Genomic DNA, 72,089 nt, shown 5'->3' on the forward strand with positions numbered 1-72,089 from the left:
ACAATCCGTATTGAATGTCGTGCGCTGTGATGTCACAGTGAATGCTACATTGAAGTCTCAACAAATTAGTACTACCGTATATTGTGACGATTACACTTGGCGTGCTCTTTTTTTCTCTCACAAATTTAGTGCATGACATCCCTTGTAAACGTCCACAGCGATCGATAGTTTTCTTCTGAAAGTTTATAGATAACAGTTAAGGTGCAGATCATTCGATATTCAGGACTGAATAGATTTTGGTTGGGCAAAATTAATACTAGATTATATAAACAACAATTTATTTTTAAATTAAGATGAGCAAATGTGCATGCACGACCTGTGCGGCTTTTACTATAAGATCAAGCGTTCTTAGTATGCCATTTACTCTTCGAACATTACGATCCGAACAGCTGTCAACCATTTCCGCTTATTCGTGAACGTTATTTCTCGACTTTACTGAAAAGACCGAGATTGTTCCACTTGCGAACGTCACTGATGTAGACCACATGAAAAGGTTTGTTCGCATGAGCCGAAACAAAATAAACACATGTAAATAAATAACTCGAATTATGCACAATTACACATTACAAGTGAACTCAAGGCGATAAAAAGACATTGACTGGCTAAGCAAAGTTAAGTATGATTTAAATTATCAAGCATGACCAGCACCGACTTGGATAATCATTAATTTCGACAGCTGTACCTTTAGACCAGAACTTAAAATATATTATATCAAAACAGGGTGCTAAATAGGTACACAAATGTAGAAATAGTGGAGTTGTAATAACTATATTAATATAAACGTCTGACCACAATCATCATCCCCATGATCGCCGCTGTCACTACCACAGCCAGTGAACGTCTAAATTGACAACGTTGTAATAGTCCTCGATAGGAAACACAACGGGATCAGTGTCTACAACGCTGGCCTACGTTAACATACATAATGAGTCAATCTCTACAACTCCACAATGGCCCACGTTAGCAAACACATTGGCGTAATGTCTGCAACGCTGCAATGGCCCACTCCAGCAAACCACACGAGCTCATTGTCGACAATACTGTAATGGCCCTCGTTAACAAGCAGAACGGAGTCAATGTCGCTAACGCTGTAATGGCACACGTTAGTAAGCACAGAGGAGTCAATGTCGACAACGCTGTGATGGCTCGCGTTAGCAAGCACAGCCGGACGTGAGGTTTATGCACTAGACAGGTGAGTATATCGTATAATTTTGTTTCATACTACTTTGCGGTAAGACCTTCCTGAACGCCGTAATTTCAAGTGGACTAAGTAATATCTTAGACCCAATGTGTCATATGAGTATATCTATTTATAGTATATATGATGCCGGTCGTATTTCGAAAGATGGTGAAATAATTAAAGCAGATGCAGCACCTCTGTTGATTTTATTGGTGGGTTTTTTTATTGATCAGTAAGGATCTGCAGCAGCTTTGCTGGTGTCAACAACACAAAAGAAGAGTAAAAAAGGTAAAAGAAAAAAATGAAACAGTGTCGTTTGTACGAATATCAACGAGGTGTTAATAGCGACAGCAGGCAGAGAGGTTGTATAAAACATAGCATACAATTAATTTATGAGTAAAAGCAATAAATACATCATTAACAGTAGTAGTGTTTCCAATCCTATTTTTTGATGAGATGATCAGTGTTGATGTCATTGTAGTGGAATAGTACATATATAAAAGCAGCATTAGCAGTGTTAGTGGTTCGACCTAATTGGGTGTCCTGCCAGTAGTTCTGACAATACTCTTTGGTGAGATGCAGAGTTCCGATTGTTGTGGTAGCAAGAGCGGCACTTGTAGTAGTGGTAGAACCAGTAGTATGTGTTATTATTGTAGTAATGGTTGTGGTGGTGGTGGTAACAATAGTATAAAAGGAAAAGAGAGGAAAAGGAGGATGGTTTTAATGCACTGTAGCCGTATCTGGCAGACGGACAAGAAGAAAGAAAGAAAGAAAGAAAGAAAGAAAGAAAGAAAGAAAGAAAGAAGAAAGAAAGAAAGAAAACAGAAATAAAGATAGATAGATAGACAGATAGATAGATATAGTGGTAGGTAGATAGATAGGTAGGTAGATGCAAATATTCGAGTTACTAAATTCAAATAAACAGAAAGACTTGTATGTAAAGGTCGAAGTTTTGTTCTCATAATTTGATCCTTGCTCTTTATTTCATACTGTTTCATTTTTGCTTTCTTAGTTTGAACAAAACACGAGACCGAGCGATACAATTCATTTTTATCTTTCAAATGTCCTTGAACTAATGATTACCAACAGCATATCTTAATCAGGTACGGAGTTACCTATTCAGTACCTAGCTTGCTTGTTGCTGAATGCATCAGAAATTTTATGCATTGACTGGCGGGTTTGTTTATAGCGTCACAACTTTGCCTGGGAATATACAAAAAATACATGTCAAAATGTCAAATTCCAGATAATTCAGGAAGTTTACAGTTTGAGGGATTTATACAAATTTTTTAAGTATCATTTTTTATATGATTGTTATACTAAACAAATGCGCATTCATATTATACGTGTTCATAACGGGTGTTGGCCATTTATCAGCCAGGGTAAGTCTAACTACATACAAACTTAGCCATGTTACACGTATTCACAATTGCGATAACTTCTATTTAGTCAATGTATTTTGCAAATATTATTCTGACTACATACAGAGGAATTCCTGTTTTCCCAATTATAGAATCTCGTATCCAGTCAGTGTATAAAATGCTACTGGAATGACATTGCTTTATATTTTGTAGACAAATATTTGGAGGACTGAAACATCTTTGAAATAATAGTTTGAAACACAATCAGCCAGGTATGGTGTAATTTATACGTTACCTAGCATGTTCATACATGCTTCAAAAGTTCACTGCAGTGATTGGCGTGTTCGTCTAAAACGACACAACTTTGCCTAGGAAGGCAGAAAAGACATGTTGCCGAATGTGACATGCCAGCTATTTCAAGAATCTTACATTTTAAGGATTTACATAAATTATGTTAGTATCAGTCTTCTTTGTATGATTACTAAACTAAACAAATGCACATTCATATTACCCATATTCACAGTGGGTGTGGGGCAGTTACCTGTCAGTATCAGACTAACTATTTATAAACTCAGTCATATTACCCGGATTCATATTTACGGTAACTTCTATCTAGTCAATGCTATTTTGCAAATATCAGTCGGAGGGCCCGAGTGGCTTATTGGTCTCAAGTGCTCACTGTTACATACCTCTGCCATCTCACCTCTGCGTGTTTTCTAGTGGGTACGTGATAAAGATTGCCAGTACATTCTCGTGGGGTCGATAGTTCTTCTCGGACTTTTGCTGGGTTCTTTGTCCACAGTAATAATTGCCGCCATGTTTGGCCTATTCTGTACCGAACATTTGCGTTAAACCCCATAACAACAACAACAACAAATATCAGAGTAACGACACAGATACGCATTCATATAGCCCACAATTAAATAAATATACCAACTGTTAATGGAATGATATTACTTTCGGAGGTATTTGTTATCCAGTATTGACATAAATATCATTGTTGAGTTCAGACAACAATCGATAAACTTCCAATCGATTTGACAAAGACTTGAGTGTAGGACGGTAGTGATCCTAATAAGTACTCTGGTGTATGCAATTTTGAAATGCCATTAATTTTGTAAGATTTGATATTGTGGAAATGAAAAGTAGTAACATAGTATGGATAGATAGTTTCGTATGTTTCTTCTAGTTTGAAATCGCTAGATAATATTAATTGGTATTACAATAGATACAAGAAATACATAAATAAATAAGCAAAAAACCCTATGATCCATCACATTTATTATGCATTTGTTTAAATACAAGTTTTTCTTACATTATAATGTTATTGTCTTCAAATTGAATTCAAATTCTGGCAATATTGTGTACAACAGATTTATTGGTAACAATGTCGTACAGTTTTTTGTGACTATCGTGTACGACACATTTCATCTAGCAGTAATACAGTGTCTATCAGCAGGACGTCCAGTCTGGTCGCGGTTCGCTCTTCATGTAGTATGCATGTGTCCGTTATACGTGTGGTCAGAACCGCGATCGGCACAATGCTATCTAATCTCCACAGTTAGTTCTATAAGAGGGATGCCACTATTCAGTGGTGGCTTAGATGTTCTAAAGCTGATTACATACATATATATATATATATATATATATATATATATATATATATATAATGTTGTTTACTAGACATTTACTAAGTCAGTATATTAAATAGTACATTTTGAAACATAAATCATAAATACAAACGGTTCAGCTTTGAAATTTAAAAACGTTGGTGCAAACCATACCTACAAATTCACATCAACAATATTAACTATTGTTAAACTTTCGTATTTTTAAAATTTTGGAGTAGAAATCAATTGCATGATGTCTGCGTGAGCATATTTAAAGCTTAATTATAATAACTGAAGCGTGAGTGGAAGAACGTCTTTTTAGTCGTCGTTAGGTCGGATGTATAGATGAGTTCTGGTTGCAATATGAGTATAGGTCTAAACACCATTTACAACCGACCGCATTATATATCTATAAAGTGACTAATTATGACAATTGATTTGCCGATAGATGTAGATAGGTATTTCTACATACTTATCACCAAACCTAGGTTTCAAACCAGGGTATAAAACCCGCTCTCACAGGATTTGACATGTATCTTCAAAGTGTTAGAAGCATGCTCCAACGCGTATGAAGTATATTTAATCGCGTTAAAAGTATATTCTAACTTCTTAGATGCAAGTTTTAAAGAGGTAGTTGTAAAGTATAAAAAAATTATTACAACTCTTTTTCTACATAACAGGCATTTGATAGGTGAGACATCACAAGCATGTTTACATGACTGGCTTTTGAGTGACAAATTTGACTTCAGCGGTATGTATTTGTGTGACGGGCTTATAATGTACTAGTGTGACTTCAAAGTCTTATATTTACATGATCGGCCTTTGATAGACAGTTGTGACTTCAATCGTATATGTTCATATGACCGGTCTTTTGTAGATATAGGTGCGACTTCAAACAAGTAAACGATTTTGAATTGAAAGCGATAATTTTAAACTGTTTCCTCTACCCAATTCATTGTCATTACAATTTTCCAGAGTTACAAATATAAATGAAACAAAATGGAAAGTGTTATCCGTGGATTCTCTAGTGAATGCTTAACATATCTTTAATTCTTTATGCCTTGATTTAAGTTCGAAATGACTATTTAGTTATATTAGAATTAATTACTAGGTCCACATGCGAGTATGTCTGCTACGTACGAGTGCTTATACCACCGACTCTGTATCATTCTTTTTTATATGTGTTTAGTCGTACGTGCAGAAATGGCGACGAGTATCGTTTACACGTGGCCCTGGGTTCGAATCTCCGAAGAGTTAAAGAGATAATATTTTTGCAAAGGTTCAAATCTATTTAAGTGGATATTCATATATTACATGTATGTATCGATTCATACTGAAGATTATTAATTAAGTGGCCTGCATGTATAATCACCTTACAGTTAAATAGTTATTCATGCTGGAGATTATTAATTCAGTGGCCTTCTCTCATTGTTTGCCTTTGCAATCATACGCGGTGTTTCAATGCGCACATGTATATACTCTATAATTAGTTTTATAGTACATAGTAGTATATATTTACTTGATTCCTAAGACATTGTTCTTTTATACACAAGGTGATATCTCAAAAAGTATCTCTAAATTAAATGGTTGTTATATAATGGATTCTGGTTCCCTTTCTTTTGCAGCCATGTCCTAACATTAGCACTGTGTTAGGTTGACAATTCACTTCACCTAGATTCACAGTCGATTAAAACGACACGATGGCCACATCAAGATCACAATATACTGCTTGCAGGTTGGTCGAAGATAGGACTATCGAACTAGAAACGACAGGTATGTGATAGATAAACTGAATATAACGACTTGTACACAGATAACATGATCCACCCTAATCGTTAAACACAGAAAAGTAACATTTAGAATTATCCTTTCAAATTCACCTGTATAATGTCAACTATGTCAATTAACCTGCACATGAACGTAATTTATTCCTTTTCATACAGAAAAATTGTATCAATCTCACTGTCAGGTTTGACGCAGCTTATTTCAATGTTGTCATCACTTAATGTACTATATAAATATTCATGCTTTCTAGAATATTGTTTGATATATCTTTTGGTTTAAAACTGATAAACCAACATTTTATTCTCCTGAATGTTATATAGTGTACAACACGCTTATCCCATCGAAACTTGTAAACAAATACACATTATCACTTAACACAGTTGTTTTTATGTTAAACTCGTAAATATTTTCATCAGCGCGCCCCCCCCCCATAGCATTTGAATTTTCACAATATTATAATGAGCCATTATTATAATATAAATAATTTTTCCATTTACTTTTTGATCTTCTAAACGTAAAATGAAGATTTTTATTTAGGTCTAGTAACTGCAGTGTAACATTTTCAACAAAATCACTGATCAATGACTGGCAGAGACTGTAAATTTTATGCCTATTCCTTCCGTGTCCAAGCTTAATATCATGTGTGGTGCTGGTTGAGGACAAAGATCTGAGATCAATATATATTGGGAACTGCAATCTCCATGGAGCTTCAATGGACAATCTGTTAATTATCAAAATGTAAATGATTGTGCTTGGCACCTTTAAATCAAAGTAAAACGTGACTGTGCTCTGAAACATATTAATATATATTAATATATATATATATATATATATATATATATATATATATATATATATATATATATATACAGCCATGGTTATATATGTCAGAAAATAAATCCGTGTGCCTATCATTGGCAGGTTAAACATAGTTACAAAAATTCACCTATCAATATTAGTGAAAATATTTGATTCAAAAAATGTTGATTAATTTAAAATTCCATATGTTCAAAATATTATATATATATATAATTTATGATGTTTTTATGAAAGGATTTTCCGCCAACTTTTACGAAAGATTTGTTTCGTAAACTCTAAGTCAATCTGTTTCTCAAACACGACAGAGAGAGAGAGAGAAGAAAGGAAGTTCAATCCTCTTGAAAGAGGTGTCGCTTGATGATGTTGTAAATACAGCTACATGTTTGAGAGTCTTGGCTTGCGAGGGTATGGAATCGAGCTGTAAAGACAATGGTCTGTTTTAGCTTCTGGCCAGCATAACTTTATTGAAATACTCAACATATAAACTTACATTTCAATATCAAACTACAACAAGCTCAATTTACGGATATCAGAAATACATATAAAACTAAGATATTATTTCACTTACCAACATCATACTTGTATAATATCTGCCGTTTAGAATGTAATACAGATAATTAAATATCGAATAAATTCACGATAGCAAAATAATCTAAATTTCAATATTTCAGACTAATACTGTAATTGAAATATATTTTATTGAATTTATTCTAAAGTGTCAACATATTAAATTCTATTATTTAAAGTGTATTTTATTTCTAAATTAACTATTACTGAGTATGAAGTTTGTAGCGAGCGTTGCTTTTTACTATAATCAATAATATAATTATAAGTAAATATAAGTTCTTCAAACAATTAAACTTTCTAATACATTATGTTAAATAATAGTAAAGAAGTATCAAAATGATCTAATGTTTAGACATACTGATGTTAGGTTAACACCTTAACACTAAAAATTCTTATAACAATAAAAAGGCTTATACTATGAAAAATTGTACATAGATCATAATCCTACCTGTAAAGACAAAGGTCTGTTTGAGCTTCTGGTCAGCAAAACTGGTGTCAGCCCTTGGCTGGGGCTTTATATACCAGTTTCTTAAGACAAAGCCAAATATGGGTATGAGTCTTAGTTCTTTTGCTTTGGCCAGAATCTCAAAACGAGGCTTCGTAGTCTCTACAGATTATCGTCTGGGTATATGTACGTACTTCTGCAAGATCAGCGTATTTAACCTCTAGAAAAATCTATGGAATCTGTCTAGTTCATCTATTTACGTAACCTAATGAATGTACTTTTTTCTGAGTCTGAGATACAAGCAATGTGTGTATGAGACGGTTCGTACTTGATCATAACAGCATAACCATTGTTGAATAGTAGTATATAATTGTAACAACGAATAAATGGATTCAATCTCAATACATTTTAATAGAAATTTACTGTCAATATAATTTATCAACTTACGTTTAATATTATTTAGAGAAAATTTCAATCTTATTACTTGTACTAAAATATTCTGTCCTAATAATATCATAAATCAATTTACGAGAACACGTATTCACGCTTGAGTTATCAGAAATATTTTGAATGTGTGATATTATACATTTAGCTATTTGTCATACAATCATTTATTGATATTGTCAAACAATATATCAGAACCTCAATTAATTGATATAATAAAACCATGAACTGTATTTAAACGAATAAATCCAGATTAAAAATATATTTTTACCAGCATGATATCCTTTAAAGTCTCAAACTCGAAATGAAATAAAAGAAAATATTTGATTTATTTATTTATTTATGTATTCTTCACTTATATCAAAGTTCTTTTGTGGCCCCAAGTATTGTCTTGGAAAGCGAAATTGACTACATAGCAAGTTCAGGTATACGAGATCAATGGTAAACTGAAAGAGAAGGTAGATAAACTGCAACTAGCATAAATAAATTACTAGATCGATATAAACGAAATTCTTTATATCACTGAGTAGAGGTAAAAAATCACCCTCCCTACGGCAAAAATAAGAAATATTGATACATGTAAAATAGGACACACTATGAAACCCAAATCAATTTTTCACACTGTTCTAATATTACAAAGGTCTATTTACATAAAGCTGTAAAACTTCTCCAGTTATTAGCAAAGTCGTGTATACACAAATCTTGATAATTATGCGGAAAATGTGAATATTTTGTTTCTGAAATAAAAATAAGGAAAAACTACATTCTCATGAAAATGAAAAAAAAAATGGAAAAAGGAACCCGTTTTCAGAACCAAGATCGTGAATTACAGAAGATTCTGTAGCCAGATAGATTAGGCCGTCCTCCTCCATTTCACAAACTAACACAAGTGTATGCACAAATGGTCTTAAGTTTGAAGCATAAGAAAACCTTTCACGTTTCACAAACATATTTCTTCAGAAAACTTCGTAAGTCTACAAAAGAATTTGCGTAAGCCCCTCTTTTGTGTGAAGGCTATGGAAATGAGTATCTTACGGATTTATTTTTAGAATAAGAAATACCCCACCATCTTCAATCATAATATGACAGATAGCATGTTCTTGGACAAGAGACTTTACTCCAGTTGTCTCCGTATTGCATCCGTCAGTGTAGATGGCATTCCGATTACCTATACGCACTCTCCAACTCCACCCAACCCCAATCTCGGCAATTCACGATCCGAAACATTCTCTGTTATCTACTCATCCTCTTGAAACATGATACCCCGTATGATAATCATCTCCTAATCAGTGTAACAATTCAGTATACACGAACAAAGGAATGACGGACGGATGGAAACGAAAATCAATTTTTGCGAAGACACTTTATCCCAATTGTTTGAGCATTAAATAACCTACTTGTGTTGCTGCACGTAAAAACACCAACTCAACCTAACCTGAAACACTTTAAAACTGCATAGGGGCCCTGAGTGGCCGAGTTGTCTAAAAGCGCTCTCCGTTACGGATCACTGCCATCTCACCTCTGACTGCGTGGGTTCGAGTCTCGGATTCGGCTAATGTGGGTATGTGAGAAAGCCTGCCAGTAGTTTCTCGTGGGTCAGTGCTACTTTCCGGGATTTTCCCGGGTTCTTCCTCCACCATTAATACTGGCCGCCATGTAGAGCCTATCGTGTGCTGAAAAATGGCGTTAAACCCTAAAACAACAACAAAACTGCATAACAAAGAAAGCGTCGGTTAGCCTAAGAAAGCCCCCACCCCCACCCATCAAACATAACGATAACACATGAAGGATAGCAACAACATTACAGAAATAATAGAATTAACGAGCATCGTACATGACCAAATTAACATCGATAATGATTATAAAAATTTGGTGGCAAGGATGTAGGTACTGCTATACTTGTGACGATTATTTTGATGAATAATTTGACAATGATGACAATGACGAGGATGATAACATTTTTTAAAAATGTTCCTCCTCGGTTATTTGGATACCCAACTCGTAAATCTAAAGTTCCAGTTTTTTGTTCTTGTTAAAGTTTAGAATCCAGTCTATGAATAAACAGTTAGTGTACGTCACACATGATAACGCCACTGACCTGGCCTTCAGTTCCATTGAGTATACTTATCACAGTACAGCAGTGCTATGAATTAAGGAGTAGAATACCCCTGGAGAACATCAGACCCTTTGGAAAAAAATGCAGCACACTTAGATTAGATTGTATATTGTGCCTACAGTGGTTATGATGCAGAATGGTATGATTTTTCAAAATTATTTGGTTCAATCAGCGCGTAATTATTGTCTTGCGGCGACTGAACACGTCTGACTATGTTAAACGGTTGAAGATCATACGTCACTATATCCTGATGACGTCACAATGAACAGCACCTGAGTCTACAAGTAGACTGGATCCCTGTCGTACTTTAACAACTGTTAGGAGCATTGGTCAGCCTTGACCTTTCATAAAACACGGTCACGAACACTGTATCTAATGTAAACAAAATGGACGATGCGTAGATGATCGTGCAATTTATATGCCCTGATGCAAACGAAATAAAATTATTGGAGAAAATAATATGTGAAACTTTAGATCTAATACACATTGTTTTGTGTTTTATCTGTTTTACTAAGGAATGTGTTAAAAATTGTCGGGAAGCTCTGGAACACAGCAATGGCATTCGAGATCTTAAAAAATAAAACGGTTCTGTTATATTTATCTACTGACAATAGCTTGTTCATACGTTCAAAGTGTTATATTTAACCTTTTTTGTATTGCAGGACACAAAATGTTTTACGTAACATTAATTTTCGTTTCTTTTATATATCTACTACCACCTCTACGCATTCTGTAAACAATGAACACAGGTGTTGATCTTTTACGAAGGGTTACGTATAACGTTAACACTCATTTGGACAGAAATAAATGAAGGGGAAAACAATGGATGCTTTACACAATTTCTTTTATTGTATACAGTAGATTATATTGCTTTGATACAGTTCATTTTCAACATGATATGGCAGTGTAAAAGTCAGCATTACCACAGGAGTCAGACGTTTTATCAATAAAGTACGGCGAAATCTCTGACAACATAAAATCACCTTATCGGTAATATAAATGTTTTTATTTATCGATGTGATTTCTTGTTGTCAGAGATCATTTATATTGCCGATAAGGTGATTTCCTGTTGTTAGAGATCATTTATATTACCGATAAGGTGATTTCTTGTTGTCAGAGATCGTTTATACTACCGATAAGGTGATTTCATGTTGTCAGAGATCATTTATATTATCGATAAGGTGATTTCTTGTTATCAGAGATCATTTATATTACCGATAAGGTGATTTATTGTTGTCAGAGATCATTTATATTACCGATAAGGTGATTTCATGTTGTCAGAGACCCTGACAATATTTTGTTTTGGCCACTGGAGGGCATTGGCACAGATAAACTTGTCTTCTTTTCAGTTTCATACATTAAGTTTCAGTAAAATTAATCTGAGTCACAAATATAATAAAAATACCAGCAATTGTGCAAACGATGTTGTTGTGTGACCTATTCTAAACATGATGATATGTGTTCCACTAGATGTATCCATTTATCAAGCTGTCTCAATATCCCAACATCAGTTCTCTAAAATGAACAGTTTAAACTGTGCAAGTTATAAAAGTGATTTGCATGAACTATTGTGATGCTGATTTAAGGTTGAAGACATTTAACTTCATACCTCAGTAGAAAAATTATCTGTACAATAAAGCAACAAAAAAAATGGAAACACTAAATAATCAAAAACTAAGAAAAGGAAGTCCACATGATTAACTTGCTTTTATAGATGTCTTCAACTTTAGACATTGGTCTACCTTAATGAGATGCAGCTATCACCAACATATAGACATGCATGGCACCGGAAATGTAGACCCTAGTAATGGTGCAGTTGTATTCCCTATAAAGTGGAGGAAGCATATTACAATGCAAAAGCACTCTGTTCAAACCTTGCAGTCACATGGGCACAAGAAATCACTGAAAGCTTCAGTTTAGGAGTCATAGTTATAGACGCTAGTGATGGTACATTTGTATTCACTATGGAGGCATATACTCTAGTGATGGCACATTTGTATTTCCTGGGAAGGTGGAGTCATAGTCATATGCCTTAGTGATGGCACAGTTGTATTCCCCATGGAGGTATAGACCCTAGTGGTGGTAAAGTTGTATTTCCTGGGAAGGTGGAGTCATATTCATAGACCCTAGTGATTGTACAGTTGTATTCCCTGTGGTGTCATAGACCCTAGTGCTGGTACAGTTGTATACCATGAGGAGTCATTGACCCAAGTGCTGGCACAGTTGTATTTCCTGGGAAGATGGAGTCAGAGTCATAGACCCTAGTGATGGTACAGTTGTACTTCCTGGGAAGGTCGCATCATAGACTCTATCGATGTTACAACTATTTCCCCCGAGAGGATGGTGTGCATTACAATGAATCAGCACACTGTTCAAATGTAATATAACAGGTTTAAGAAACAACAACAACAAGACATTAAATACACCACAGTATGACCACGTAACCCAGAGACTTATCGTACAATATCGAAAGGCTTTGCAACTTTGTATCATTGATTATATAAACACTGTAGATAAATCCCAAGGAAAGTGCATACATACCATTACGATGAATCATATTCTTGTAGAATACTTGGTGTAGGTTCAGTTTCAAGGTTTTCATCCCACCCAAAACCTTTTTCTCTCCTACCCCAGGTTACTGCATAGTTTTTCTGTTCTGCATTAGAGTGAAGGGGGAGGGGGTAACAAAAAACAGACAGATGAAATTGTGTACCATATTAAATTTATTTAGAAAACGGGATTATTAACCCTTTTAATCCTTGTTTTCATACGTCACTAATGATTAAGGCGTGGAAATTCATCGTTGATCTAGATTTAATAGGACACTGTTTTACTTAAGCAAGAATGTTTACATATGCGTATTATTGTGCCAGGGGCGGTTCACAATTTGATATACTAATAGTATTGGTATATGAATTTGTTTTATACCAACACTTTAAATGCCATATTATTTATAATGCATGTGGTTCATATATATATATATATATATATATATATATATATATATATATATATATATATATATATAGTTTTCTACTCAGTTATTTATAAAGTGTATGATTATCTGACTTGTTTAGAAGTTTGAAAACTCATGTTATACCACCAAAGAGTTTTCCATAATATCAGACCATACAACACACCATATCATGACAGAGCAACAGCAATAAATACTTTTCTCCAAGCTTTACCATGTATTAATTGTCATTCCTGAGAAAGTGTTTGATTTTTCGTCTATCCATCATTATGTCCATCCATCCATCTTCCCTTTGTTTACAGTCTATAATTTTGAAGCTGCTTAAGATATACTTATTAAACTTGGTATACTTTACATCACCATTAGAAGGTCTGTCACATATCTGAGATTACAATCTTTAAGGTCATTTTTCATGACTCGGGAATTTTCATTTTTCTTCATTCTTTCTATATTGTATGGTTTTCAAGTCGTTTGAGATTTGTTAATTAGATTTGGAGTGATGTGTCGCTTATTACAACTGGGGATTTGGTCTCCTAGGTAAAGGTCATGGTACAGTATCTCAAGTGTTCCTCGTGTTCCTTTTCAGTATGTACCTTTCAAGCCATACAAAATTAACGGATGATATTTGATGGCACTTTGTGTAGTATATTTGTAGTTCTAGTTACACGTTCAAGGCCAAATATTTTGAATTTGACATCACACATTCCATTCCAGTCTGTAATGAGTTGTTAGTGATTATGCAAATAAGCCTAGTATACTTCTATGTCATGATTTAGTGTTGTATCTTACCCTAGTGCTCTTTTCATTGTAATGAGTAAGTAATCTTTTTCCATCATGTTTTTTATCATCATTTACTGCTGTATCCCACATTAGTTTCCTATCTTTACAGTCATGATTCAGTAATTTGTTTCCCATTATTTCTATTTCTATTCAATAGTTTCAGACCCGTTTAGCTTTAGTGATGAAACTTGGTGTAGTTACACATTATCATTTGAATGTATCTTATGTATTGGGGATGTTATATTCAATATCATGGTTATTGGTTAGTATCATAAGTGTCCAATCAACCTGTTCTGTTTTCTCTTTAATTTAGGACTAGGCACTTTACACCTGTATCACAAGAACACCTAATTTCACTACTTAAAACTTTTGTGGTATTAGAAATGAGATAAATCCGTACCAAAGTTACTTGTTAACTCTTCGTTTTTTTTTTTTTGCACTTTCAAATTACATGAATAGATACATAGAACTCTTTTTGTGTAAGATACCACTTTCTTCATTCAGGTAGCACAGATATCCGAGACCAAAAAGTGACCCATGTCCACGATGTGAGGACTAGAGCAATGAACATTCCAAGTAAACTGTATCAGTCAAAAGGTATAAAGTGTCATCTTATCTAATTTATCTTCTATGCCTTTAGTGTATTGTTCTAGGTCCATAGTGGATTGTGTGCTATCCACTGTGCATTGTCTCTCTGTCAACAATTACTTGTTGCCACTATGAAGTCTGCTTTCTTTATAACAGGAGGTATGGATTTATATAATTAACATCTCTTACAAGTTTGATAATGAGCAAGAAAGTTTGATAAAGACCAAGGTCAATGCATACTAATGAGGTGATCTTACATCTAATTGTTTAACCATGCAGTCACTTTTAAAACCATATTTCAGATCCATTTCATACCAAGTTTTGAATACATGCTTGCATCATTATGACGTCAGATGAGTTTTTAATAATTGATTTGTTCCATGCATACTGATGAGATTATCTGGTATCTCAATGGTTAACCATGCTACCCCACTGGATGTCTAGATGTTTAGTGTATCTACACAAATATTTCACGAGTAGAGTAGAAATATTGTATTGTCATAAGAGATAGTACAAAATGTTTCCACTTCTTGCGGGAAATATTTCCATATATCAGCTCAATAAACATTCATTTTCTTTTATCTTTTAATGAAGACTGTCAGTTTGCATGGATTTTATCCATAATATTCCAATGTGATGAACAGCTGCATTATACATTGAACAATTTTAGGGTTAATTTGTTAACAAACTTCGCCAGTACATATGATGCTTAATGTTATGTATTTTGTCGACTTTATTCATAGAACATGAACATATTTATATTTCTGTTAACACATTTCCTGCGCAAATTGAAACTGCTGGGGAGGGGTAATGTAGAAATAAAACAGTGACAGACTTCAAAGCATGACATTTTCAAAGAAAGGATCTGTACATTAGTGAGCTGATACTTTTATATGATGGACTGAGCATCTTACAGCTTGAGAGACTATTAATAACCTAACTTTATTCAGGTGTAGTAAGTAGTAGTAGTAACACCATCGATGTGTCAATGCATAAACACTTTTGACAATACCAATACAGGAGATGAAGTATAGATGCGGATGTAAACAATCATTGTATTTTTGCATCACATTTTTGGCATGTCAATATCCATTTTGATACAAGTGGTGAAGAATCTATACAAAATTATAGTTAACCTATATGAGTTGCTTCAATCTTTAGCAGCTGTGAATAATCATTAGTTGTTTGCTATTTTATTCTTTATGTTGAGGGGTCATATTATACATCTGAAATTGAACTATTTCTACAGCTGTGATCCGAAGACCATAAGACCTTCCAATGAAATGAACTCTTTATACATTTTTGATGACAAGACCATAACACCTTCCAAGGAAATTGAACCATTTTTACATTTTTCACGATAAGACCATATCACCTTCCAAGGAAATTGTACCATTTCTACATTTTTGATGACATGTCCATAACATCTTCCATGGAAATTGAACTATTTCTACATTTTTGATGATAAGACCAAAACAACTTCCAAGAAAATTGTATTATTTCTATAGTTTGGATTAGAAAACCATATCACCTTCCAAGAAAATTACACTATTTTTGCAGTTGTGTCATACGATCATAACACATTCCAAATTATGTAAAGGCATACAATAACATGATTTAAAGCATTCATGCAGTGAAACACAAAGGGCATGTTAAGCAAAAGAAGTCCCGCATCTTGTCAGGTAGAACAGCTTGAAATAGTCTCAAAGGCTGAATGAAAATTACTGACAAATGATAGTGTTCAGAAGTTTTTGTTATTTATTGTCGAGGATGAGAACGGTTTATGAACAGATGATACGTTTATGTCCGTAGTCTGCATTCTAGAAGTAACACCAAGATGTTAACAGATATAAATCGGCACCACATTACCACTTACAGACCGTCAAAATATGGAGACCACCAAGTTCATGTTTGTATAGATAATAATTAATATCATAGGCTTCGATACACAGTTCAGGTCTATCATTTAACCCCTAGTAAATAGGCTAATATTGGCAAGATGCCTTTTTGCATGCCAGAAACAAAATCAAACATTTTTAGCTGGAATTACATCTGATATACAGATTATTTTATCACTCTATAGATTACTGTTGATATGCTGTTGATCAGACTTGTCAAATAGGTCTTTTTCATCACAGTATTGGTTGAGGATGATTATGACTGAAATTCACACATATTATTTGATGTTATGTGAACGTGATTCTGACTGACTCAGCTTGTTAAAAATACATCAAGCATCTAATTGTCTGTGCTTGTTAAAAATACATCAAGCATCTAATTGACTGAGGTTGTTAACAATATATCAAGCATCTAATTGACTGAGCTTGTTGACAATATATTTATCAGCTAATTGACTGAGCTTGTTAACGATATAGCAACTATATGTCTGATTATGTTCAGATTATGTTCAGGATACTATTTATAGCATGCCATTAGAAACAATTAAAATATGCCAAATCAATATCATGATATAACATGTGGGAAACAGTGTCGTACAATATTACATAGACCTGCTTAATGAAATGGTCAACTGCTGGTTTTCTATTAAGTGCATTGAGCGATATCAGGCTCCCTTGTACAATATTACATAGACCTGCTTAGTGAAATGGTCAACTGTTGGTTTTCTATTAAGTGCAGTGAGTGATATCAGGCTCACTTGTGGCGATATCAGGCCCACTTGTACAAAAGTACATAGACCTGCTTAGTGAAATGGTCAACTGTTGGTTTTCTATTAAGTGCAGTGAGCGATATCAGACCCACTTGTATAATATTACATAGACCTGCTTAGTGAAACTGTTGGTTTTCTATTAAGTGCAGTGAGCGATAACAGGTCCACTTGTATAATATTACGTAGACCTGCTTAGTGAAATGGTCAACTGTTGGTTTTCTATTAAGTGCAGTGAGAGATATCAGGCCCACTTGTGGCAGATGTTTTTATTCAGCTCACATTGCTTTCACATTTTTCCATTCCTGTTTTTCCTTGTGTTGTTTTCACACCACCACAATTTTCCATTTGTTTTTCCTTGTGTTGTTTTCACACCACCACAATTTTCCATTCCTGTTTTAATTGTGTTGTTTTCACACCGCCACATTAGATATAGTTGTTCTTTACCAATGTAGGTCTGCAAGTATATTGTGGCATATGATATGTGTCACCGATTGCTAAAATCCTGTTTTCCATAAATTAGTTACTTGATCAGATTCGTATATCATTTTTATTTAAAATTAAACTTGCTATTCAAATAGCCCAGATTTAATCCTTTACTGTGTTATATACTCTGTTCAGTGATTACATTACAAAATATACCAAGTTTGAGACAGATGTATTTATAACAAATAAACTGCTCTCAACATAAAAGGTAAAATGATTACATTTGCAACAAAGAATTCAGTATGGCGAATGAAAATTATCAACTCAGTGGCAGAGTGGCCTTAAAAACCATAATTTGGGACTTGAAAATTACATCGGCACCATCTATCCATACATGTGGACAACACATAACACATACCAAATAGAGGGAACATGTAATTTAATTCATAATCCCTTTATGATTAGACAACAGTTAGGTTCTACATTAATTCTTTATATGTACATGTGATTAGTGTGACGTACATCCAATAATAGACAAGTGTTACAAATTACAGGTAAATTTGAGCAAAGTGGCTCACAGCCTATAATTACCTATTATAATACATTACATGTAAAATAAGTTACATGTATATGTGATTAGTGTGGCTCACATTCTATAATTAACTAGTATAATACATTACATGTAAAATAGGTTACATGTATATGTGATTAGTGTGGCTCACAGTCTATAATTGACACATGTAATAAATTAGATGTACTTCTGATTAATGTGTTTCACAGTCTGTAATTCACAAGGACAACAAACACCTGTACTTGTGAGTAGTGTGGCTCACAACCTATAATTGATATGTTATTAATTACCTGCACATGTACTTACTGTGGCTTACATCCTTTAATTGGCAAGTGTAATAACTTACTGTACCTTTACATGTGACCACAATTAAAGTATGTCTCTGGAATAGCCGTCTGTACAAGTACTGTCATTGGAACTACCTTAAATACAAATATGGTTAAGGCTTTGTTAATATAGGAACTGTCAGTAGAGTGACCGTATAGAATCTTTATCAGTCGTGCTTCAGATAGTAAATTTATATGTAAATTTGAGTCCTGTCATTATATAGCATGCTATAGACTTTGAATTTATAAGCCAGTTTGTGTCTGATCAGTGTATAAAGACATGCCTTAGCAAGCTTCTGATGTGAATGTCTAAGTCCAATTGAGTTAAGTTAAAGTCAGTATGTAGTGACGTTAGATTTAGCAAGCTTCCAATGTGAATTTCTAAGTCCGTTTGAGTTAAGGTAGTATACAATGGCATTAGGTTCAGAAAGCTTATTGTGTCAATTTAGAAGCCAGTTTGGGTTAAGGAAGTATGCAATGACTTTGGATTTAGCAAGATTCCAATGGGAATTTCTGTGTCAGGCCTGAGGTATAAGCAAAAAATGACTGTTAACAGCTAAATAATATTGAATTAACCTTCTGCCTTATGAAAATTACTTTTAAACTACTGTTAAAGAAAAAATTGGCTTTTGTCACCATTGGTCATTAATTCAGCACTATACCTAAGTGACCTAAATTTGTATGATAAATTACATGTAAAATATATGTGATTAGTGTGGCTCACAGCCTATAATTAACTAGTATAATAAATTACATGTAAAATAAGTTACATGTATATGTAATTAGTGTGGCTCACATTCTATAATTGACACGTGTTATAAATTAGATGTACTTCTGATTAATGTGTTTCATAGTCTATAAGTCACAAGTACAAGAAACACCTGTACTTCTGAGTAGTGTGGCTCACAATCTATAATTGATATGTTATAAATTACCTGCACATATACTTACTGTGGCTTACATCCTTTAATTGGCAAGTGTAATAACTTACTGTACCTTTACATGTGCCCGCAATTAAAGTATGTCTCTGGAATAGCCGTCTGTACAAGTACTGTCATTGGAACTACCTTAAATACAAGTATGGTTTAGGCTTTGTTAATATAAGAACTGTCAGTAGAGTGACAGTATAGAATCTTTATCAGTCGTGCTTCAGATAGTAAATTTATATGTAAATTTGAGTCCTGTCATTATATAGCTTGCTATAGACTTTGAATTTATAAGCCAGTTTGAGTCTGATCAGTGTATAAAGACATGCTTTAGCAAGCTTCTGATGTGAATGTCTAAGTCCAATGAGTTAAGTTAAAGGCAATATGCAGTGACTTTAGATTTAGCAAGCTTCCAGTGTAAATTTCTAAGTCCGTTTGAGTTAAGTTAAAGGCATTATGTAGTGACGTTAGATTTAGCAAGCTTCCAATGTGAATTTCTAAGTCCGTTTGAGTTAAGGTAGTATACAATAGCATTAGGTTTAGAAAGCTTATTGTGTCAATTTAGAAGCCAGTTTGGGTTAAGGCAGTATGCAATGACTTTGGATTTAGCAAGATTCCAATGGGAATTTCTGTGTCAGGCCTGAGGTATAAGCAAAAAATGACTGTTAACAGCTAAATAATATTGAATTAACCTTCTGCCTTATGAAAATTACTTTTGAACTACTGTTAAAGAAAAAATTGGCTTTTGTCACCATTGGTCATTAATTCAGCACTATACCTAAGTCACCTAAATTTGCAATGGCCACTAAGCATTTCAAGCTGGTTGTCCTATAGCTACAAAGTTTGATTGGTACTTGGATCACTAAATTTGTAATGGCCGCTAACCACAGTTTAGATAGGTGTTGTGGCGTGCTGATGTAGCGAAAAGCATTTTTTAATTTCAATTATTGAAGCTCAAGCTTCTGTCTGATTAAGACCATGTAAACAAGCATATATAAACTTTTGTTTGCAGGAGTGCCTTGTTCAAACCCTAAATTGATGTGTCAGATTCTACACAAGTCACAGCAAGCTGCTGCTTCAAGTCGGTCTACACTGGAAGTAAACTGTCTATCAATGGGGCTGGAAATTCATGATGAAACACCCGCTAATGGGAACTGCTTTTTTGAGGCTGTATCCAGTCAGCTTCAACATTTAGATTGTGGTGTACAAAAATCACCACAACAGCTACGCCAGGAGGTAGTTGCCTTCATGAGGACTAATAGAGTACTGGATGTAAGTACAAATTTTATGTTGTCTGTACCAAAAAGGGGAACTTGATGGACCATTTTTCAAATCTTATCTCAGATGTACAAAAATGGTTTGACGAATAGAAACTGTAAACATGATTGTACCATCCCACAAACAGGTATCCATTCTCTGCATAGAATATATATATATATATATATATATATATATATATATATATATATATATATATATATATATAGCTAGAGAAGTCCATAATTGGTGTGTACAGATATTAATTACTAGGTTGACATGTGGGTGTTTCTGTTATGCACTGATGCCTATAACAGCGACTCTTGACTGAAATGGCATACGGGTCTGTGCATACAAGTTGGTTGATGGGTACCTTTTATCTGCAGACCTCGGTTTGAATCACCGTAGAGTACAACATTTAAATTTTCTGACGTATATGATAATGCTGATTAGTAATCCTTATAAAAATAATATTCTTATTATCAAGCATTATCCTATAGATTCAAGGATTTGAAGGACTGCACTCTTCTCTGCCCTCTCTCTCTCTCTCTGTATATATATATATATATATATATATATATATATATATATATATATATATATATATATATATATATATGTGTGTGTGTGTGTGTGTGTGTGTGTGTGTGTGTAAGAGAGAAAGAGAGAGAGAGGTATGCATTCTATACTTTGAAAATATTTGTTTGTTAAGTACTTGACTAATATAACAATTTTCTCCTTCGAATACGTTCCCCAGTCACATTACGATAGGAATTTTAGCCTGCTACCTCGCAAATCCAGCTGTACTAAAGACGAAAAAGCATCTTATCCTATCTTTTCTTAAATAGAGAAAGGACAGTAATTCTTGCTAATTACCTTCCCTTGATACCACCAGGTGTTGCTAATTTTGAGCTTCACTGTGCACTGAGACACACGCAATACAATAGCCTCGTACAATCCAGCATTTTTTGTGTCTCTGTTTACCCATCCAACGTTCATTTCGCAATTATTTTTGTTTTATTTATTGAGCTACATTTGTTTACAATTGCTGGCAATTTTTGGAAAGATTTGTCACTTGTTGGGACTTTGTCTTGTAGGACCACCGTCCCACCTTGCTATCATAGTTTAAGTTCACTGATATGCTAGCTAGGACAGACCCATTACTGGTGACTTCAACTTCATTCGCTTCTAGTTTGACTTTATTCGCTTACTCCATCCATTACAGAGCTCTTCATAGCAAAATTCTGTAGTGCTACTTGATAATTATGTTTAGTTTATTTATCTTTCGCGCTGTTATGTTAGAATTACTGTTTAATTATTAACTACGCATGCAGTATAAGCTTAAAACAGGGCAATATTTTTCTGATGACACTTCACTGATCAGTTGGTTATGACAGACCCATTAATAGTTTATGCTTTAGTTACATTTCTTGTGTCATTTAACAAAATTTCAATTAAAAGTTCTTTATGAAACCTAAGAGCATGGAAGTCTACAATGACTCCTGTTTTGTTTATATTATGTAAACATTGTTTCTGCTACAGCATCTATATAATGTGGTTACAACAGTATTATTTTAGAGACCTAGTAACTTCACATATTACAGTTTCTGATTATCGGTAGTTGTGTCTCCTGTGTCATAGTGCATAAGTCTACCATGACTCTGGTTCTGTCTACAGTATCTGTACATTGTTCCTTCTTTAGCAATGCATTGTGCATAAACTTAATATAGGACCATACGTTTATGGTACGACATGGTCATGGGTAAGCTAGTTATGGCTTTGTTTTAGTGACCAAGTAATAATGGTATATAAACAAAATGCTCCTGAAATAAATGTAGTCAAACTTTCTGGGTCACTGAGAACGAAAATGATGCTTGAAATTGTTTATTGGATCTGGCTTTAAAGATATGTTATTGGGTCAGTATATATTAACCTTGACTTGGGAATGACAGAGGATAAGTGAGTTATAAAGGGAATTGATCACAATGTAAACCTGAAATGATTAAATTACATCTTTGACTGGCTCTATGAATAAATCTATGACAAGGTTTGGACAGTACTTGCTTTTTAGGCACAACAATAAATGATGCAATCTCAAGCTGGTATTGCGTCATACATGATATGAATTAGATCATGTTATTCCTAGAAGTCATGGATGATGCAGTAATAACTCTGCTGAACAAATTGCTATATATCAGCTCTAAAAATCATAGTGTCATGCACTTTAATTTGTCAGCGTTTGATTTTGCAAAGAGACACATTTCTGTTTAGCCAGAGTGAGCAGAGATGCTTTGTACTTGTGTGAACAATGCAGATAACTTCTGCTATGTTTGTGTTGAAGTGACTTTTCATCACAAAAGCCCTTTATTTTGGCTGCAAGACTGGACATCAGGACAAGAGGTGGGCCACACAGACACATGCTGCAACAGTTGTGCAACAAATCTTTGACAGTGGTTGAACAGAAAAAGGAAATCTATGCCTTTTGCAGTGACAATGATTTAGAGGGAGCCAACAACTTATATCAGTAAATGTTACTTCTGCATTGTGCCTCCAGTTGAGAAAGGTGTTTCAAAGAAGAAAAAGTGGAATGTGCATTATCAAAACATTTCATCAGCTATATACCCAGTAACCCACAGATAATGACGACCGGTTCCTCATGCACCATAATCATTCTCACTTGAGTCAGACGAGGAATAGAAGGAGAATCAAAAAGTTCTGAACCGTCAGTGTCACATGATCCATATTTTCTCCCATTCTCCTCCTTTGAACCACATCTCATAGCACACGATGAACTGAATGACCTTGTCAGGGATTTGGAACTATTCAAGATTAAGACAAAGCTGTTCAGCTCCAGAATACAGCATTAGAATCTCCGTCAAAAGGATCTTATCCCATTCCCATCTTGTCCCATTCTTCTTCACAGAAGGTCATCTTGTAGCCTGTAACAATATCAGTGGTGTGATGGCAGCCCTCAACATTGTTAATGATCCAAATGAGTGGAGCATGTTCATTGATTCATTGAAGGTAAGTCTTAAATCTGTTTTGCTGCATAATGCCAATGTTTTGCCATCAGTTCCAGTTGGTCATGAAGTCAGATGAAGGAAACCTACGAAAGCATGAAACAACTTTTGACATGCATAATCTATGACCAACATCAGTGGCAGCTTTTTGGTGATTTGAAGGTTCTTGCTCTCTTGCTTGGTCTGCTGACTAGATACACAAAGTACTGCTGTTTGTTCTGCAAATGTGATAGTCATGTGCGAGATTCCTGCTACATCATGAGAGATTGGCCACTCCAATGGTCATTTTAGCCTGGGGGGAAACGTGTTCAGCATCCACCACTTGTTGAATCAAGGAAGATTTTTTTTACCACCCTTGCACCTCAGGCTGGGTTTAATGAAGAACTTTGTCAAGGTCATGGACAAAACACAAGCAACTTTCAAGTACCTCCATGGAAAATTTCCAAGGTTAGGTGAAGCTAAGATAAAGAAGGTTTGTTGGTCCTCAAATTTGTGAGCTTCTTTGAGATGATGCATTTGATCGTGCACTGCATGGAAAAGAAAAGATGGCATGGAAAGCCTTCCAGTTAGTGGCAACAGCTTTTCTTGGCGACAACAAGGCAGACAACTACAGAGAGTTGGTGGAATTCCTCCTCAAGGCATACAAAAGCTTAGGTTGCAATATGTCACTAAAGATGCATTTTTTTTGCACTCTCATCTAGATTTTATTCTACTGAACTGCAGTGCAGTGAGTGACGAGCATGGCAAGCGATTTCACCAGATCATTGCAAAAATGGAGAAACCTATCAGGGCAAATGGAGCCATCAGTGCTTGTAGACCTGTTGTTGGGCAGTGACAAGAGATGCTCCATTTTATGAATACAAGAGACAAGCCAAGATGCGCTTAGTAGACACTGAATAAGGACTAAACTATGTACTTATATATACATAATAGCTTTGTGCCTTTTGTTTCATAACAAAATAGAACCCTGTTGCTATTTTTTATGGTGTTACATAATCTGGACAGGTGAAATATTATCACATAAAGCTCCCATAAACACATGGAAAGGCATAGATTTACAATTTTTGATTAAAACTACCATGTACACAATATACATAGACGTAAAATGGAGAAATTTAAATGTCTTGGAAACAGTAGCCCATCAGTTGTTTTAATTGTCATATTTGAATTCAGCACAAAAAATCCATAACAAATTGCAGTTTATCTTTGAAGCAGACGACTTCTAAAAAATGTAGACCAGTGTAATTTCAACCAGTTACTAGTTTCTGCATTAGTTTGTGTCTTTTTTGTCATTTCTGCAGAGTATTAATTTAAATGATCTATATGCAGTTTCAAAGCTTGAAAGTCTGCCATGGCTCCTACTGTGTTGTATTATGAATATATTGTTTCTGGTATATAGTGTCAATAATATGTAATCAGTGGCACTCTGGGCTACCAGGTTACATAATTTGTTCTATTAGCTAGTAAGTCACATTCTAATTTGCTTATCTATTCTTTGTTGTCTCTTTTCTTGGGGGCCCCGAGTGGCCGAGTGGTCTAAAGCGCTCTTCGTTACGGATCACTGCCATCTCACCTCTGTCTGCGGCGGTTCGAGTCTAAGATTCAGCCAATGTGGGCATGTGAGAAAGCTTGCCAGTAGCTTCTCGTGGGTCGGTGGTTCTTTCCGGGGTTTTCCGGGTTCATCCTCCACCATTAATACTGGCCGCCATGTATAGCCTATCGTGCTGAAAAATGGCGTTAAACCCCACACCAACTCTTTTCTTGTGTCATTTCAGGAGGAGTGTTTACTACGTGCATGACATGCACATGCACATCCAGCACCCTGTTCAGCACTGAAGGGATGGAAAGGCGGAATAAAGCAAGGGAGACAACATATGGTGTGTGGTTGGAGATACCGGCATACTGGGGAATGTTCCCACGTTCTAGGCAGCCCATGTGGCATAAGCCTTCCCGCACGCCCGAGCATCGCTGCGAAGACTGTAAGTCCTGGTGCAAGGGTTAATGAGAGATCCGTTGGATCTGTAATAATACTACGGTCACACTGATACCAGTTGTCACATTTCCAGTCATCCAGCTGACAACAGCAACCCAGCTGGTACCAGTGGTCCAACCAACACCAGCAATCTAGCCAAAGTGTTCATACGGAGATCTTAGCGATAGATCCATCCATTTAACAAAGCTGTCAGTACCTTTAACATCTGCCGCTATCTTGTCATTACCATACTGGACATTCAATGAAAAATCTTTACATACAACCATGCCTCTGGTGCAGCCGGTACAGGTACATTCATACCAGATCCATTGGATCTTATACATTTCAAGACCCATTGAGCTGAGTCGATTTAGGCTGAGCTCACACCGTTTACACCAGCGGACAGTACTGGAAAGGCTGGCAGTCCTGAAAAGGCCAGTGATGTTGTCGGGGCTTGAAAGGCTGACATAGCTGGCAATTGCAGCAGTGCCGAAAAGACAGGACGTGTTGGAAGTGTCGGATATTTGATTACTCACTGGTTATCCTCAAGGGAGAGCTCGTGTCTTGAACAGGGCTGTGAAAACTACCCGACATGAGTTATGCCGAGCTTGAAGCTGAGTCCGATAAGGACCCGGCACACAGTGAGGGTGATGAGTCACCGACAAATCTGTCTTTTCTGAGGATGGAATAGTCTTCATGTGTAATGTGGTATATCACTTGGGAGGCGATGGCTAGGTTTGCTAGGGTATTTGACCAGGGCTGCTCACCATAACATGGCCAACTCTTTGATGGGTCCGGCCAGTCTCTTCTTGATACGACATGTAACATAGGTACGATCCACATCGATTCTGCCTTGTCATACCCTCCCTTTCAGGGTGACCCTGTTCAAGCCCCCATTGCTCTTGAGGAAGATTAGAGGGAGCTTGTAGGCAGGTTGCTTATCTACTGCCCCTCCTCCTCGCTGCTCCACCCAAACTGGTGTTTAGAAATACTCTCAGTCCTTGTCAGTGTGATGGAATATAAAGTGGTCTCAGTACAGGTGATCCCCTTCGTCACATGTGCACCTACATCGATTCCTATGACGCAGTAGTACAGTGACTACATGAAACCAATTTTTAGCTCACTGGACCTTCATTTTCCTTCAGAAAGGGGAGGCGCTGATCCAGGTTAGTTGAAGGGGCTGTGGGTTTTGTTCATAAGCAATCCCCACGATGCACGAATACACCATCAGATCGGGAGATGGGTGTCTTTTCACAATAGAGGATACGGTCGGTCATAAAAGGTGCTAAGGCCACATTCCCCAGCATTTTATTCAGGACTGTTGCTTTTCTAAATGCAAACAGCAGTTGGAGGCTCAGTATCAACTGGGGTCTCCTCACCCTATTCAAGATGGGGAATGGCTAGGACATTCTGCCTATCTGTCCAACAGAGCAAGTATATCGTCAGTCTTCATTTGACAGACACATACTTTCATGTCAGTATCCACCCGTCTATTTGCATGCCTGTATCCCTCAAATGGCAGACTTCACTCTGGCTCTGTTTTCTGAGGAGAAACAGTCATTTATGGCCTGGCATGTTCCCTTGTGTTCGTACTTCCAGAATCATTGAACTCGTCGAGTCTGTTTCCAACAGAACTACATAACTTGGATTTCATTGGGAGAGCTCTTTCAACTTATCTGTTTATTCTAAGGTAGTGGACTTGATGCCACTTGGCCATCACTTTATGCAGGCTTTGCCAGCACATTGGTGCCCCGTTTTGTCTTCTTAATTAATCATTCATGATCACACCCAAAATTCGATTACTCCGTAAGTGGGGCAATCCAGGTTGGCAGACCATTGGAATCCCGCTGAAGAATCCCTTGCAGAATAATGTAAATAACTGACACCAGGTTGCACGGTGAGAGTGCCCTCCCATTGCTGACCTTCATTAAAGTCAGTGACACCTGGCAAATGGCCTTTATGCATCAACACCTTAGAAATGAAGGATGTCATCAATGCCTTTCATTTCTGTAAACATCGCACCTGGGGAGATATCGGTCCGATAACTCTGGTGGTGACCCTTCTCCTCAAACAGAGAGTTACCAAACCACTCCTCGGGCAGTGTGTTTTGACTTGGTATTTTCTACGTGGTTGCTACAACCTCCATATCAGCATTGTAATTAGACACCTTCTGGCTGCATCACGGACTTGACCTTAGATGAATACAGAGGTGGTCATGTCCTTCACATGGAGTGGCCCCCTCCATCAATTGGTCATCACTCGGATTTATGCACTTCAATAACATCCAGTGATCCTCTTGGCAATGAGGTGGCATCAAAAGCTATCTGGTTCATCTCCCCAGTTCCAGGCACAAGAGCTTGGGTTGGTGAGTGCACTGTCAGCCATTTGGGAAGGTTTGGGATCTCTGCCGCCCCTCCTGCTATGCTAAAATTACAAGGTCAGAATTGCAAGATGATTCTGATAGCCTCTCTTTGGGCTGACAAGTCATGCATTTCCGATCTACTTTCCCTAACGATAATACACCCAGGAAGATTCCATCCAACCTGAATCGACGGCTTTCTTCTACATGCTAGTCAGATCTTCATTTGTGGAGAGAATCTTGAGAGTAACCACCTGTAACATGCCTCTGCGTGCCTATATCCCCTCAACTGGCATACTTCACTATGGCTCTGTTTTCTGAGGAAAGACAGTCGGGTTCCAGTCGCTACTAAAGGCTACCGCCCCATGATATTTGACACATTCTGGCATCATAGCAATATGTTTTAGGTGGGATAGAGACCTATCAAATCTTTTAGAGAATATTGGTCTCTTCAACCACTATCCCTTATTTTATCTCCAAAGGGATCCAGTCCTGGGTTTTAAGATTACCCGATTCTAACCCCATCAAACCTCTAGCCTACAAACAGCTAAAGTCACTATCATACAGACCATATTTCCCGAAAGCATTAGCTTCTATGTTCAGGATAAGAGGGCTGCATACGCTTTTATCTTGAACCGAATTCCCTTCCGTTTGGATCGGAGGGTTCATTGGTTCTCATGATAACAAGGGCTTTGTAGCCAAAAAAGGGTTCTTGTCTGTTGATAGACAAACATCCCTTGCTCACTCTTTTCTACAGACAGTTTGAGAACAGAATTATGTAAGATCCTTTTCACATTCTCAAGGACTCGCTTGAAGAGCACATACATATGTCATGGAACATGCAAATGATGCATGCTTCCAGTGTGAGCTGGAACACATAATATCACACTTCAAGCCCTTTCTGAAGTTGGTTGTAGACTTGGTGTACTCTGATGTCTCACTAGATCAGAATCGGCTCATTTAGTTTACTGCTTTGAAGTTTTTGTAATCTCTGTGAGCCAGAACACAGGATACCATGCTTCACGACCTTTATTCCTGGCTGAAGTGGGTCGTACGCTTGGTTTACTCTGACATTTTATCAGATCAGACTAGCCTCGTGTAGATTCGAGCCATCTCTGAGCTTCGAATTTGAATGCAATATTTCAATCCGAGATATTTTAGAAGCTGTTGGCAGGCTTGCAGATTCAAATTTCTCGAGTTTAACCTCAGACATTTAGGGTTGTAGAGACACACTTGGATCGGGTAGAGCCGGTAGCAGCACCACTGACGTCCATCAGACCCAACCAAATCAATCAACACAGCCTGTTAGCTTCACTGGAATTGACGACGAAACTTTTCTTTATGTGAGATTTCAAATTTATCTTCTCAGCCATATAAGAGTTTCAGATCAAAGTATCCCAGACTGTGTTGCTTGTGTCAATAGGAGAATGGGTTATTTTGGGAATCCAACCACTCCTCCCCAGAAGGTCTGACGCTCAGCATCCATTACTATTACTTACTCTCCTAACGTAATGTGTTTGGGTAATGCTTTCAAAAGGAGAATTTTTTTTTCTCCAAGAATACTTACTCAATCACATTACTTGGAAACAATCCAAATCTCCCTGTCATACAAGCATCCATGTTAGTGTCTCACACAGCTAAAAACTGTTGACACCTGCTGATATCAAGGGATTGTAACAGGCAAGAGTTACTGCCCTTTGTCGATCTAAAAATAGACAGGATTAAACGTTTTTATATTTAGGTCTCACTGGACAGTTTGTCTGCTGGTGAATTTTCATCCGCCAATGACCTATTGCAGAAAAATGAGAATAATTTTACACTGAAGATACAAATAAAAACAAACTAATGATTTTTGTAGAAAGCATACATGTGAGATTTTGACTGCGGCAGTCAGGTTGATTCGTAATGCAACTGGTGGTTTTTATACTGAACCAACACTGCCACCAACTCTCTTTTTCACATTCATTTTGGACAGGACAGAGCTATTTTCGATATTTTCCTGTGACTAGGCAGCTAAAAGAATCAGTATGTGCCTTATGCATGAATCAAGTTCACTAGTACTATAACAAATTAGTATACTTTTCATCACCCCTCAACCATCTAGATTTTTAGATATCTACCTCTGTAGCAGACACATGGAAATACGTAAGCCAAGTCGGCTGCTCATTTGCAGCCCAAGTTACGCATTTGATCTTAAATACTCATCTAACTGTGACAGGCAGTCAAACAACAATCCAACCAATTTCCAAGCCTAACTCAAAGTAAATCTCAACCACATTACAGATTTAGCTTCTTTGTGAATTTATAAATGCTAGGCTTGTGATAATTAGGTTCATGCCTTCTACCTTAAAAAATTGGGGGGTGGGGGCTTGTCAAAATACGAAACTATCCAGTGAGACCTTAAGAATTTATATGCCAGTCGGATTAGGGGAAACGCTTCTCAGTTTCAAAACTTTGGACAATTCTGAATAAAACGCAACCTCAACATGTGTAAAATTCACATTTGTGTGTTTCCTATGATGTATGGCATTTGTCGATGATCGAGAGCCATGATACTGAGCAACAGCTATGAGACACCTTCATACTTTCATTTTACTTTCCATGCTTAAACATACAGTTTCCTTATAACAAGTCAATGTCATCATTTTTCATAGCTAATATAGCATGTAGTGTTAGTGCCTGGTGACGTCTGTGATATCTCACAACAAAAAGAGTACTATTTATGAAATCTCAAAATGTAAGGAATAAAAAATGCAAAAAAGCCAAGCTGATTCTCCTGTAAAGTAACTGCAAAATGTGCATGCTAAGAACTTGAACGATGCACAGCATATATAAACTGACCAGAACTCTCTCACTGATTTCATGTCAAATCTATAATAAAACAGAGAAATCTTAGACTAAGGGAGGCAACTCATCAGGTAACATAAAATGTATGGACCAATCTTTGCAAACTAAACCACATCAGTTGGGAAATTTAAACTATGAAATTCTATACATAGATTCATCCTATCTGTTGATAAACCAATATTTATGGATAATGTATTTTAAGAACACTAAGAAGGTCACCTTTGCATCACATTTTTCCACTGGCCATCACATATTATTGCTGAACCTGCCGCTATTTAGAGAAGTTTGTTTTGCTAGTGATTTTAATCTGCATAGAATCAAATCTAAAGCAAACAGAAAATCATGCAAATTAAAAGAAGAGAGGAAAAATAACACAATGTAAAAAGGGACATTCATTTCACAAAACTCACCAAAAACTCCAATGAAGCTGATCCAGATACATTTGTTCTTGTGAAATCTCCACAACAATTGGTGCGGCTGACTCCCAAGGAAATCTTTATGACTTAGGCAGGTGTGTCCAATACACTTGAGGCCTACAAGAAAATAAAACCCTGAACTTCTTTTATGTAGGTCATCATAACTTAAATTTCTGGAAATAAGATGAAATCTCTGTATTGAAACATTACATCATGAGTAGATATGTATGTAAAAGCATTAAATTAAGGCAATCATCATTAAATTAGGAAATTATACTAAGTATGTACTGAAAATATTGAGAAACTGAATAAGTATGTGAAATACTTTAATTAAATCACCTTGCATGAAACTTATAAGGCTTTTGTTGTTCATTAGCAGAATGTATCAGGAGCAATACCTGGTTACTCTAACAGTGTTGAGTTAACTCCTTTATTCTACTGTGATTAAGTGATATCAAATCTATAAAAAGTGTATGTTTGGAATACCTATGACAAATTCAAGACATGGAGTTAATAATGAAATGATTTATGACACGTTGAATCACTTTGACAAAACTGAAAAAATGACACCAGTTCTTAAGGTCTCACTGGACAGTTTACCTGGTGAATGTTCATCTGACAACGACCTGTTGCAGACAAATGAGAATAATTTTACACTGAAGCTACAAATAAAAAGAAACTAATAATTTTTGTAGAAAGCATAGGTGTGAGATTTTGAGTGCGGCAATCAGGTTGATTCCTAATGCATCTGGTGGCTTTTATACTGAACCAACACTGCCACCAACCCCTCTTTTTTATATTCATTTTGGACACGAAAGAGCTATATTCAATATTTTTCTGTGACAAGGCAGCTAAAAGAATCAGTATGTACCTTATGCATGAATAAAGTTCACTAGTACTATAACAAATCAGTATACTTTTCATCACCCCTCAACCATCTAGATTTTTAGATATTTACCTCTGTAGCAGACACATGTAAATATGTAAGCCAAGTCGGCTGCTCATTTGCAGCCCAAGTTACGCAGCATTTGATCTCCAATGCCCGTCTAACTGTGACAGGCAGTCACTAACAAGCCAACCCATTTCCAAGCCTAACTCAAAGTAAATCTCAACCACATTACAGATTTAGCTTCTGTGTGAATTTATAAATGCTAGGCTTGTGATAATTAGGTTCATGCCTTCTACCTTAAAAATTCGGGGGGTGTCAAAATACGAAACTATCCAGTGAGACCTTAGTAGAGCTGGATTCGTGAGGTAGCAGGCTAATATTCCTAACATAACGTGATTGGATAAGTATTCTCGGAGAAACATAATTTACTTAGACATTTCCTTTCTTAAAGTATTTGAGGATCAAACCTTAAAGGAGATTCGGTTATTTTAGTTGTAAGGTGTTAATGATCTAGTATGGAATGGTACTGAATCATTAAGACGCTTGTTTGGTTAGGCAGGCATTTGGCTGATCCTGGTGAAATTTATCACTTCATACTATATCCTTATGTGTCTCTCTAGGCTTTTACTGCGTGAGTTTGAAACTTAATGAGCAATGAACGTTCAGCAATCAGCAACTCACGTAACACACCATGCAATCAATGACCATGACAATGTTTGCTTTTTAGTTTCATATAACTTACATGATGAAATACGTATGTGAAACATTAAATGATTTTATGACAAAATCTTTTCATGTTGTAAACGCAATAAGCTAATCAAAGATGGATCAATAAAACATCAGCGTCCTTGTCTTAGTATGATAAATTTAATATCGATTTTGTTAACTAGTACAGAACTGAATGTTTCTCATCTTCTCAGGCATCTGAAGGCACCATACATTTGGATGGTTTCATCTACAATGAAACATATGATGACTACTGTACACGAATGGCCAGGGATGGAGAATGGGCAGACCATGTGGTGGTGGTTGCAATGGCTAGGAAACTACAAATGGATATTGTCATTGTAATGAGCTCACCATCGTCAGGCCCAGATGACATTATTGTGTGGGTTGTTGGACAGACAGGTTTTCAGGGGATACCCATTCTCCTATGGCACATCTGGGAGTCACATTATCTATCATTACAACCCATAGGTAAGATTCAAAGTAACTTTAATGTATATTTAGTCTGTTTAAATCCTGTTGTTGAGTAGGAGAGTATTTAAGTAATGGGATAAATTTTGTAATTTCATATTTGGCTTGAATACTAATGATCTTATTGTTACACTCCTTTGAAATACAAATAAAATCATATTTAAAGAAGACCACCTAAATCTGTCATTAGCAACTTGTCTCACAGGACATGCAGACTCTCAAAGAAATCATATATCATACTGTACTCAAGAATGCAGTCTGTCATAGAGATCGTATATCATACTGCACTCAAAATATGCAGTCTATCATAGAGATGATACTCACACTGTACTCAAGAATGGTGTGTGTCACAGAGCTCGTATATCATACTGTACTTGAGACATGCATTCTGTCATAGAGAGCATATGAAGGAAGACCACCTCAATCTACCAACAGAAAGTGGTGTCTCAAAATATGCAGTCTGTCATTGAGATCGTATAGCATACTGTACATAGCATAGTTGACCCATCTAAGAAAGGACAAAACTGAGTAACACAGAGCATTTTAAATGGAAACTGTATGTCAGTAAATATTCTTATATCAGCTGCTACCAGCTATAATATTTGTTATCAAATTTTAGCAGCAAACAAGAGCATTTGACCTGAGTATCATGCAAGTTGGTCAGATAAACAACACTTAACGAAAAATCCTTTACTACTCCCAGATACTAAAAACGGATTGCAGAAAATTGATAGTATCTCTCATTGAAAGACACTGAAGTATCAGAAAGTAACGAATTAACTGAATCAAAAATGCAGTTTAGTCTACCAAAACCAATTGGACTAGGCATTTTGCCTTAACATCCATAATTACAAAAGATTCTAATTTAATTTTATTTTGAGTTTAAATTACTGCATTGAGTTCTTGCCACACACGCTTTTCTAGAAACAGTTGGGAATAGCAAATAATAATGAATGTTCATTTTGTATGGAACATTAATTCAGTTATGGGGGGATTGTGCAACAGCTTTTGAAAGATTTAACAGGGTTCAAAGCCAGCCTCAAACATAGGAAAAGGCCTAAAATTTAACCGTTAGCCTAAAACAAACTTACATTAGCCTCAGCATTTAACCTTGCTTGATGTTAGCCTTAAAAAGACTTACAAATCAGCCTGGGATTGATTTTTAAGTATGGTTCTTATATAATGTACATACAGTGATTTGAAGCAAGAAGCAGTATTTTGAATAGTAATGTTGCTAATGTTAAATGATAGCTTTTGGTATAGAGGATGCTTACGTTTTAGCACTGCTGTTGACAATGCAAGTCAGACACATTTCCAAAACCAGCCTTTGTGCATTGGCAGCTTCATTTAGAGCCATATTATATGTGCTTTTCATCAAGAAGTTTTACTTCTACTGTTGTACACTTGATCATTTTAGTAATTTATGGGTGGGTAGGGTGGCCTTAGAAATTGCCTTAATGCCATAGAGAAGCATCAAATTATACTTAAATTGAGTGTCTTGCTGCTGCTATGAACCCAGGATTTAAGCCAGTGGATTTGAAACAAGACTAATTTCCTGTATATCATGTAATCATCTTTTACTATTGCAAAAATGTTTAGATGATTAAAACCTTTAAATTAAGACAATATATATTTTATAAAAAAGGAACTGTAGGGTTGTTCGTGAGAATCCAAACATAATATTATACATTCAAGTGGTTAAGAATATCATAGGAATCATTGTAAAAATGTGAATGGGTATCAAACAATGAAACTAAACATCATAATGGTATTCATGGTGATTTTAACAAAGGCCAATATATATATAATCTTGTATGTGGATCATGACTGGCTGGTTTATAAAATCAAGATAGAGATATATATTGTATGTTGACCATGGTTGGTCAACGTGTATAAAATCAAGGTAGAGATATGTGCAACATGTGGACCATGTTATACAATCAAGGTGGACATATGTGCAACATGTGGACCATGGTTGGTCTAATGTGCATAAAATCAAAATGAGATATATGTAGTATATTGACCATGGTTAATGTGTATAAAATCAGGATATATAATATGCTGACCATGTTTGGTCAGTATGTATAAAATCAGTATATATATAATATGTGGTATGTGCAGATTGACAATTTCCCATTCAAAATAATTGTGAGATAGCTTTCTTAAAGTTTATGTTTTATGTCTGCACAGATTTTTATAAGATTTGGTAAGTAGGCTTATGTCATGAAGATATCTGTCCCAGATATAACCATATTTGAAAATTAGATTATCAATAACTCTTGGCTTATATCATCAAAATATTCATTGCCAGAGATGGTGCTAGTGCATGCATTTGCATGAATTGTGCATGTTTTATATAAATTCACGCACTTGGAGACCAGTGATGCACGTTAAGTCGCACAAACAAATTTAAATTTGAACATTTATACACTTTCGTATACAGCCATTCACTCCTAAAGTACTTGTCACAACATAAGTCAAGTCAGTAGAAGTATCATAGCATTTCTCACATTGTGGTTTTTTTCAAAACTGTTTTCACATCGGGGTTCCTTGCCTTGACATGAATGGATGTAAAAAAAAAAAAAACTAAGTTTGATTGGTACATTGGGCCCTTAAACAAGCATACTTTTGTTATTTGAAACTTGCATCAAGAAAGTTTTACAAATGTGTGTTTAATAGCAGATACCTGAATGAAATCAAAAATGGCTTTATTCCCAGCATAGTTCATCTTCAGATGACAGTTTGTTTCGCAGATACTGTTTAGGAAAACTGATGAAGGCAGCCTATTTTTAATGTTAGCAAATAGATCAGATTATTGGAGTTCGGAAATTGGTAGTGGAGAGACAAGTGACTTTGAACCTGAAAATGGTGTTAAGTGTGAGTGCAGTGTACAAGGTGGATGGACAAAAATAGGTGGCATGCCGATCACCCACTGTTTCAGCAGTATTTAAAAAATTAATTTAGGAAAGGCAAAATAACAAGCCAAATTAAAATACAGAAAACTAACAAATTAGTATATCGTAATGGCAATTTTCATTACTTTTCCCTGCAGCATCTTGTACTACAAAACAATATAGCCCTAGAATAAGGGTTCATATAAATTTAATAAACAGGTCTAATTTAAATTAAGAAGTAAAGATATTTATTTGATCAAAATACCTCTGTCGGAGTAAGCAAGCTATGATGTAAATGGACCTAAATCATGAACATGTTAGATCATTTTTTATAAGCATATAACTGGCTGTGCATATTTGCATGATAATCCAACATCTAATTTGCTGAGCTTCAACCACTAATAATACGATATTCCTGCAGCTGATTGACCAAACTTGTTACAATTTTGATTGGAGATTCTATTTTTTTTATCTAGTTCCTATAAAACTGTATATGCAGGATTATATCATCAAAGTCAAGTATGAGTATGCTCATCAGATTTCATAATGATGACCTCAACAGAAGTTTATCAGATTTCTGTAAAATAGTTGAAACTGACATGATGAAAAGTTTGGCAAATGGTAGACTATAAAGCTATTAGCATATAAATCAAAGGTATATTTAGATATTACAATATTATATAGGACAGATAAGTGATATAAGATCAACTTGGGCCTCTTGTCTGCATAGACTAAGTGACTTTAAAGCTAATTATAGTAGCACACACATAGATAGATAGAAAAACAGATAGATATATAGATTTCATAGATATTTCTTTTATTATGGTAGAACTTGAAAATTTGATTTGATACATGTATTTACATGTCTCTTCTTGTATTAAAATAGTTTCATATCTGGAAAACATTTTAAATATAGGATTAGAATCATTTTTTTGCTTCTATTTCAGCCCCTGTAGTTCTTCTGCCAGACCTAGCAGGCCATTCTACACCAGCCCAAACAGATGTCCCCACTCCAGTTGCTGTCGTGCAAGCCTCAACAACTGGTTCAGCACCATCCCTAACATCCACAACAGCTGAGGTCATGCAAACAGCAGCATATAGATCAACAACAACTACTGTAATGCCAGCCACAACATCTGCTTCCATACCATCCACAACAACAAGTTCCTCACCATGCCCAGCATCCACTCCCATAACAACTAATGTCATGCAAGCCCCAACATCAGGATCAACAACAACAGATTTCATCCAAGCCCCAACATCAACATCAACAACAATGGATGTCATGCAAGGCCCAGCATCTGGTTCCACAGCTAATGTCATGCAAACCCCAACATCAAGTTCCACATCAGCTGATGTCACACAACCCCCAGCAGTTGTTGATACTGACAGGTTCATGCACATTGCATGTCTGTTGGTAAATGTCGGATCAAGGGTACTTATACGTCTCCTGCTTTATCATACAGTTACTCCAAACTGCACTCTTGACCAATTTCTTGCCAGCAACAAAATAGATATTGATGATCTAAGGAAGAACAGAATACTAAATAAATCTCAAGTGGACATCTTGTTTCCACCGGGTGGAAGAACCAACCTAGGTCAATACGATATTACACTTTTATCTGCCTTATTTACAAACATTGTACTTACTATAAGTCAGCAGCAACTGAACATGATACAGTTTTTGAGAGACAAACGAAATGAAATATTTGCTCATGCAAAATCAATTACGGTGGATTCAAATGATTACCAGACATTTTGGAATGACATCTGCACAACACTGGTAGCTCTGAGTAAGCAGTGTGGAGACCCAGATTTTGAAAATGAAATATTAAGAGAAATTCAAGGCATTCAGCTTTCAACAGTTCAAGGTACATCTTTCCTTGATACACTACAAACAGATCCCAGAAGGATTGAAACCCTTCAAAGACTCTTTAAGGATTTCATTTCAAGTCATTCCCAAGAATCAAAGAAAACATCTGATGACAGTGACTCATAAATTTTATTTATATCTTCATAGAGTATCAAAGTGGACTCTGAATGGAAAAGCTGCTGATTATGTCATGGAATAAGGACGATAATCAGTATGCAGAAGCTACAGACAATATCATGGAAACATTAGATAAAATATACACATACGTTATTGCACAAAATAAGTTCCATCAATGTGGCATTCTTATAATAAACCAATCAACCAAATTAATTTGAGGATTTTGCAATATCTGATTGCATTGTTATTAGTTGTAACTAACATAAATCAGTTATCATACAATGTTGTGATTAAGACTTCAGATTTAACTTTGGGCCCCTGGATCTTGAATCCAGATATGACATGATTATGACTTCAGACCTATTCGTCAAGCCCCTTAACTGGAGGATTTTGCAAAACATGATCACACACATCATAAGTTGTAAATAATTTAAATATAACTGTGTAGATTCTTCATTAGTATATCTTAACATACAGAATTATAGCTACAATACGTTATCATGCAGTGTTAGTATTATGACTTTAAACTTACAGACTTAATTGTCAATCCCAGGATTCTGGGTTCATATGTGCCATGAATTGGACTTAAAATTTTAATTGTCATTATCTGGATGATTAGTTCAGGTATGTTATAATTGCGATGTTACCCATAATATTCAGCCCTGGATTCTGAGTTCAGATATGTCATGATGATGACTACAGACGTGATTGTGAGCCACTGGATTTTGAGTTCAGATATGTCATGACTATAACTTTAAACCTAGTATTCAGTCCCTGGATCCTAGCTTAGATATAATGATAATCACACTTGGCATATGGCTGTTTAGTATGATGATATGTGTACCTTTCAAAGTGTTCAGTGGTGTTTTGTTTTCCTCTTGAATAAACTATTAATTTGTCATTTCACTCTGCTAGGATTGAATAGGAAGGAATTTTATCACATTTGAAAAGCTTGATATCAAACGAATATATTGTTTGAAAAATAACTTCTCGTAATGGGAATTAATAAGTTTTGTATGTTGCTCCTGTGCATGATACCTGCTGTGTGTGTGTGTGTGTGTTTATGTGAACGTGTGGGTTTTTTTTAGTTTTAACATAGCTTTAACAATTGTTTGGTCATATTGTATGATGTCTGCAGTATGGCAGTCTATATTGATGTCTAGTACTTGGGCATTATGCCACAGTCGTGTAGCATCATGTACCACTGTAAAATTATCCTGACACTAGGCCAGCCAGTCCTAATGCTAATCTCTTAATGCTGAGCGCCAAGTGAGGCAGCTGCTAGTACCATTTGTACAAGTCTTTGGTGTGACTCAGCCGGGGTTCTATCCCGTGACCTTCCGCATCCAAGGTAGGCAATCTAAACACTAGGCTACTGGAGCGGTCGATACTTGCAGTTATTTGTTCTTTTATTTGCTTTGATATATTGGTAAGTGATTGCTTTGTGTTGTTTGATCTTGATATGCATCAATATTCTAAATATTTTAGCAATAACAAGCATGTTTTTTAAAATATAAACATGGTTGGCAATAGGAAAAATGATAGCTTTTTAAGTTTGAAATGAAATTTTAACTGAGTCTAGAAGAGTGTCAGTTCATGAATGGTTCAGACCTTTATTCATTGTAGAATAACTCATTTATACAATTTAACTCGCTAAACCTTAAGGCCAGTTGAAATTATATCATGTCCCTGAATCGGTCGTTCATACATCAATAATTGCTTGTTCCATTCTGGAAGCCATATTTCTGATTGAATTTAAATCAAACATAGAATATAAACTTATTCACCAAGATCTTGGATGAGTTCGATAAAGAACAAAATACAGTTATAAGTGAGGAAATATTCCTTATTGAATTGTGATAAAAATTAGAGTATAAAGTATAAACTTATATTACTATGGTCATGAATGAATTTGATAAAGAGCACTTTACATGTCAAAACTTATTAATCTTTGAATTTCAATAAATGTCGAAACTCATTAGTGTCTAAATTTAAATGTTGAATCTATCCAAGTTATATTTATTCCAAATGTCAGCCATAATGTAGTTTTAAGTTCATCTATGGCAATTATAAAATTAAAATTGTACAAACAGTCACTGCTTGAGGTTTCCGTGCTCACATTTGTGATTCTAACAAATGATAGGATGATGCCAATTAATGCAGCAATATGCTGATTAAAAATTATCGACACTTAATTATGGTGTAAAAACTTCCAATTGCAACTAGTTTATCACTGGAAAAATATTTCAATATAAATTAAGGAACAATCCCATACTTTTTATTTGCGTTTTCAAAACAGGTGAATTGGAAGATCCAGATTGCACCTTTTCATATTTGGATATACGAAAGAAAAATTAATAGTGCAGCACACATTTCAGTTATGTGTTTTGATTTAAGTATTTTTCCTCTTGCTGGGAGTATGCTATGCAAAACAAAAGTGCAACTCCTGAGTAACGTCTAATTTTCATGCACAAAATTAATTGCCATATTCCAGAAAATAACAGCAACAACAATCTCGCAACTATAACAACAAATACTACTTTTAGAAAAATAAAAATAGCAAGAGTCCTTAGAATGGATTGATGCTTTTCTGAGTGAGAAGAATTACCAGGAATTTAATACAATATCATTTTTTTTGTTAAGACTAAGTAGACTGTTATGCATACTATATTAATTTTTTTAATGATTATACATTGTGTAAAAAAACCCATCATATTAAATAGTAATTTTGTCTGTTATTGTGGGCATGTACCTTAAGATAATGTAATTTTGTTTGTAAACATGTTAACTTGGATGTGAATTCAGGATATTGGTATTCCCCTCAGAAAAACATGATCTACCTGCCTTTTTCGTAACAGCTTGCTAATATTTATGTAATCAGACCTGACTGGTTTTTTTTGTTGGTTTTTTTGTTACAAATTTGATGGAAATTCTACTAAGATGACAGACTATTTCCAGAAAATGGTTTATTGCAACATAGGCCAAAAAGGAAGATATATACATCATACATGTAATGTTGTTTAAATCAGAATTAATATTCCTTGTAGTGGAATTGGTCTTTTAGAAGTGTTCAATTATTATTTGAGGAGATTTATTTATTTAATTACCAGTATTGATTGGAATTACAAAGTTTTCATTGACTTTATTATAAAATCACTCTTTATGGATTATTGTTAATGTTTTCAAGGACATATTCTTGATTACATCAATTTGAAACAGCAAGACCGTTTGCAACTTCAAGACCATTCACACATCAGAACATGCAAGATTTGAATTTATTTGGGACACCAATGGAATTCATTTGGAACGTTACACTTTTGGGAATGTGATAGAATTTATAGGACTATTTGGGATTTAATTCACAATGCTGTTAAGTTCCTTTTATTCTAAGGAAATAAATTATCTGTTGAATTTTACAAAACTTTATGATTTTTTATCTTTTCTTTAACTTAGTTGAAGGGGCCACATAGTTGTAACAAGACAACATTTAAAGTCTTTTAGTGAAATCATGATGACATTATAACCATCCATGCTGGGGGGGGGGGGGTAGTCACAGCGACATTTTCAAGACAGCCAATATAACATCACTATTGGATCTACCAATGACATCATTTGCACTTAAAAACAGCTAGGTATCATAAGAAGTATGTTGGTGAAAAACATTTTCAAGACAGCCAATATAACATCAGTATTGGATCTACCAATGACATCATTTGCACTTAAAAACAGCTAGGTATCATAAGAAGTATGTTGGTGAAAACAATATGTTGTTATAGCCATCCATTTAGGAGGAGCAGAGATAACAACACTTTCAACATGGCCAGCATGGTGGTCACACTGTGGGTCAGCCTGCGTTGTTTTCATTCAGGACCAACTAGACATCAGAATAACTCTTCTGAAGAATACCCATCTCAAAATGACTTTCCCCTGATGAGTAGAGCAAGAATTTCCAAATGACCATTTGGGTGGTCAGTTTAGCATCATTGTCATTTATGACCAACTAGACATCACAACAAGTCTTTCGGTTAAAACACCATGCTAATATGACCATTACAATGATCAAAGTGGTGGCCTGAGTGGCACCATTTTCATTAGACGCCTTAAGGTTTTAGTAAAATCCCCATGTTAATAAGAAATCCATTTAGCATGAGAAGTGACGGCAAAGTTCTCAAAATGGCCACTGTGATAACCATATTGGATTTATGAACAGCACCATTGTCACAAAACTATTTGCTATGGAGGAGTAATGATAAAAAGCTTTTAAGATCGATCAAGGCTGCGACAGCTGTAATGGAACTCGGATCAGCACCATTTTCATTTAAGACCAACTAGACATCATGAGAAGTCTTTTAGTTAAAACATATCACCATCCATAGAGGAAAAGTAATGACAAGATTTTCAACTAGAAGATACCTGTATGTTAAGACTTCTGGTGAAAACTCTGTTTTCATATTGGATGACTGAGCAGCAGCGTCTTCATTTAGGACCAACTAGACCATGAGATGAATGTGTGTATAAGAAAAGGTTCACTGCCATCCTCAGTGTAGTTTAGGAGATGTGATAACAATTTAGCAGTAACAGACGCATGGATAAAAAACAAATGATGCATGATAGAAAATCATAAAACCTATTCTGTTCTATGATAAGTAGAGCAAATAACTAGTTTTAATAGTGCCTAAAGTAGTGTAAACCATGATAACCCATCCCCATCACCCATTTGCAACTAAGCAGATCTAAACAAACATTTGGCATTATAGAAAATTTACCATGTGATCCACTGATTTTGACCGAAGTAAATGAAATCTCCCATTCACTACTGAAAACTGTCTTTTCTTTCTTACGATCTTTCTTCAGGTAATTTCCACTATCTGATTTGGAATCACCAATGTTTGACCATCAATGACAGATCTAGATGGGGCTAGCTGGCTAATTTTATGCTTGTTCTGAAGGTGCAGTGTTCATTTTTCAGAATGATCATTCATCATTTGTTTAATTTGAAAATATGTGTCACACGTTATGAGTTGATAATGGAAATCACTGAGATATATAACACCTGATACCAGTGGACTCCATCATGGCAGGCCAATCACGTGGCTATGTCAGTGGAAATCCAAACACAAAGGTCATGCACCAGACGCCTGGTCTAGTCAAGTACAACAGCTACATGTAGTGGCCAAGTGAGCCAGTAATTATCCTGGATTATATTAATAATCACAGATATACGAAAATAAAAGAACAGGTGTTATTTGAATGATGAGATTTTAGTATTTGGTGATGGGGTGTAATGAGTACTTTTTAATGGATGTCAGGAAACATTAAAGTATAACAGTGGGTTCTAAAGTGTCACATGGCTAAAATGATAGCGCAGTGGGAAAGCTACCATAATTTTGGGCCCAATGAGGATACACAACACCTTCAGCTGTTAAATATATCAAGCAAATAAATTTACTGTACTTTTCCAATGATAAGCCTTGCTGTGATGGACATTTTGGTCATCAGATTAGCACAGCTTTCGTTTAAGACCAACTGGACATCATAAAAAGGCATATGGTGAAAACCCCAATTCATTATTACTTTCTGTTTCAGTAGAGAGGCAATAATAAAAGTTTTAAGAAGGCTGCCATGGTGGCCATATTGGATGTCAGATCTTAACCATTTTTATTTAGGATCAGCTAAACATCTTAAGTAGTCTTTTGGTGAATACCCCATGTTGACACAAACATTCATAATGGAAGAGTAGAAATAACAATATTTTAAAAATGGCCACTGTAGTGGCCATACTGAACTTTATATCAGTACCACTGTCATTTAAGTCCAAGAGGTTTTTTAGTTAAATCACCATGCTGATATGACCATTCATTCAGAAGTAGCAATGACAAGACTTTCAAGATGTCTATTTTAGTGGCCATATTGGATATCACATCAGCACCATTCTAGTTAGGACCAACTAGACATTATACAAAGTCTATTAGTGAAAACCCGTGTTGATATGGACATCCAATTTGAAGTAGCAATAACAAGATTTCCATGATGGCTGTCGTTTGGGTCAGACTGGTACCATTTTATCAAAAACCAACTTGCCAGCAGCAGAATTCATTTAGTGAAAGCCTAATGTTGATATGACCGTTCATTCAGGAGAAGTAACAGTAAAAAAGAATTTCAAGATGGTCAGTGGCAGACATATTGGTGGTACCATTTTCATTAGGAACAGCTAGACGTCATGTGAAAACAGAATGTTGATATGACCATCCATTTATGAATAGTGATAACACTATTTTTAAGATGGCCACTGTGGTTGCCATATTGTATATCAGAGAAGCACCATTTTTAGACCTTGGGATAAATGTGATTGTAAAGTTTCAGGTTTATCCAATAAGTAGTTTAGGAGAAGCAGCAACAACAAACTTGTGTTAACACACACAAACAATAGACTACTGAAGACAGTAAACAGACCATCCAAAATCACTTCTGGTATATGACCAGTAGAGCTAAAAACAAAACAACGTAATACATTTATCTATTAGTTTAAAAACAAATTTATCTTGAGTTAAAAGAAAACAAAATATCCTACTGAAAGCACCCTCCCTCCACCTACTGGCTGGTTCCTTGCTGTACTTGAAGTTCAAAGATGGTCGCAAATATTCAACAGCCAAACCATACCATCTTTCATGTAATGAACTGAAATTGGGGATCAACATTTTTATAACTAATGCGATCATTACTTTGTAAAGTAAAGCTTCAGTTAAAAACAGTAATAATCAAAGGTTAAAAGCCTGAAGATATGCATGTAAACAACATAGAAAAAAGGTGGAGGCCAGTCTGTATGTGCATATAGTGGGCATTTTTATATTTTAAAAAAAATCATATTGTAATTGCAGGTACTTGCAATTCCTCCTGGACATCCATCATATAGAACATCATAAATTTTGCATTTCAACTGAAATGCCTACTACTATGCAAGCTTAGTTGTGAAATGGGTATCTCAGGTAGATAGGATTGTATTTTTGTTGTTGACAGAAGAAACAAGCAACAGTCACATTCAGTCAAACTGCATGATCAACCAACCTCTTCCATACTTTGGAATATTCTTCCAACTGACTACACTGCTAGATCCCTATTACGTCTACAAATCTCTGCATTACATTTGCAGTAATTACAATGCACTTTCTGTAAGGCAATTGCAAACCTGTAATCATTTTTGAAAATATCGAGACAGCTTTTCCAGAAGCTGATTAGGCCAATATATAAGCATATGCATCACACTCGAAGGTATAACTTTGAATGTTAAACCTAGAAGTGTGCATTATATCTAGCTAATATGTAGGGCTATGGTATTCATTATATATCAATCAGGGAACACGCTATTCAACGCTGTTTATTTTGTAAGAAAGACCCATACAACATCAATATCAGGGTGCACAGCTTACATTGTATTATTGGGATTAAAAGTAAAAAATTCCCACTACTTACAACTAAAATTTTGCTGCCATTTTTCTGACATGTGAAAAACTTTATCATTCCTGCCACCACATACACATATTTGTTGCTTACATTATACCTACAAATTATATTTAATAACTCGTATGTTAATGGGTGTAGGATAAAACCCACACAAAGTAATGAAAGATGGGACATAATCCCCTCTGCCAGAACAAGCTTTAACTTTTTAAACCGTCAGAAATATACTAGCCTATTTTAAAATGGGATAGGGGAAAAAAGAAATCAGAAATAATAATATTTAATTTAATTGAGGAATTTCATGATAATACAATAATATTGTGGCTCCTATTTTATGTAATTCACAAAATGATAGTCAAATACAGTACACTCAATTCTCAGTCTATCTCTATGCTATTAATACTATATTTCCAATGGATTTGGTATACTTTAAAAAATGCTAGTGTTAAAGAACAGCTGAAGGATTTAATGCAATGGATTAAAAGTGTGTGTAATGATGCTTATAAAAGTGAGGTGAAAAACAAATGTGCGTGCAATAAGTCCTTATATCATTAGACATCATATTCTCCTTATCAGTTACAGCTATAATCTGACATCTAATAGGAACAAAACATTTCGTTTATCTACTCAAAGGAGACCCACACTAAGCTTCAGAATCGAATGGTCCATGGCTACACAAAAAGATGTATATTTGTGTTGGTTAATAAAAAGTTTAAAAGAAAACAAACTTGTACTGGGGGAAGGAATTATGTCCTGTCTTTTATTTTTAAGGGGTGGGAGGTGGGTGATGTCATAGAGGTAATTTATCTGTACCCGATATTCTTTATAGGTAATCGTCGTGCATGTCCTGACGGGCGAAAACGACGTTAATCCAATAGTCAGTCATTTATAATAGGTAAACTACCCTAAGCAATGATACGAGACACACCCCACCCCTATAATGGTGGGGCATTGCGTAGTATCTCCAGCACCTAAATTGCAAGTAGATTAAATTAAAAGCCAATCTTTAATCTACAGTATGCACTATATCTAAGAATGATGCAAGTCACTGTGAGCTATTTTGGCGCAGTGTGCAACAGGAGGTTTTGACGGAATAAACAAGCAACAGCCACATTCAGTCAAGCTGCATGATCAACCAACCTCTTCCATACTTTGGAATATTCTTCCTACTGCCTACACTGTTAGATCCCTGTTACGTTTATAAATCCCTGCATTACATTTGCAGTAATTACAATGCGCTTTCTGTAAGGCAACTGCAAACCCGCGATTATTTTTGAAAATATCGAGACGGCTTATCCAGAAGCTGACAGGCCAATATACACGCATGCGCATCACGTACGTAAGTATCCCTTCGGAGGTTAAACCTAGAAGTGGGCAAAATATTTAGCTAATATGTGGGGCTATGGTATTTCGTTATATATGCTAACAGTGCGATACGTAAAAACGATGATGATCAAAAATAAACCTAAAATCAATTTTAGTGATATAAACAGCAGCAGAGAGACTGGGCCCACCAACTTTTTCGTCCAACAGGACCATCTATCAAAAACTCTTCTGATAGAAGGTCTTATTTCACAAAATAAACCCTTCTAGCCAGAAACTATGATGACTAAATCCTCTTTTCTGGCTAACGGGGTTATTTCGACAGCGATAACCAGCCGCTATCGATAATAGTTTCTTCACCGGGGCGACGTCGACGACGACGTTGGTGGCGTAGTCTCTCTGCTGCTAATCATTTTAGGATTTTTAGTTAAAAAATGTATCTAACCCAACTCGGTATCGTGTCCGAGGATCATGTAAATTTATCGTCACAAACCCGTGTGGCTTTCGTTGAGCATGACTAAAGAAATTTTTAAATTTATTGAGGTCCATGTCACCACTGCACCAAGTCTGATGAATATTTCTCAGCGTGTGTGCATCAACTCCGTTAAACACCGCAAGAACGTTACAATTATCTCTGATCACTTTTGGAATTTGTGTATACCGTTGAGTCACATAAATGACAACAGTGTTTTTGTGTCGACCACGGGAAAATATTCTCGCAGGGTTTGTTTGTTTATCCAGCATGACATCATCGTACACTACTAGGTTGTTAATTGATCCATCGATGTCATCAATGCCGGGTGCATCATTTATGTCAGTTATGAATTCAACTACGTTTTCGTCGGTCTCAGAAATGCTTGCATTTCCAATGATTGTTTTTGCACTTTCGTTAAAATCTTTTAGCACTTGATAACACCGCTGATCGTCCACAGACGGGGCAATCAAATATAATTTATCGCACTTCATCCACTTCATTATCAAATTCAACAACAGCTGTGTTTTACCCGACCCAGATGGGCCAATGATAATCATTCGAACAGAATTTGGTAGCACTGAGTTATGCTTGATTGGCTCTCGTCGCTTTGTCGCGGAAATGTCAGTGATTTCCATTAGATATATCATAAAATAATATGGATTTATATTGTGTGAAATGCCGAGCACGTACCCTAACTGCGGATACGACAACAATTACAACAAAAAATAATCGACAAGCGCTCACGGGTAGGTGCGAACGATGTGGCACAAAAAAATTTAGATTTATTTTTAAAAAAGCGGAGGTGATATCGCAGCCAAGTTAACAGCGCTGCCAGGAGCTCCGTGGGCTAAATACCCAGGAGAAAAACATCTTCCAGGATATAATTACTGTGGTCCAGGAACCCGACTTGATATCAGACTTGATGCTCAGGATCAACCAAAACCCGGTGAGTATCCGATAAACGCTATCGATGCAGCGTGCCATGCTCATGATGTAGCTTACCGAAGCAAGGATTTGCAACAGCGCCATCTCGCGGACGTGAAATTAATTCATGCGTTAAATGCCATCCCTGATAAATCTTTCAAAGAAAGGTTAGCGTCCTAGTTGATAAAAACTGCAATGAAGGGTAAATTAGCGTTAGGTACTGGTATATAATGGAGTCGATTTATTATTCCCCAAGCGGATATTGGAGAGGTAACGCAACAATTGATAAACTTGCCAGCGCGGCATCAGTAACACGCGCGGCTGCCAAAAATTGGTTATCCCGACAGGCACTATGGCAAATTTATCTACCGCGCCCTAAACAAATTCACTTTGCGCATTTCGATGTTAGTGTACCAAATGAAGTTCATCAGGCTGATATATTATTTCTGCCACATGATACTATCCGAAGACGCACATACAAGTACGCGTTAACCATAGTTGATGTTGCCAGTAGATACAAAGATGCGGAACCGTTAACAACTAAAACAGCATCTGAGGTTGCTTCTGCGTTTGAAAGAATTTATCGGCGAGGACCTCTGCGATGGCCACATCTGCTACAAGTTGATCCTGGCAAAGAATTTCAAGGTGCGGTATCATCGTTGATGAAACAACATAACGTCACCATACGACGAGGACACACTGAAATTCACCGTGATCAGGCAATTGTTGAGCGATTCAATAGAACACTTGCTGAGCGGTTATTTGGATATCAATACGCGAAGGAATTCATTCAAGATACGAGATCGCGCGAATGGGTTGCAAGATTACCAAGCGTGATAGCTGCGCTAAATAATGAAATAACTCGAACAACCAACATGAAACCTTCCATCACGATCACAAAAAATATATACAAATACAACGAAATAATATTTCAACACAGCCAGTGTTGGGTAATGTCACAGTTAGATATTTATACGAACCAGGCGAACTTGAAGGTGGTAAACGAAGAGCGACTGATCCCATTTGGAGTGTTACCACACATAAGATATCCACCGTGACAAGATCCACTGGCAGACCAGCAATCTACAGGTTGGATTCAACTGCTCCTCAACGCGGATTCACCCGTGAGCAACTTCAGGTAATTCCCGAGGACACACAATTGCCGCCAAAATCACTGAAGTGACTTAACTAGCGCTGGCACCCCGACGTCGATTACACTCAAGACAGGTCAACATGACATTATCACGTGTATGACCGCGACTGTTATCTTTTCTATCTACGGTAAATTGTCTTGAATTTTTATTCGAATACTGCCATAGCATTATACAATTACAGCTCGCACAGTGATTATTTTGCTGTTGTTTCAGCGCAACAACGAAGTCAACATCAAGATCAAAATCGCGATTATTTTTTTTGTCACTCTGTTTGTAACGGGCGAGTTTTTTTCTTATTACATCACCATCGGTGATGCTGATGTTTTCATTGTTTGATTTAAAATCCGAAGGATTTTCCAAGACAATTCTTCGCAGTTGAGATATTCTTCTGACTCTGGACACCGCCAAGTAGACTAGGTTGGACCATTCGATTCGATCATCAATGATCCAGACAGTTGTATCAGAGATAGTCAGTCCTTGAGAACAATGAATGGTCATTGCGTATCCTAGCGTCAACGGGGATTTATTCATCGCTAGTGCATCCTCAACTGCATCGATGTCAACTAACACAATATCATTCAATACTAAATTCTGTTTCTCTGTCTTTCCTGGAATATCAACATCTATATTTTGTAGCCGTGTATCAGTTGGTCTATAACATAACGGCGTTGGCAGCATTGGAAACTTTTTTTTTTGTAACTGAAATAGCTGTTGTTGAAGTGTGTCTCTGACTATCTTTCTACTCGCCACTATCAAATCGTTTGGTTTCCACACGCGTAAAAAGTCGCTCATTGAAGTTTCAGGAATCATCTCGCGCATGATTTCACATTGAATTTTATTCGGTTGTAGCCTGATTAGTGTTTTAAATTCTTTCAGCGTTGCATCAAGTGCTCGGTAATCATCAGTTACTTCTTCGTGATAATCAACAAAATTCCTCAGCCAATCATGCGGAGATGCACCGACAAACGGAGGTGGTTGACCGTGATCGCCGCACATAATCACTGCGGTATTTTTCGTTAGCAGCCAATCAAGAAATGTTTTTAACGTTTCCAGCGGCACCGTACATATCTCATCCCAAATTATTATATCATTGATATATTTTTTGCCCATTCGATCTGGCGTCCACGTACCGCCGCTGTATTTGAAAAGCTGTGATAAGTACAAGAATTGACTCCTCGCTGTTTCATCTCTCTGGCAAGTCTGTGTGTGGGTGTTAGCACAATCATATCTGAATTCCGAAATAATTCAATTGCTCGAGTTGTTTTACCAGACCCGCCCGGCCCGTTCAAATAAACAGTTTTATGTCTGGTGATTGGATCATCCACAGACGGTGCGGAAGATATTTCTGGCATTGTTGATTTATAATAATCGTCCTCTGTTGCAACATCAGCAGATTCACAATACTCGTGTAACATCTCGGCTTTTATTCTCCATGAACCCCATTCATCTCCGCCGCAGAATTTCATTATATCGGTCAGTGATTCTGAATATTTCTTGTCGATGTAAAATGAATCCGTGGCAACTCTGACTGCCATGTCAGGAAATCGATTTACCATCGATAACAAATTTATAGAAACATAAGCCAGCATTGAAGATCTCAAATGTGTGTATTGAGGCGATTCTCCGTCGATATAACTTACAATTGTGCCCAACTTTTTCCCGTCGGACAAGAACACATCCTCCCTGTTACAAAATATGTCTCTGGCAACCGCGTCGGCGATTATAAAATCCAATTCAGCTTCATCGATAATCAACCGCGAGTGATGCATTTTATGATCAAATGCTGCACCCTGAGTAAATTTACCGATTATTCTTCGTCCAAGATCTTTCGCTGTACTTTCACTGTTTTTGAGCCTAATCTTGAGAATTTCAGGAGCTCCTTCGAGGATAGCATCAATAGGAGTTTCTGGACGTGCTTGTGTCCATTCTTCGATAACTTCTTCGAGAGTTACACGTTCTGGTGTTGGTAACCAAACTGATGTCTGCGGTCGATAACATATGATTGCTTCGCTGACAGTCAACGATACCAGTATGCCGCTGTCAAGCATGTATCGCAATAACACTATTGGTACCCAGCGCTTTTCGACGAAGTGTCTGCCAAACCAAACATAACAGCACGGATGAAGCCCCGCAGCAAATTCAAACGAAGTCACACGAGCAAATCCTGTCAGGTCAGCGTCGGGTAAACTGCCGTTTACGGCGACTCGTGTCATCGAGTTCGTGGGATGTCCAAACCGCGCAAAGTATTCGCGGCACTCGCCGTTCCCGAGAAAGCTTCCTGGGTAGCAGGCAATCATATCCACGGAAATCATATCCCGGTAGTCATATCGGGTGTTCCACAACCCGCCATGACCATACTCGACACAACTTAACTGTATATCCGAAAGAAACTGACTTCGGGTTGGTCTCCACGAATTTCTTTCTCTGGCGGCGTGAGCGGCAACACTTGGAACTGTAAAACAATTAACCAATAATTGCTCATCGCTAGCATCTCTCATATACGTTTTTGCGAGCTTTTTCATTTGTTGGTGCAACGACTCTGTTCTGTATAATTCTCCGTTGGGTCTCACAAATTGATCATAGTCGCCATCTTCGGAGCTCCTAAATAACCACACCGAGACAGGGTCGGTTTTACTCAGCGCGTAAATAACCTCGTATATGTTTCCACGATAAAACTTGACAACACGGTCTCGTGGAAATATTGTAACCGCATCAGTCCACGCGTGCGAATTATGATCAATAATTTCAATCGGTGTTCCTGACTTTTTATAATGCTTCGAACTGTATAATATTTCCCCGGTTAGTGTTTTTACTGTTATTGAGTATTTTAATTTACTTGATAGCGCAGCAACATCATTTATTGTTGCCCCGGTATTCTTAACCGAATCGCCCCAGGCTGTTATTTTTTCACGTCGCAGGTCGGTTAAACCGTTTCCTCGTTTTTTGTTTTTAAAACGTTCCATTACTCGCTCGGCTACACAATTCAACACCGTCGAAGTAAATGACGCAGTCATTCGCATCGGAGCGAGTTTATCAATTTTTGGTTTTTTACAGGATATATTCCATAAATGACTGCGGTTACAGGATACGCTCGAGCGTAATATGGTATATCAATCCCGGTCAGCATTCCTGGTTTACAATTGCTGCTTAACAGAGCGGTCTTTCCGTTAGCAAGAACAGGGTCGAGTTTGTCACGGATAATCCACCTATCGTCGTCGACGTTGACAATAAATTTTATTCTGAAAAAATATTTCTTTTTACCCTGATGAAAATCAATATAATCAATAATTGTTTTTGCTCGGGCATCAGTCATTGTAGCATCGATGATGTCGTCGTCGCGGATAATTTTAAATGTCGACCATACATGAGATGCGCCGTCGTCGCGGAATTCTTTTTTACCCTCGTTGATAATATCGAACAGATCAGTTAGATGCCGTCGTCGTGGATCCGGGTTTAGCCTGTCAAGATCGAATCTCCCGGCGCCAACTGCGGTTAGCCTAGAAAACTCCTCCATTGTTATATTTAAGACAAATATTTAAATAAGAAAATATTATATATACAATGAACAACTGCAGATGGTTAAAAGTTGGATCTGTAACAGTCTGTGGTAAGCCCTGTAGGAAGGAATTCTGCGGTGAACATATACAGAGCATCAAACGAGGAAGCACAGGACCTATTCGTTGCCTGCGATGTGGCATTGGTGTCAGGAGTCAAACACAATTATGTGCGGGGTGCGGGGGGAAACGATACCGGGAACTCAAGCGATATTACAATAAAAAAAATAACGGAGACGCGCTAAAATCCGAAAGTGATTATATAACTAGGTTTTCAGACAAATTATAAATTAGACAAATACGTTATTGTATAAATGAATCAAGAATTTGTCCCACATCCAATTATTAAAAATTACGAAGCATCACGACAGGGAATAGTTAGAAATAGCAGATTGAAAAAAACAGTTGGTAATGTTGAAAATTCTGGTTATCTAAGATTTAATGCTGGAGGGAAAAAATATTATAATCACAAGATTGTGTACGAGTGTTTCTTTGGGATAATCAAAGACGGTCTTGTAATTGATCACATTAATGGAGATAAACTTAATAATAATTTATCCAATCTGAGAGCTGTGACGCAGAGTGAAAATTGCAAGGCTGGTAATACTGGCCGTAACAATAAGACAGCCAAGAAGGTTGTATCTATAAATTTAAATACAAATGAAGAAATAATATTTCAATCGACATATGCAGCTGGCAAGCATTTTGGTATTTGTAGGGCTTCGGTACGAAGAGTCGCAGAAAAAATAATTAAATCCGCGTTGTCAAAAACATATAATAATCAGAAAATTATATTTCGTTATCACGAGGATTTTCCAAACGGAGATAACTCTGCAGTGACTGCGTGAAAATCAATGATACAATTATTTCCCCGTTGTTACCTTGACTTTGTCAAGGATGACAGCGCGCTATAACACTTTACAGGTACGAGCAGACGATTTTCTGCACAAGGAAGTAAATAACTTCCCTTTATTTCCCCTTGACGCTATCAAGGTGACAGCGCAAGAATGACAAAGTACTTGATGAAATCAAGAATAAACGTGTATTCATCTTTTTTTTTTCACAGACAATATCGCTATTTTATTACACTTGTTCTCGTTTATGGCTCATCTGTGGTTTCCACACGATTATTATTTAAGAAAATACGTTTTAAACAAATCACGCTGAGCTATTTCTGGACTTTCAAGTATCAGTCAGTTTATATACAATATCGTCCTAATACCGTATCGGGGTTTCGAAACCCAACGAAGTTGCACACGTACTCTGTTATCGCCCCGTTTCGGGGTAACCTTTTACCCGGAAACAGGGTTGATTTCAGGGGGTAGTGTGCAACTTGTTGGATGTAGAATTATAACCCCGCATTGTGTTTGTACCGTCTTAGGATAAGTTATGTGTTTTGTGCCGTCTTAGGATAAGTTATATGTTTGTACCGTCCTAAGATAAGTTATATATACAATTGTAAAATACAACTGCTGTAAATATGCTTCTACTGCTGTAAATATGCTTCTACTGTAAATACTATATGTTTGTGCCGTCCCTAGGATAAGTTAGAATTAAGTTATATGTTATGTGTTATCCCCATATGAGCCTTGCTAGCATATCAGATGGTAAGCTAGGAGGTTCACAAATGGGGAATGTCTCGTCGTTTCGCAAACACACCCTCTGGGCCTTCTAGACTGTTATTTGGCAGTTTAGGGGCTCAATCGGGGGTAAGTGTTTCCGCCCCCTCCTGAGTTTGGTAGGATGTCATAAGACACCCTAGAGACTCAAAGGAGATGTGATGTTTTTTTATTTTAAAGATTTAAAAATATATATAAATATGAATCAAGAAAATATCAATAATGTGATTGATGCTATTCAAAAATTAGAAAAACAAGGATTTAAAATATTACTAAATGTTGAAACTATTCTGTCAGATTTTGAATCATTATACAAAGCTAAATGCGCAGGGCGTTATATTCTTCCTGCTCAATATCGATTCATAAAGATGATCCAAAATAATTTGTATAAATCGCTGGCCAGCGTAGCGGAGACACAAATAAATGAATTTGTTCCACTGTCCCGTGCAGTCGAAAAGATCAGGCTGGCGCTGGCAGCTGAGTATGAAACTAAAAAAATAATTAACAATCGGGTCCGGAAATTAAAGCATTGTATGTCCCTTGACTTCGTCAAGGATGACGAGGTCAAGGATGAAAATCCAGAGAATTTATCAAGCAATGATAGCTTTGTCACCGATGACGAAGTCATTCACGAAGTCAGCGGGAAGTAAAAATACCTCACCTTGATTGCATTTTACTTGGAAGTGAAATACTTGGAAGTGAAATCGAAAGTAAAAAAAAAGTAATATTTTTTTTTTACTGTGTAAATTATGCAACTGTCCAATTTCGTTGATTTTCATAGCAAAATACCAGCGAAAATTGTCAGTGAGAAAATTAATATTATAGTAAAATTCTGCAACTGTCCGATTTTGTTAACTTTTACTAGCAAATACCCCATCAAATCCACGACGCTGGTCTGTTTTGTTAAATTTTACTAGCAATTACCCTATCAAATCCACGACGCTGGTCTGTTTTGTTAAATTTTACTAGCAAATACCCTATGAAAATCGGGAAAATGGTCAGTGGTAAAAAAATATATATAAAGTAAAGAATTTTCACTGAAGTATCTTATCAAGATGATCCCGTGAAATGCACGAGTGAGCAACATTGAGGATTTGGTCTGCATCCCAAGTAATCATCGTGATATTGTTTTCGCGGAGTTGCTTCAGCTGAAAATCTGTCAGTAAAAAGTCATCATTGCCGTGTTTATCGATGATTATTTTAACAACGCCCGGGGGATGATTTCCGGTATATATTTTTCGGATGAATTCTTCAAGCGCACGCTTGTCAACGATGGAACATTTCACGTGTTGATACATTTGCTATGTTATTCGCGTTCATTTAAAATAATTTATTGTGACAGTGCTGTCGCTGATGGTGATGCCGTTGGAAACGCTAGCGTTTCCCACAGTGCTATCATCGTCATCGTCGTCGTTGTCAGCGAAATCACTGTCAGTGGAAACACTTTGTGTTTCATCATCTTCATCACTGACAACAAAATCACTGTCAGAGACATCTTCGTCGTTGACAACAAAATCACTGTCAGAGACATCCTCGTCATCATCATACTGTTGGTAATTCGAAGATTTTTTGGACATTATTATGATATGATATTATTAATTGAAAAATACTTTGTATTTTTACGATGGAAATCGTTTCACAATGAAAATCCTCTAGGATGAAAGTCTTAAGACGAAAATCCCTTAGGATGGAAATCGTTTCACGATGAAAGTCCTTAGGACGAAAATCCCTTAGGATTTCACCAGCAGATTAATACTAACAGTCTCCCCACGCAGGTCCAACAGTCGCTGTTGTTGGTCAGTGACTTTAAAATTTATTCTTGTCAGTGTCGGGTTATGACACCGAAGAAACACCGGATTGATTGGCTCTTGCACAATCAAAAATCCAGGCGGTTGTGTAGGAGTAAACGAATACAGTATAAACCCTTGCTGGGCTTGATTTGATATTGTCGTGGTTACGCTGTAACTGCCATCGATGACGTCACACACAAGATTAACCGCGACGACGTCGGTGATATTTACTATTCCCGGAGAGATGTGTCTACCATCACTGGCTTCGGAATTATCATACGCCGCGATGACAGGTTCTAGTTGTATTTGTTTGTGTCGTGCGAGTATGTCATCAAAGTATTCATCGATGATTTCAGTGACAAATTTTTGTAGGTCACCGCGGGAAACATATCCTGGTAATTTGAAACTTGGTAGATCAGCTTCTGTCAGCGAGTACTTATTCAAAAATTTTTGTGTATCAAAAGATGCGTAACTGTTGATTACCGCGCGAATCACGATATCGTTGATGTACTCGTTATCTGCGGCAAGTTGGTTTAGTATCTCAATTTGTTTGATAATTTCTTCGCGCGAACTCACCAGGGTGTTCCTTTTCGCGGCGATATGTTCTTGAAAACGTTGCCGTAGATAACCTCGGTGTGTTTCGTGCGCGACACTGATATCCGCTAGGTACCCAACGATGTCGTTTAGTTTCATGGGAACCCCAACAGTAACCGTACTTTGTTTATGCTCGTAGACAAAATTAAACATAATATCTGACCCCTGCGCTTGAGGAAAAATCCTACCCTGCAGTTTATCACGGCGGATCTCATTGAGACGTTCTTGATACGGCATTGTAATTTTGTGATACGATTGCGCGTCAGTGATATAATCCGACTTCACAGGTACAGGTATTGGTGGTTTTTCCGTTGGCCACCCTAGCACGGTTCTGATTGAACTGTTATAGATATCAACGGCGCAACCCGGCGTTGAGATTTCGATGATCGTGGATAACGTTGGCTCGTGTGCAGTAATTGATATTTTTGCTTCCTTTCCGGTGATACGTTTTATTTGACGCTGTATTTCTTTGTTGATTTCTTCTATCTGATAACTCCCAGTGGGTAACGAAATGACGTTCCAATCTGGGGTTTCAGCGGCGTTATTCTGATATGAAAATACAAATGAGTTATTCGGCGATTGTCCGTGAAATGATGTCGACCTGATATTGGGCCAACTGTGATATACTCGTAATTGTGCCAACGCGATTTCGGTAACTGGAATTGCAGTTGGAAAATTAATGCTGAACTCTGGTTGCGTCGACGACACAGATATCATTGTGGTCCTTGTCGGAGTTGTATTCGCGGATATGTCGAGCAACGCTTGGCGCTGAATTATTTCCATCGTTATTGTTATTGTTGGTTTTCAAATGAAAACCGACACCGCGTTCGTAGTCGTTATATATACCGGACATCAGCGTGAATTCAGAATCTGATATGTTGTTGTCGTCTACGCTGGATGATATCAACGAGGACAATTTCGAGTAGGCGCTGTTGGCCGCGTTGGCTAGTTGCTGATACTCGTGTAATTTTGTTATCGCACATGAGAATATTTTTTTTTGCGATGATGTTGGCGACTCCCGCAATTGTCGTTGAGGCAGAAATCGCGATCGGGAACGCGATAGCAGCAGTTACTGGTGTCAGCGCAGACAATAGCACACCAGTGGATGCAACTACCGCGGATACCGAATACACTGTTATGTCCAGCGCGGTCACACGGCGTTTATATTTTTTTATTTTTGTTGCGCATCTGTCTATGGTGGCTTTCAACGTTGATTGCCATTCGCGTACCTGATTGTATCGATATTGTTGAGCATCTGGCGTCGTTGACATTATTCAATTACGCGGTAACCAATTGAGGCGTTGTTGCGACGAATTCCAAACACCACCAGTAAGATGTTGCGGTTAATTTCTTGTCTGCGGCTTCAAGTATAAATATTTCTTCGGTTCCGCTGTTTAGTATTACGGTTACAACCCCGGAATACCTATCGGTGGTATGTCTCCAGGGAAACGTTGTGAAGATTTCAAATTTAGCGGCTGAAAACACAGACAACCTGTACACGCCAGTGACCGTTGCTGTGTATTTGATAGTATTATTTTGTCGGGACCATGTTGCGAATCCCGATGATACCGTGAATACGATGTTGGTGATATGCCCGGGAGTAACTGTAATGGGGACTTTAATCAAACTGATTTTGTTAACGATCTCAGGAATTCCCGATACGATATCCTGCTGTGTTTGTTTGATCGTGTCAATGTCGGTCTTTACATCGGCGAGTTTCACGTCGACGACTGGAGGAGCCCCAAAGAACTTATCCACGGTCTCATCAGCTTTCCTAAAGTTTTTACGGAGATTTGTAAACGCTTTTATGTGATCATCATACTCTGCCCGCAACGTGGCTAGTTTACCGTTGACGGTGTCCACGTATTGTTTGTTTGCGGCATCTTCGGGACCTTCCGGATTTTTTAGAACGGTTATTTTGTTGCCGTTCATGCTGAGTTCGCCTGTCATTGTGTCACCGGTCTTCGCTACACGTTCCCCGGCGACTTTTCGTGCATCATCTCGCAGCATCGCAATTGATATCGACGAATCTCTGATTCTGCCGCTGTCAGTGAATACAACGATGTTGTCCGCGACAGCTCCAATAACCCTGCGAATTATGTCATTCCACCTAATATTACTGGTTTTTAGCTTGCCGTGCCTGTCCTGAAAAATAACAACCTCATCTGGGTCTATCCCGGTTAGATTTAAAAGATCATCAATTTCATCTTTGGTCGCATACTTCGATAAATCGACGTCTTCGCGGTGCTCCTTGGTTCTGCTTGATCTTCCGTTAATATCAACCATTATCTGTTATGGGGTTGTTTAAATTTGGAGATGATTTTTCAACGTGTATTCGTGCACGACTTTATGAGGAGGAATCGCTGGATGTTTTGTTATCGCGTCAAGAACATTCAAAACCTCTTGACCACATATCGGAGGATCGGTTAGTGTTTGTGTTGGTAACGTTGACTGCCAAACTGGAATTGAAAATCCTTGGACGTACCTGAGAAATTCAACTGGCGGTGCTAGCCCGTACGAATCGAAATAGATAATTCCACGCGGATCGATCGCGTAAGCAACCCAATGAGTCCCAGGGCCTTCTCGGTTGTCAAGATTAATAATTCCTGTTTCTGGATTATTCGGTGTTGCTGGTAATTCATCTCGCATAAATACACCTCTGAAGGATTTTATACGTAATTGTTTAGCAGCATCGAGTAGATCAAAAAAGCTTCACCCGGGGAAGATTCCCCCCCCGGGAAGTGTTTTCAAACCCGCTTTGGGTACCATGACGCCGGAGTTCCCGGTAGTCTTAGACCCGCTCCGTATTGTTCCACTGGAAGTTTTAAACGATTGGGCTGAGGCATAGTTGTCTTTCGGGGGCGTCTTGTTGGCTTTTGTGTTCTTGTTTGTCTTTTTTTTAGACTTTCCTTGTGTAAAATTTCTTTTCCGGTTACTTTCTTTAGTGCCATTCCGGCAGCGGTTCCAACTGCTCCTAACGCGGCTGCCTTTGTCGCGGCGGCTGCTGCTGGTGCTAACGCGGCGGCAATTATTGGGAGAAATGGAAGTATTCCGCCGGTCTTTTTGACCATATCTTTGACCGCGGCCGGAGAGAGATCAATTCGAACTCCAGTCGTGCCCTGCTTCGCGCTGTTCAAATGTTTTAGCTGAGTTTTGGTCAGCGACGGCTTGTTGGGACCGCCCGCTAGCTGATCGTGCTTTAACGTTATTGACGTCCCACATGTGCTCGCGTTTTTCGATTGTAATTTCTTCACCTGACCAGGAGTCAGTGACACATTAACGTAACTGTATGACATTTTATTTAATACGAGGTTGATCTAATTGTTTACATATTTTCCACTGGAGCATCGATGACTCTCATTCGTCCGCCAACACCTTCAAGCAACATTGATTTATCAGAGAGTATAACAGCAATTGCTCTGAAACCAGCGGGACCTGCAAGTACGACTGGAGGTCCGGCCGCATCAACTGCTGCAGGTGGGTAAAGGCCCACTTTAGCCTTGAAGTGTATATCAACGACAGATTGTTTGGTTAAATCCATATGTTCCAGAGAAAAGTAATAAATCGGATACCGCGTTGTGAAATCCAACTGAGATATCTGTAGACCGGTATCAATATTTTGATCACGTCCCATAAATGTCAGCAGACGGTGATATGCACGTGCAACCTTATTTTCCCCAAAAGTTATACGAATATCTTCGGACGGTTCTTGATGTCCGTTTACACGCAGCGAAACCTCGCTGACCTGAAGGTGGTCAAATGCCATAGGGTTTCTTGTTTGATCGTTTAATCTCTTATTTTCTTGGAATGCAACGAAAATATGTCGTGGTGCTGACACCCCCTGCTGTGATGCTATGTGCCACGTAAAATCCCCGGTCCCGGCGCCCTGAATAGAATCTGTAGATGTTGTCAACCATGATATCAATGATTTACCACCTATGTCCATGAAAGAGAGTAACCGTTGCTCTTCAGCTAACGATGGGAACATCACTGGCATCCAAAACGCAAGCTTGGATAATACTACTTTACCATGAAGTGCTCTAGTTGCGGCAACATCAGCGCCCGGACCGTGCCAGATAGCATCATTGCTATCACCTTTTATGACAAGTACAACCGTATGATTAGCTCCAAAAATAACCTTTCGGACACCTCTGCAGAATCCAAAGATGTGAGACAACGGAATCGCACACGAAAATTTTCCGTCACCTGATATAATTGTCTTGCGCGTTGCAAATCCCAGATTGTAATTAGAGTTGGGAAATGATAAGGGTTCAGTATCAGCATTATTGTCTCCGGCATGATTTCGTGGTCGTCTTGAAATATTGGGCCTATGATCCGGATAATCAGAATTATCCTTAGCGAACATCATAGTCGGACCGGCTGATCTGGTGTAATCATCTGAGTATCGTGCTAATCCGATAATTGTTGTGGCAACGTCGACGTTATCCTGAATTGTTTCAATTTCTCTACCGTCAATGCTATATGAAGCACTTTTGAACAGCGCCATGATGCCGTTGTTAACAAAACCAACTTGGTCATTTGCTCCGTATGCTGTGTTATCGGGTCTTAAAAGACTACCTTCGACTTCAAGGAACGCTTCCGCGGGCAGAAAATATCTGCTTGTATCCTGAACTCGTAATTCAATTCTGCTCGGCTGATTGGGTGATGTTGCTTCGTAGGAATACTACTGATAATCGCGCACGGACTCATCTTTGAGTATTGGTGCATCCATGTCGAACGCTGGGTCAGATACACGTTTGAACATTATATAAAATTATCGTCGTCTAAAACGAAAACCACTTCCTGATATCAGGCTCGTATTTATTTGTTCGGGTATTTGGTTTACTAGCGCCGCAAGTTTTTGATTCACGGATTGATTTATTACCTTACTGACAGCCGCGGGCATAAGTTCAGTGCTCGGCAATTTTACTGGCGGTGGTTTAACCGCGCTACGTCTACGTGCTAACCGTGACAGTCTGTCCTTGATTGACGTGAATGCTTTACCCGCAAGATTACCAACAGCTCCAAGGGCTTTATCCTTGACAACATCAATCGCTTTCATCGACAGTTGTTTCGCAATCGGTAACGCCTTAGGGGCTATCCTTGAAAACAAACCCGTAACAACATCACCGAGACCATCTCCGTAGGTTGCTCTATAGACCGGTAATCGTGAATTCACTACTCTAACTGGGTTGGGTCGAGTATCGTGTACTATCATTTTATTTAATTGTTGTTTTCTCTAACTAGTCGCTGTAATAACCATCTGCGAGTTCATCAATGAGTCCCCGATAGATGCCGATATCCATGATACCACGCTGAAATAGTCGCTGACAGATATCAGCAGCTTCATTAATTATTTCCGGGGAGTTATTTCCGGCACGTTTTCCTCCGATGAGGACTTCCAACCGAGATACGTCGTTGATAACGCTATCAGGACAGGAAATGTGACCAACCCCTAAACCTTTTCCCGATGTTTTTTCAGTTGGCGGTGTTTTTGATGTTGGTGAAGGGATGGAGGGTGTTTTTGATGTTGGTGAAGTTTTAGGAGGTGGTTTTAATGTTGGTAAAGTTTTCAAGGGAGGATCAATAAGACCCAATTCCACGAGAATATCTTCCTCCACCTTGCTCCTCTCTTCAACAGGTTTCTTAAGATAATTCTCCATGCTCACATTAAAATTATACCATCTAGGATCGTCTTGTCTAGCCTGAGGAACATCATAATATCCACGAAATATACCCTTATACCATTCTTCACGACCCATTTTCTTTACATGCTCAGGTTTTAAAAATTTTTCTCTCGCGGTAAAAAGCGAATAAGCCATTGGACCTAACACATTTTCTGGCATTTTTCTTAAACCCTCAACAGCATCCGGTATAAATTTATTAACCAAATCAACTTTAGGCTTAGCAGCTGCTTCTGGAGCGGCTGCAATAGCTTCCTCCTCCTCTCCTTCTGGGGGGGGGGTATTGCCGCCGCGGGCGGAGGTACTGCCGCAGCAGCGATACCAGCTGGAAGCGTTCGTAAAAGTTCTTTTGTTTCTCTTAGTACTGGAACAATAGCTCGCCTGGTAGTCGCCTCAGCTTTTTCAGTAGCTGTTGTAACGGGTTTAAATAATTGTTCTGCACCCTCCACAAATTCAACTCGTGATAACTGCCTTGCTTGTAATTTTTCTCTGACACTATCTCGCACAGGAAGAAAATTTTTTATTGCTTCTAGTCGCTGTCGAGCTAGTCTAGCAGAACGTGCTTCTCCGATGTTGGCCATTATTGTTAACCCGAATTTTTAATTCACAATGGAAATCCTAAAATGATTAGCAGCAGAGAGACTACGCCACCAACGTCGTCGTCGACGTCGCCCCGGTGAAGAAACTATTATCGATAGCGGCTGGTTATCGCTGTCGAAATAACCCCGTTAGCCAGAAAAGAGGATTTAGTCATCATAGTTTCTGGCTAGAAGGGTTTATTTTGTGAAATAAGACCTTCTATCAGAAGAGTTTTTGATAGATGGTCCTGTTGGACGAAAAAGTTGGTGGGCCCAGTCTCTCTGCTGCTTAAACATACACGCTACCAACGAAGATATACGTCATATACATGATGTCGCCGAAAGGTTGCAGCGTGAATATATATAAAAAATTAACATTTAAACAATCGAAGCATCCTTTTAAATAAAGTTGACTTAAAAATAAGTTTTAACCTTATCACTATCTCATTTATATGTATCAAATGACTAATACAGTTTTATTTTCCCAGAAACAGTAGAAAATCTTGTCTGACTTTTGGGCGACACTAGATATATCCTTTAGGCGACCGCGGTGTGTGTGTGTGTGTGTGTGTCTGTATGTCTTAAATGATATTTAATCATAACAATGTGAGTGATGACAAGAGATAAGAAAGATATTTTTAATTACACGTGTTGTACGGAACTCTTCTATAAAAACGGACATGACCATTCGAGATGCAGGAATCATAATTTTTGTATGTAAAATATATTGATAATTACATATGTATGTTTTTAATGATCATAAGAAGATAGCTAGTGGGACAAATCTAAATGTCTAAAAAGAAAATGTAACTGAAATGTAAAAAAATATCAATACAATGATCCAGCCAATTTATTTGACATCACGTTCTGCAGCCAATATTCTATCAGTTTGAACTACGCATATGTTTCAACCTTGAACAAAAAAGACAGAGGAATTTTTTCAAAAATGTATTGAGATGAAAATCACTAAATACTATTCCTAATTTACTAAGACAATTTAAATACGATAGTGGCAGATGTAAAATAAATAGATGAATATTGTGCTTTTAACTACATCTATTTACGTGATTACTGCTTTTAAGCTGAGTACATGATTTGAAGAGTTTTTCTATTTCGCATAGATAAAAACGTATTCGTTTGAATAAACAATTCCACTCTACGCTCGGCTTTTGCAACACCGTTATCAATACTCAGTAAATGTGCGGAACACCATGGCCGTCTTCATTTTTTTTTATTCAGATCTAAACCACCGAAATACTTAAGATGTTAGTGTCCGACCTTGCCAGTGTCACGCACGTTTAGAAAATATTGATACAAATTGATCACTAATGAGTGTGTTGGGTGGCATATATGATCTTATATCAACGCATAGCAAAGGTAATAGCCGCGCTACTAAGGGGGCTTTTGGAATACTTAAACTTGGTAATCTTGCTGCAAACATAGGCTTATGTAATGAATTATAAAACACAAATTAAATGCAGGACGAATTTAAAGGCGTGTATTACCAAAGCAAGGAAGAAAAGGTAAACGATAAACATAATGTCAAGTAGAGCATGAATGTAGTCATTCAGTCTTATTATTTTTACTTGCGGGCCTTATCGTTCAAGCACATCAGGGCAAATGTCATAATTAAACTTGGTTTCATTTCACTGTTGGTGCGGATGAGGTAGGTTAGTAATTTGTTTGTTTTTCTTTTGCTTTGTTTTGTCTCCATGTTTAGTTCGAAATTAATTTTATCAGATTATTTTAATTACCTTTACTCTATTAGCCAACTTTTCCTGTTTGTCTTCTCTTCTTCCTTAAAAGGGTTCTACTATAGCTGTTCGGATACTTAAACAACAAGGATGGTTTTAATGAAGGAAGGAGAGCACTGCCAACACATCACTGAAGTTGCATCAGTTGAAATAGCTAGGGACGATTTCCATTGGCGCGCATGACCATGTGATCAGACCCAATTGCATTTTTAATTCTGTACAAACTGTACGGATAGCTACTTTATACTAACTTCTATCAACAGTCACGTGCAAATTAGCATATGTAAACATTGAACGGGAAGGCATATACACTGCATGCCTTTAAAACGAAGTAAAAACGGTGGGTTTATATTGTATTTAGAAAATGTAATAAATTGTTTTGACGGAATCAAATAAGACACCCTTGCAGTGTTTCGGAATACAGATAATTCTGTTTTTGAATAGATTTGAAAAAGCTAGGAAACTCAATCAAAATCGGGGTTTCTGCACTTTCATTGTGGCTCGTTACATATGGATTTAAATCTTTAGGTATATGGATATAGCTATTGAGAGGAGAGGTGTATTCAAATACTAACTTTATAACAATTGGACTCATAGTCCTACAATGTAACTCTGATAGTAACGACGTGGGTGTGGGTTGGAGATAGATCCGCTCCTCCCTATACGTAATTGTCATGGTCGATGACTTGCACTTTTTGACTATTGCCCCCCCCCCCCATCATCATAACCATTTACAGATATTCTTCAATTGATTTATAACTTGCCCCTGTAGGTAGCCTAAACTGACAATGAACACAAAATATATTTAAAGAAACAAAAATTGCTTACTCACGTGTCTGGATAGTAAAGGTTCTGACAGGCCACAATGAACTCATACAAGATTTAAGTTCAAAATTCATTCGTTTGTCAAACAAAGAAACAAATCCATTGCTTTGAAATTGATCTTCGACAAATGTTGGTGTAGTTGTTGTTGTAGGGTTTAACGCCATTTTTTAGCACACGATAGGCTATACATGGAGGCCAGTATTAATGGTGGAGGAAGAACCCGGGAAAACACCGAAAAGAACCACCGATCCTCGAGAAGCAACTGGCAAGCTTTCTCACATACCCACATTGGCCGAATAGGAGACTCGAACCTACGCAGACAGAGGTGAGATGGCAGTGATCCGTAACGGAGAGCGCTTTAGACCACTCGGCCACTCGGGTAACTTCGACAAAAATCACATATGAAAATTTAGATACAATATTAAAACCATGCTGTGGAATGTTCAAAATTGGTATAATTTGTTTGATGCTGACGTAGCTATTACGTTACAGATGGGGAATCCCCTGTTCCATAAATAGCTACGTAGCAGACGCCCTCAACAATAATTAATACGCTTAAATAAATAAAAATGAAAAGAATTTTTTTTTAAGTATTGCAATTATAAGAGTTTGATATTTTTTTTCTGAGTTTATCGTGGTATAAATTGTCAGTTGCCGACTCACACAGCTTACATAGCGCCTTAGTATTGAAACCAGTTGGAAATATAAACTAAGCGAAATGACGAGCCAACAAAAGGTAATTACAACATTTATATGTATTTACAGTTGATCTAAGTCATTAAAACGATTTAATTAATATTGCTACCGACCATACAATTATTTTTATTCTCTTTTTGTAACTTTCCCGTTTCAGTTGGAATGTTTAACGATCATTCATGGGTACATATACACCGTCGCATGATTCAGGAGAGAATCTGCCACGCTGGTTTCTTTACTGACTTCAGCTGCTATCTTCCTGAGACGGTCCTGGAGAAAGAGATGGGGAAAGAGTGAGAGAGAAAGAGAGAGGGGGGTAGAGAGAGATAGAGAGGTGGGGTTGGTGTTGGAATAACTTATCATGAAGGCATTTATTCATTACTCTTCCCTGTTTCGTTATTGAACAGCATGTCCACTGCCGTACCAACCAACACAAAGAGAGATCGACTTGGAGTAGGGGTGAGAAGGGCCTTCGGACATTTTAATATTAAATGATACGTTTTTTACCCTTATTAATAGGTTTTATAAAATAGAAGGAATTACATAATACAAAAATAAACAAAACATTGAATTGATTATTTTATGTTCCGTCTGCTTGACTAATACATCTACCGTAATGTATTGATATGCTATCGCAACGTTATATTATTGGTATTGTGAACACTATAAAAATTCCATGGAACCTGTAAAACTAACCCTTACGAAGTTATACGTTCTTGTAGGTTACTTGGTGCAAATTCAGTTTCCTTTTTCTCTCAGTCCACAGACATCCCCGTATTGTGTTTCTTATGCATGAGAGAGAGAGAGACAGACAGACACAGAGAGAGAGACAGACAGAGAGAGCGGTCATAGGAAAAGCAGAAAGGATTTTAATAAAATTGTGTACAATGATTAATTCGTTTAGAAACAAAGATTATGAATTGTTCTTTCCCGTTATATTATATCGTTGCTAACGATTAATCTGCGAACATTTATAACAGATTCAGAGAATATAGAAAGGGTAGACTGCTGTTGAAATAGAACCCAATGTTGAAACAGTACTTATACATATGTAATAATCAGTTATTGGTATACCAAATTGCTTTATAAGTAACACTTTCAAGTCATGTTATTTTAAACGTATGTGATTAGTGTGTGTATGTATATATATATATATATATATATATATATATATACATATATATATATATATATATATATATATATATATATATATATATATATATATATATGTGTGTGTGTGTGTGTGTGTGTGTGTGTGTGTGTGTGTGTGTAGAGAGAGAGAATACATGTATAGTATGTATTTTATTGTATGCATACATTTTTAAATTAATGTGCTCAAAATGTGCTTAATACCGACATGCACTACACATATTGCATGAGTTATACAATTCATTAGCATTTCAAATTCAGTGAACTTCATAGCCTTCCTGGTAAACGATAATATTTCAAATATATGAAATACTTATCCGTAATTAATTTTAAATTAAACACGTCAAAATCTTAATTAAGTCTAACCGAGATTTTACGCTTTTTGTACGTCATATCCTTAATTAAGACTATATTTAATTACAGTCTTTTCGAACTGCATATCCTTAAGTCTATCCAAAATTACACGCTTTTCATACAGAGTGTCCTTAACTAAGGCGATGCTTACATGTTACAGGTTTGTTATACATCAGAAATTTTATTATTGCTATTCATGCAACATGTCTTTTAATCAGGCTCATTGTTTATTGTATGTGATTTTAAATAATGTACGTGTAACATTTAAATTGCAACGGTGTCATTCAACAACCGAATTTAGTTCGTTTCGTGGGTATAACATTTTTCTAGATAAAAGTCAGAATTTTAGTATTGTTCAAATTGGTGGGTCAGGTAATGGATACTATTTTTCTCCACAGAAAGGCTAGTGTTGGTTTTTAAAACCATGTTATATAGAAACCATGAAATACACACAATTTTTCACTCAATCAATAATAGTTAAATTATAGCATTTTTATTTTATTCTTGTTGACATTAGTGATGTATATTTTTTTAAACCAAGGTCATAAATTATTACATAATTATTTGTGATTTTGCTAGTTGCCACACCCGCCGTCAGTTGTACTACATATAGGCTTCGTTTATTATTTCCAGACTTGTTGTCCCTCTACGCCATGTATGATCGTACATATAATATACATATGCTCTGTTCAGGTACACCATCATCGATAAGAAAGCAGTTAAATGCAGATAAGTGACGTGTAATATTATGCGTTGTATTAAAGGCACAATAGTGCAGCTGAGGGTAAATTTTCTTGCAAAAATGTTGGGACATTTATGTATATCAACTGATTAAATACTACTTAAAAGGCATTTCTGGGGTAACATCAAGTGCGTAGGGGTTCTCGTTATGAAATAAGAGCTCTCTGAAATCTTCGCACGTAGAGTAACGAATCTATCGTCTCCATGTTGAAATCCCGCCGGCAGTAATCGGCAGATCCCGAATGAATAACACACATAATTCCGGTGACCGAAATTTGCATAATTATAGGCCACATTGTAAACATTGAAGATGATGACGTAAAACACAACCACGCTATGAGACCGCCCAAAATGTCAACGACGGTGAGTACGATCTTCTTCTGATCTCGTTCTTTTCTTCTTATCCTTTTCCTTTCTAATTTTAATTTTGAGAGGAAACAATTAAATGTAATACTTATGTAGAACTACGTTTATAGTTATATTTCAAAGTTTTTGTGGTACAAGAATAATTTAAATCGACGTGCTCTATACAGTATTGCAAAAACCCACAGGTACTCACTCTATTTCTTGCCCAGTAAAATTCGTACTCCCTCAAGTCCCCACCACTCAAGTTTATAAAAGAAAAGCATCAGGGATATTTAAAAATGCTCAAAATTGAGTAATTTCATTAATCAATTTATAAATTCTAACCAGATTGTCACCAGTGGACCCCTAACACCCATCTTTTTGACGTTTCAAACAAAGCGGAAAAGAATTTCTCCAAGTTAATACTTTACATGCACAAGGTTTTAAATAAGCTTTTTTTTCAAATCTGCGACTAGAATATGGAATCTAGGTTCAAAACTCGGGGCCAGATCATTAAAAAGTACACGCACACAAACGTACAGTCACAGCTTTATTCTTGGACATGTTTATTGGGTATTGTGCACACTGAGTAAATAGACACATAGACATGACACATAGACATGGCTTTGGTGCCCATTCGAGGAAAGTAGGGGCCCTTTTAAATTTTGGATCCCCACCCCGTCCAGCAATTGACCTGATCCAGCCCAAAAAAACTTCTATCAAATCACAACCTCACATGTATTAATTTCTGATCTAAAGTTAACACAATATTCCTATAAGTTTGATAAGTAATCATGAATATATTAGTTGCCAAATTATGAAATACATTTACATATTAAAATTCATTAGATATAATTAAATCAGCTCACTTTCAAGCTCAGTTCTAGAGCGACCTTTAAGAGGAAGAAGGAGGATGAGGCATGGAGCAAGAAGTTGAAAAACCAGATGGGGGAGAGGAGGAAGACATGCTGTGCAGCCTAAAAACTGAGCTGACCAAGCTTTACACATAGTTCAGACAAACCAGACAAGAATGTGGGTAATTGTTTATTTATATCTTGCAAAACAAGTATTGATAGATATTGAAAAATGTTTGGTACTAAGTAACTTGGCAAAGACTCTAATATCTATGTCAGTAGTGTTTTGCACAACTTAGAAAATGTATGCTTGTATTAAAGGATTAGTTATTTTACCAAACAATGTATGTTTGAACTGCTTTACTTTTTGTTGCTACTCAACACCCCACCCCAGTATGATTTGATAAATGAAGACTATGCACAGATACCATAGAAAATACAGAGGCCACCTCATTTATATGGCCACCTTATATAATACCAAAACGGTAAAAGTATTATGGAAACAATCTCATAAAGTACCCCATTGCACGACGAAATACATATAATTGATATGAAACTAAATAAAAAAGGTTTTAACATGGGTCACTTAAATGTACAAGGCATAGTGGAAAAAATAGAACAGATTAAGTTAATGTTGTCTTCCAAAGAAAATAATATGCATGTTTTAGGACTCACTGAAACCAAATTAAATGCTAGCCACAATGATAATCTATTTCACTGTCAAGGCTACAATAAACCATTATGCAGGGACAGAGAGAAAGCGGGGTGGGGTGGGGGGCTTGTATACATTACAAGATATAAATGCAGAAAGGCGACCTGACTTGGGGTCACATGAAATTGAGAGCATTTGGGTGGAAATTTCTCAAAATAATGCAGAGTCATTCCTAGTTGGTTTCATTTATAGGTCACCTTCCTCCAAAGCAATTTGGAATGATAACTCTTTGAAACAAATAGAAAATGTTCATGCACAGGAGAAAGAAACATATATACTCAGCAGTGTAAATAAGGACCAACTCAACACTCAAATAAGGAGTTACTGGATATAATTTTTTGAATCATTAGGCCTAGTCCAGCTGGTAAATGAGCTCACAAGTGTAACAGAAATATCAAGCACTCTTATTGATCACATTTATGCCAACCTACCAAACAATGTGGCTTATGTTAATGTACCAAATGTTGGTCTTAGTGACCACTAACCTACTTTTTTGATAAGAAAGGTTAAATGCAACATAAATAGGAACAATACACACAAAACTATCACTTACAGATCTTTCCAAAATTGAAGTAAATAAGAATTTCAAGATGACCTCTATAAAGTTCCATGGAACATTATCCAAAATTTTGATGACATATGTGAAGCTCTAAAAGTGTGGACTGATTTATGAATGTAGTCTCTAAGCATGCACCACTAAAAGTTCACTGAGTAAAGTATGAAATCCAACCTAACTGATTTACTACTGAAATTCTAGATACTATGAAGACACGAGACCAATTGAAGGCTATGGGAAGCCATGCACAGTATCAAGTATGGGGAAATAACATAACAAGTAAAGCTTAAGGTCTGCTGAGTGTGCCTTTCCAAATGTGAAAAAGTAAATGTAATCAAGATTGTCGGTCAAATTCTGAAACATCAATACACCTAGCCATATTCAAAGCAAACTACCAACATCATTTAAAGTCTATATTTAATAGAGCCAAGTTGTATTACGTCGGTATACCGCGGTATCGGATGGTATGTACCACATTACATTTTCACTTACCGACACTTTGGTAGTTTATGTCAGTATAGAA

General features: G+C 36.9%; 1 protein-coding gene across 2 annotated transcripts; it reads left to right on the plus strand.

The window, feature by feature from the left end:
• Window positions 1-2,326: 2,326 nt before the first annotated feature.
• On the plus strand, window positions 2,327-41,839 carry LOC149787162 (uncharacterized). Of its 2 annotated transcripts, none has more exons than XM_089977662.1 (6): window positions 2,327-2,562; window positions 5,777-5,924; window positions 14,586-14,678; window positions 20,596-20,855; window positions 33,264-33,540; window positions 37,382-41,839. In XM_089977662.1, exons 2-6 carry the CDS (start codon window positions 5,852-5,854, stop codon window positions 38,431-38,433), a joined length of 1,755 nt encoding a protein of 584 aa, XP_089833788.1. In that variant the 5' UTR covers window positions 2,327-2,562; window positions 5,777-5,851; the 3' UTR covers window positions 38,434-41,839. The 2 variants fall into 2 exon arrangements, with proteins under 2 accessions (XP_089833788.1, XP_089833789.1); XM_089977663.1 differs by lacking the exon at window positions 2,327-2,562 and adding an exon at window positions 4,834-4,902.
• The last annotated feature ends 30,250 nt before the right edge of the window (window positions 41,840-72,089 follow it).

The sequence above is a fragment of the Sinohyriopsis cumingii genome, chromosome 12 (genome assembly GCF_028554795.1).
Source record: "Sinohyriopsis cumingii isolate HCF-2022 chromosome 12, ASM2855479v2, whole genome shotgun sequence".
NCBI lineage: Eukaryota > Metazoa > Mollusca > Bivalvia > Unionida > Unionidae > Sinohyriopsis > Sinohyriopsis cumingii.

Coding starts and splice junctions, on each gene's coding strand:
- LOC149787162 (XM_089977662.1), top strand. CDS start 5,852: ATGGCCACATCAAGATCACAATATACTGCTTGCAGGTTGGTCGAAGAT. Junction 5,925..14,585: donor TATCGAACTAGAAACGACAG/GTATGTGATAGA, acceptor TTCTTCATTCAG/GTAGCACAGATATCCGAGAC. Junction 14,679..20,595: donor TAAACTGTATCAGTCAAAAG/GTATAAAGTGTC, acceptor TTTTGTTTGCAG/GAGTGCCTTGTTCAAACCCT.